The sequence below is a fragment of the Phaseolus vulgaris genome, chromosome 10 (genome assembly GCF_051622355.1).
Source record: "Phaseolus vulgaris cultivar YP4 chromosome 10, ASM5162235v1, whole genome shotgun sequence".
Lineage (NCBI taxonomy): Eukaryota > Viridiplantae > Streptophyta > Magnoliopsida > Fabales > Fabaceae > Phaseolus > Phaseolus vulgaris.
In genome coordinates, this window is record NC_143507.1 from 4,155,046 (window position 1) to 4,214,803 (window position 59,758).

Consider the following 59,758-nt stretch of genomic DNA (forward strand, 5'->3'; position numbering starts at 1 on the left):
TTTTATTATATAATTATAAAATCATAGAAGTTATCGGAAAATTATCTTTTCATATATATATTTTTTATAGTTTTAAATAATATTTTTAATTAAATGAATTATAATAATTAATATTATTATAAAAAAGTGGACGCATGTGCTATTGGAATCCAGGTTTACCCGATCTTTACCAGTCGGGTCGGATCGTTATACCTCTGATGTTTGCGAGTCGGGTAAAGTCGGGTCGGGTCGGATCTTTATAATTCAGATATTTACCAGTCGGGTCGGATCCAAATGGGTCGGTTCCTTAATCCATACCCTACTTGTTTGTTTCTCTTGTTGTAAAACCCACACACCACACTTGTGTCGCAGCACCATTCATCGAAACCAGAACTTCCCGAAAGAGAGAAATGGCTCTGAGGCATCGCCTTACGAAGGAACTCACGAAGTTTCTGTCACCCGTTATCCACAAAGGTGCGTGTGTTTTCTACTCTGCCTCTTCGTTTGCATTTCATTCACAGCACTCTCTTATGGTTGCTCTGAAACACAAAGAAAAATTACTAAAGACAAAAAATCATTGTTGTCTTCGTGATATTTTGTTTGTTTTACCTCTACAGCGATTGAACTACCTAGTGTTAAGTTTGTTGAATGTTTATTTTATTTTTCTCTGTTTTATTTTTTGTTCATTGGCTCGATCATAGTTTGGTATCTGAAAAACAAACTAGATTAATTTCAATTTATAATATAGAAATCCATTGCGTGTCTATGTTATTCCTATTGGAATTGAAAAGTAGAACATTACTATCATGGAAAGATGCAAAGGTGAGAGATTCAATATATCAGTCCAAAGTTCAGATGTTATTCTGGCTGTATACGTATTAATCATTAGTTGACGTTTCCTTTGCGTTTTGCGTGTGTGCATCCTCTCCTGCATCACCAGAGAATGTTCTGTTTTCTTAGAAGTTGTTAGAATTATGAAAGTGCTATGTAAGGTTTGATTATTCTATTTTTGTTTGCTCTCATGTTTATGATACTGAAGTTTGATGCTTACAACATGGTCTTTTTAGAATGCTTCAGTATATTATTTTCATTAATGAATTTTAACTTAATTATATATATATATATATATATATATATATTTCACTCCCCCCCTCTCTAGGTGTCTGCTATCATCAATCTAGCAAAGCTTTAAACTCAGTGGCTTTGTCTATAATGCTGATGCCTTCTGCTCGGAACCCAACTGCTAATTGGAATCAAGTGAGAGGGTTTCATGAACACAGGTGATTACTTTTTTTGACTGAGAATAGGAAGATAACATAAATTGCAGTGTCAGTCATCAGTTATGACTGCGATAGTATACTTACTCTTAGGCTATTCTCTGTATCAGTTTTACTGTTTTAATTAGTATGCTAAGTTGAATCTGTGTTGAGTCAGCATCATGTAATAGTTAGTTAGCCAGCCATCATTCTGTTAGGACAGACAGCTGGAGTCTGTTGTAGTACATGTTAAATAGCTTGCAGCTCAAGCTATCAGATTGTATATACTTCAGTATTGTAACACAGTCAATGAATAATACAATACACTTTAGAGTTTTCAAAATCTCTCGGCTCTGAATTCTTTAGAATGTTTAATTTTGAAGCATCATAATTTAGGATTTTGTAGCTTTGTTAGGTTTCCTGACTTCTGATCGGCAGTCTTATTCAGGATCTCAACAGTGGCTGTTAAATTGCATGAACCTGCCACTGAAACTGACCTTTTATCTTTCATTAAGGCTTCGCTGGATGAATTTGAAGGTATCACTATTTGTTTTGATAGCCCATGCCCTTCCATATTCTTAAAATTGTGTTTGAGCCTTTCAAATTGTTCATATTTTGAGTTAGTTTTATGATCTATATTCTGAAGCTTATATGTTTTGTTTTGATAAGAAACTTTTTTTGCTTCAATATAATTTTAAATCTCATGTACATTGACATTGATATGGGGGGTTCTATCTTAGAACTTTCATCTTTTGGCATATATGACTTGCAAATTTCATACTTTTCAGTTCAGAGAAAGGATTATTTGTTCAGTTATACTTTTTAGTTTTGAATTGTACGCACCATTTTTTTGTTCGGCTATTATACTAGTTTAATTGTAAGGCACAATTGTTACTAGTTTTAGATTCAATGAGTTAAATCATCCATCCTCTCTACATTTTTGCTATTACATAATTACATAATTTATCCTTTCTTTAAAAGTGCAGGCACCCATCATTATTGGTTAAATAGATCTGAAAAAAATGACCAACTTTCTGGAGCTGATGGCATATTTTTAGTTCTAGCAAGTAATTTCAACTGTGGCATTACGCTTGAAAAATTAAAGACAATTCAAAAGAGGTATACAGAAGTTATATTCTCTCTCATCACTCTGTATTAATGGACATTTTGTAATAATTAAATATATTTTGGTGGCAGGTTCCCTCATATTAATACTATGGGTTTGAGAGCAATTCACTCTTCTGATCAAGTGCACCTAATGCAGTTACTGATGGCAGAAAATATAGCATTCCCCATTTTGTTGTCCCAGCAGACATTCCCTAAGGTGAGGTAAATCCCTTTGTTTAGCTTCCGACATGCATGAAAACTTGATGCATGCAAAGACTAGCATTTCTATCATTATGCCTTTTGTTTGTTTAATTTTTGCTAAAATATCCCTTGCCACTATTTTTAGTAAGTAGTAATTGTATCACCCAACACATCCGGGAAGTGGTGCCAGTCTTCATTGTTGCAGATGTTGGAGATTCTTCTTCCAACTCTATCTCCATCTAATACTCATTAAAACTAGATAATTGTTGTTGTGTAGCATGTTACTGTATATGAATTATGTGTTTGTCTTCATCATTGCAGTGACGGGATATTCTTCTTCCAACACCTTCTCCATCCTACCCATTAAAACTAGATAATTGTAGGTGTGTAGCATGTTACTACACATCAATTATGAGCTATGATTATCATGACTTTACAGATGAAGTCATAAACTGTAGGCTAAGGTTGCTGATTGTTTTTATTGTAATGATTTCCTGTCAAAGAGCCATTAGAATTATTCTTATATGATTTTAGTTACAACCCTTAGGAACCTGTCATAAGTTCTCCAAGGCTTCATTGCATAGGGTATACTAGTGCAAGGACTGGTGGGTTTGAGTGGGTGTGCAGAGAACTTGCTAACTTGAATATTTAATTTATGTGCTAAAATACATAATTTGCTCTTATTCAATAGACAGTGACAGTGAGGATGGAGGCTGAATGCATGACAGTGCTGGAAAGAATGCCTGTTTGTAGAGTGACTCCTCCTTCTGTCCTGCAAACTTTAGGCATTTAGAAACTCATCTGTGGCAGAAACTATAAAATGCTTGATAGAAGAGTTTTATATTTTCTAGCTATATTGACTATATAGTTTGCTGAAATGCATATATTCCTTCCAATTTTTATTCATAAACAATACATGGAATTGCTTTTATTCATGTATACTGACTGACTACCTTATCTTTTACTATTTTGTTTACGAATATATTTTTGATGCTTGCATGTACATTTCTTTAATGTAATTCTTTTGATATGTATAGATAGAGAAAGGTGCGTGCTACATATTGTTTAAAAATTTTAGTAGCCCAGTGATTTATCATGAGAAGGATGCAAGTCTTGAAATTCTAAGCCAAGGTAATTGTGATTTTTCCATGACTAACATTGCAGACTATGTGACATTTGTCGATTTTTCACTGTTCATGCCTGCACATTTACAAATTTTGATGTTGGTATCAAATGTAGCTGTTCAGGAGTTAGATGAGCAAGCGGGTGGTCGTACTAAGTCGCTCAAAGTAGTCAGATGTACATCTTTGGAACAACATTGGATGATTCAAGACCTATGTAGTTTTTCTCCTCTTCAGAATTTGCTTCTATATTACCCAGGTAACCAAGAGGTTGATCAATGGTTTTTCTTCATTTCTTCCATCTCAGCCTAGAGTTGTCAGGAAAATTTCCTGAGAAATGAGCCAGATAAATCAAGCCTGTGCTCCTTGATCTTTCCTTTTCAATATTACATCATTGATTAGAATATGCTTTTGCATATCTTTCTATAGTGCTGTAATATATTTACCACCACTTTTTGTGGGTTGAGAATGTTATACCAAGGATCAAACGCTTTTCTGTTTATGTGAAAGTGAAACATAATGATGTGAATATCAGGCATCGAAATTCAGTAGGGAATGTATTCATTATGCTTCATAAAAAAATTCCATCTATTCAATGGGCATTTGAAATTCAGGGAAATGTCTCTTAATCCTTCACGTGTATTGAAGACCCATACAACAATGGGCATTTGTTGTAAGTTCCTCATATTTGATAGACATTTTCTAGGAATAGTTTGCAGCTGAGATAATAAAATTAAATTTTGGCAGCTTGCGCCCTCAAAGTATAATATGATTGCATTGAAAATGATGGTAATCATTGGATATTTGTGCCACTGTTGAATCTTGGTTTCATAATAAACCTTTACAGGTGTGTAATAGGATAAAACGAGAATTAAATAAAGGAAAAATATAGTTTGTTATATATATATATATGTTATTGTTAATTGGAGTTTTTCTGTTTATGTTTAAGCTGTTAAGGAAATGTATTTTCCTTATAGTGCCTTGGTTTCACTAGAAAGAGGTTAGGAAACCTTTTTGATTGTGTAACTGGAAATTCTAGTTTTGAAAAGAAGATTGCTCCCTTTAGAGGTAATCTTGTTTACCTCCATGGATGTCACTTTTGATGAAACTAAATCTTTTTACATATGTCCTGAACTTTAGGGAGAGAGTTCTTTCAAAGCATATTCTTTTGAATCACTTCAGCCATCTTTTGTCCCTTTCATATAAGAACAATCTCATATTGATACTATCCTTGGTACTCCTGATACTTCTCCTGACACATCTTGTATGGATGTCTCTGAAGTTGCTCCTAACAAGGGCATTTATGTTCCCGAGTCAGGGTTAACTCTAGAAATTAGTTGTCTAGAGAGTTTCTTCCGTACACAATACCAGAGGTGACAAAAGCAACCAAACTTTATCTAAAGAAACTCTTAATAGTCTAAGTCAGGGGGAAGTCTTTCTTCTACACCCTTGAATCTTTGGAAAATTCCTTATACAATAATTGTGAACCTGACCTTGATGACCCACTCATTGCTCTGAGAAAAGGAACTCGGTCTTGTACCAAGTATCTTATTTCTCATTTTGTAACCACTAAACACCTTTCTACGCAACACCAGAGTTTCCTCTCTGTCATTGATGCAATTAGAGTCCCCACATTAGTACAAGAAGCATTGAAATATGAGAATTGGGTTCAAGCCATGAATGAAGAGATGTGTGTCTTAGAAAAGAACTAGACATGGGAAGTTGTTGACACTAGGATGCAAATGGGTTTAATGTAAAGTATAAATTTGATGGCACATTAAACAATTACAAAGCAAGGTTAATTCTAAAGGATATTCTAGTCTTATAGTGTTGATTATGGGGAGACATTTGTTCTTGGTTTGGTAGACTCACTTAGGTTATGATCTCCATTGATATTGGCAGAGTCAAGGTGTCCATACCCTGTTCATCAAGCATTCCCCAGAAGGTAAACTTACTCTACTCTTGGTTTATGTTGATGGTAAGATTGTTGCAGAAGATGATAAACATGAGAAACAAATCTTGAAAGAAAAGTTTGTTGCTCATTTTGAGATGAAGGATCTAGGAAAATTAAAGTACTTCCATGGGATAGAAGTAGCATACTCGAAAAAAGACATCTTTATCTATGTATGTTCTTGATCTTCTCAAAGAAACATGTAAGATTGTGCAAGAGCACTAGAGTTCCTATAGAAGAAAACCATATAATTGGGAGTGATGAAGGCATTGTAAATAAAGGCCAATATCAAAGACTTGACATAGCATAGGCTGCTAGTGTAGTTAGTTAGTTCATGCATGATCCAAGCATAGACATCTACAAGCCGTGAACAAAATTCTTCAATACTCAAAGACAAGTCCAAGGATGGGGATTATTTTTCGAGAGGAATAAAAAATAAAAAATGAAAGTGTATACTGATGCAAATTATGTAGGGTCTATCACAGATAGGAAATCCACCTCCAAATATTGTATATTCTTTGGTGGAAATTTGGTGACTTGGAGAAGTAAGAAACAAAATGTTGTTGTAAGGTCTAGTGTAGAGGCTAACTTTTGAGTACATGAGGAGTGTGAATTGTTATGGCTGAGAATGATTCTAAATGATCTTAACATGGCATGTGAAAAGTCTATGATTTTTTATTGTGATAATAAGTAAGTTATTAGCATTGCTCACATTCCAGTTCAGCATGATAGGACCAAACATAAAGATATATCGACCCTTTATTAAAGAGTGTTGCATAATCAGGAGAATTATGTTATAATTAAGTGCAGATTTCATTTTATATTTATTAGGACAGATTTGTTAGTGATTTGATTTTATTTGATTTGTACAGCTTTAAACACTCATTATTTCTGACTTTCATTGCCTATTATTTCTTTCTTTAATTAGGTTGTAAAACAGTCTATAAATAGAGACTGTAATCACATTTGTAAGATATCTCAGAAATATATTTCATCTATTTCTTTCCACTTGGTATCAGAGCTCCTGATCTAGGAGACTCTGCTTCCGCAATTTTTTTTTTGCCTTCATTGCTGTAATCATTTTCCTTGACAGCCTTCATTGCTGTAATCATTTTTCTTGACAGCCTTCATTGCTGCAATTATTTTTCTTTTGGACAGCCTTCATTGCTGCAATTATTTTTTTCCTTATCCTTTCTCCATTGACCACCACCACCACCTTGCACCATTGACCGTTACTGCCACCGCCATTGACCACCGCCGACCACCACCACCGACCACCACTGCCGTCGCTCGCCGGAACTGCCACTGCTCGCCGGAAACCGCCACCGGAAAATTTTTTCGGCGAATTTTTTTTTTTTTTTTGTGCGTGAACATGATCAAATTTTGCCAATCTGAAAAAAAGTTGGTTTTGAACTCTCATGGACTCCCTTAGTAAGCCATCTAGCTATTGTTCCTTTACTATGAGTGGTAAGAGTTCTAGTTTTTTATCCTTTAATGCTTCTAGTACTGAAAATATCTGGATTATAGACTCTGGTGCTACTGATCATATGACACCTCATTCCTCTTTTTTTTCATCCTACACTACTTTATCCGGTAAGCCATATATTACTGTTGCTAATGGTTCCACTACCCCCATTAATGGTTGTGGTAACATTCACCTTCAACCTTCATTTTCTTTAAAAAATGTGCTTCATGTTCCCAAACTATCCAATAACCTCTTGTCTATTCAAAAGATTACCCAAGATTTAAATTGTGCAGTGGTATTTTTCCCTTCCCATTGTGTTTTTCAGGATCTTGCCACGGGGAAGACTATTGGAATTGCTAAAGAGCAGGGCGGGTTATATTATTTACAACATGAAGAAAGTAAAAAGGGTGCTAGACTACAGGCACACACTTCTAATTTTCAGCAAGGTCGTGAATCTTGGTCATCCTCTCAGATATGGCTTCAACACAGACGTCTTGGTCATCCTCCATTTAGTACCCTAAAGTCCTTATTTCCTGTTTTATTTACAAAAGTGTCTGCTGAGTCATTTCATTGTGATGTTTGTCAGTTTGCTAAACACCATCGGACAACTTTTCCTCCCAATGGTAATAAAAGTTCTAAACCTTTTGATCTTATTCATTCAGATGTATGGGGACCTTCACCTATTCCTAATATCTCGGGTGCAAAATGGTTTGTTTCATTTATTGATGATTGTACTCGGGTTACTTGGATATTCCTCATGAAAGATAAGTCTGAAGTTTTTCACTTGTTTGTAAAGTTTTACAGAATGATTCAAACACAATTTGAAAGTCCAATTAAGAGATTGCGTTCTGATAATGGAAGAGAATATGTGAACCAAAACCTTTCCAAGTTCCTTGAGGAAAATGGAGTTGTTCATGAATTAACCTGTGTGGACACTCCTCAACAAAATGGGGTTGCTGAAAGGAAAAATCGTCATCTCCTTGAGGTTACTCGAGCTTTACTTTTCCAAACATCTGTTCCTAGATCTTACTGGGGGGAAGCAGTCCTGACTGCCACTTATTTGATTAATAGATTACCCTCTCGGGTTTTAGAGGGTGTTACTCCTATTCAGGTTATGACCACATTCTATCCTTCTATTCCCATGTTGAATAGTCTTCAGAATCGTGTCTTTGGTTGTCCTGCTTTTGTCCATGTTCATAGTCCTTATCGGGGTAAGTTAGATCCTCGTGCCATCAAATGTGTCTTCATCGGTTATGCCCCCAACAAAAAGGGGTACAAATGTTATCATCCTCAAAGTCGTAAAGTGTATATTTCCAAAGATGTCACCTTCCATGAAACAGAGTCTTTCTTTCCTAGTTCTCAGCTTCAGGGGGAGAGTATTCAAGAAGCTGAGGACCTTGAGTTGCCACCTTTTCCTTTGTTGCAGGATTTCGTTCTTAGGGAGGATGACAAAGACCCTGCACCAACATCATTACCAGAGAAGAATAATGAAGACAAATATTTTGGAAAACAATATCAGCGAAGGCAACAAGAACCCGTCCTAGTCGAACAACAACTTCAATTGTCTGAACCGGAGGTAAGAACTCATACCAGTGAGACTCTTGAGGACACCTTAAATACTGCTTTTGAACCTAACCTAAATGATTTACCTATTGCCTTGAGAAAAGAAAAAAGATCTTGTGCCAAATATCCTATATCCCAATTTGTGTCTACAGAAAAACTTTCTATGCAGCACCAGAGTTTTCTTTCAGCTATTGATTCTATCAAAATCCCTTCATCGGTACAAGAAGCCTTAAAAGATGAGAACTGGATTCGAGCCATGAATGAAGAAATGAGCGCGTTAGAAAGGAATGAGACTTGGGAGATTGTAGAGAGACCAAAAGATAAGAAAGCAGTGGGTTGTAGGTGGATATACACAGTTAAGTATAAGTCTGATGGCACACTCGATCGGTATAAAGCAAGGTTGGTTGCAAAAGGGTACACTCAAACCTATGGGATCGATTATGAGGAGACTTTTGCTCCAGTGGCAAAAATGAATACCGTCAGGATTATTCTCTCCCTGGCAGCACACTTTGGTTGGGCAATGCATCAATTTGATGTTAAAAATGCCTTCTTGCATGGAAGCTTGGAGGAAGAAGTATACATGGAGATTCCACCTGGTTATGGTATTGTTAATGAAGGGAATAAGGCGTGCAGACTTAAGAAGGCCCTATATGGTCTTAAACAATCACCTCGTGCTTGGTTTGGAAGGTTTACTCAAGCTATGGTATCTTTGGGGTACCGACAAAGCCAAGGTGACCATACTCTGTTTATAAAACATTCTCAGAATGGTAAACTCACTCTACTTTTGGTCTATGTAGATGATATGATTATTACAGGTGATGATGAGATTGAAAAACAAAATTTGAGGGAGAGACTAGCTGCTCAATTTGAAATGAAGGATCTTGGGAAGCTGAAGTACTTCCTTGGGATAGAGGTTGCTTACTCGAGACAGGGCATCTTTATTTCTCAAAGGAAATACATCCTTGATCTTCTCAAAGAGATTGGTAAGTTGGGTTGTAAGCCCACTGGAGTGCCAATAGAGCAAAATCATAGTATTGGGAATGATGAGGAAAACCCAAAAGTGGAGAAGACACAATATCAAAGACTTGTGGGAAAACTCATTTATCTTTCACACACTAGGCCAGATATAGCCTATGCAGTTAGTGTGGTTAGTCAATTTATGCATGATCCAAGAGAAAGACACTTGCAGGCAGTAGATAAAATTATTCAGTACTTAAAAGCCTCTCCAGGAAAAGGATTGCTATTCAAAAAGGGGGAAAACTTATCCATGAAAGTATATACTGATGCTGACTATGCAGGATCGATTGTTGATAGGAGATCCACCACAGGCTACTGCATGTTCTTGGGTGGAAATCTGGTGACATGGAGGAGCAAGAAGCAAAATGTAGTTGCAAGATCAAGTGCAGAGGCAGAATTTAGAGCCATGGCTCAAGGGGTGTGTGAACTCTTATGGATGAAGATCATACTTGATGACCTAAAAATAAAATATGAAGCTCCTATGGGTTTGGCATGTGATAATAAGTCCGCTATCAGTATTGCACACAATCCGGTTCAACATGATCGAACAAAGCACGTAGAGATAGACCGACACTTTATTAAAGAGAAGTTGGATGATGGTCTTATAGCCACTGAGTACATCCCTTCAAGACTCCAATTGGCAGATATGTTTACTAAGGGACTTTCCACAAAACAATTCGAAGATCTTACTTGCAAGTTGGGAATGATAGATATACATTCACCAACTTGAGGGGGAGTGTTGCATAATCAGGAGAATTATGTTATAATTAAGTGCAGATTCCATTTTATATTTATTAGGACAGATTTGTTAATGATTTGATTTTATTTGATTTGTACAGCTTTAAACACTCATTATTTCTGACTTTCATTGCCTATTATTTCTTTCTTTAATTAGGTTGTAAAACAGTCTATAAATAGAGACTGTAATCACATTTGTAAGATATCTCAGAAATATATTTCATCTATTTCTTTCCACTAAGAGAATCTGGATAGTGGCCTTATCACTACTTATGTTCCATCTGGGCTTCAGTTAGTGGATCTGTTTATAAAGGTCTTCCCAATGAATGATTTCATGATCTCACATGCTAGCTGGGAATGATAGATATCCATTCACCAGCTAGAGGGGGAGTGTTGTTACTAGGATATTAAGTGTACTACTAGAAGTTGTTAGAAGATTTTAGAGATCTCTTTGTAATCATTACTTTGGGGTTAGAGTTCTTTACATATAGAGGCTATGTACTATTTCAAATCAATTAATTCAATAAAAATATTCTTTTTATTCAGATTAATCCTTTTCAAGTGATTTTTTTTCCATATACTCTGGCTGATTCTTTTCTGATATATTCAGGTAAATTCTTCCCTTATATTAAGGCCTATACTAGTTACAATATTAATATCCTCTTCCTAATTATATTTCCCCATTGTATCAAATTTTACATTAGTAAAATATATTCACTTTCTACTATACATATACAACAAAATAATAAGGACATGGCAAGGTGGTGTGGGTACTATAGCATCTATACTTGCACCTAGTCCATTAAAATTTGTTGGAAGATATCCATTCGTGTTTCATCCCCAATAAATTAGTCTTTATCCTACCCTTTTGCTGCTACCTATAGAGTTTGGGTACACTTTGTCATTGCTAGTTGGAATTGGAAATTCACACCATCGGAACCAACTCAATGATTAACCATCCTAAGCCATAACAATTGCTTGCATGTGTTCTTTTTCTGATGCTGCCCTCATTCTAAATTGTCTTTTTAATCTGTGTACCCATCCATATCCCATCCAAATATAGGAGCCTCCAACTTCCTTTCTTGCCAAAGTCTGTAATCACGTTTTCCTTCCAATTTCATCCTGTTGCTGACCATACTAAACTTTGTTTTCCTCTTTGATTCACTTAATCCCCAATCAACTTTGTGCATTGCTCTATCATTTCTTCTCATTGCTTGAATTTTGCATTATATTGTCCATGATCTACTTCCTTGTATTTTCTCAGGGTCTATTTAAACATGTTTCTTCATAAACACTTCTAAGGGAGAAAAATAAGAAGAAAAAAATGAAATTAGTTCCTTCTCTTGCTAAACATGTGCAGTGCTCTCTAGTACCCACAACTCGTAAATTTGGGTTTTGATGCTAGTTTACAAAGCTTGATTAGAAAATGAAGATACTGGATGACATTGTTGAGAAAAGGCCAAATTCCCAATTGTATTATTTGTTGGAGGTAATATTATCTATTGGGGGAGTAAGAAACAAAATGTTGTTTCATGGTCTAATGTAGAAGCAAAGTTAGCCACTTGTGAATTGACATGGATTAAACTTTCAAGAGTTAAGATTGTGATAGTCAGTAGATGATGTTATATTGTGATAACTAGGTAGCAAAGTTAGCCATTTGTGAATTGACATGGATTAAATGTTTTCAAGAGTTAAGAATGGGATACTCAGTGCATGATGTTAGATTGTGATAACTAGGCACCCATTCACATCATCCCTATCCCATCTTTTCAGAAATAACTACAAAGACTGATTGTCATTTTATTCGAGAGAAGCTATTTGTCAAGGAAATTTCTACTGAATTTGTCAACTCAAAAAATCAACTTGGAGATCTCTTGACTAAGTCTTTGAGAGGGTCCCATTTCAATATATATGTTTTAAGCTTGATGCATATAACTGATATGTTCGAGCTTGAAGGGGAGTGTTAGATTCACACTTTAGATAATATATAATATGTTTGTAATTTAAAAAGCTGGTTTTTCCTTCCCCTATTCTGAATTGTAACCTGCTTTATATATTGTGCATTTAAAATTGTCATACAAGGCAACCTAGCTTTTCCTTTTAAACTCTCAAGTCCTTTTATAATTAATAGAGCTGTTTGTATAAATATATGATCAAGTATACTGGTTATTCACCCAATTTTCCCCAAACCTCTCTTAATGCTTTGCAATTTTATTGCCGTGACCATTTGTTTCTTTCCTTAAGTTGATATTCATGTTAATAGGCTTGAAGGTTTAAAATATCATTTGGGTTAGTGAAGGGAAAATTAAATAGGAAGGTTTATAATAGCCAATAACTAAAAATCTATAGATATAATTGTTAAATGTAACGGGCTTAGTCCATAGTTTCTGTTATTATGTTTTTTTGTTATTGATTCTGTTATTATTTTCATCCATAAATAAACACCCCTATCTGTGTATTTTACAAAAGGAACATCAATCCTATATTTATTTTCTTCATTCTTAATAATAATTATATTTAAGCCTCTGGTTCCTTTTTATTGAAACTAATTAGAAAATGCAACTTCTTTCGTCTTATTTCACAGGTTGTGTCTCCGCAGATGAAAGTCGTAACCGCCTCTTCTTTTCTGATTGCAATCATCATAGGATTCTTGTATCAGATGGGAATGGAGAGATTCTGGACTGTGTATGTATACTAATTAATAAGTGCAGTTCAAGATTAATTTTGATTTCAGTTCCTTTAATGGTCATTTTTCTTTGCTATCAACTGATTTTAGTTTGAAGACTGGATTATGGTGAAATGCTTGAGTGAAAAAGTACTCAATCCTATAGTTTATTTCATCTCAGAATAAATTGCACTTATGTGTAATAAATAAAGAAATGTTACTCCATACGAGCAATGATGAGCATTATATGAAGTCTGTATCTATTCGTATTTCTAGACTGTTTTTAGAATATCGAAACTGATCCAACCAGTCTTATCGATGGCTTGGTGGTGAACCAAATTCCTGCAACTTGAGGTAAGCTCCTATGGTCTGCTTTAGTGCTAAAGCGAGCTGCTACAATTTGCTTTTGGACCACCATTATACCTACCTATTTAGACTAAGAAAAATAGAAGCACCAGAAATAGAGCACCTATAGTCTGGGTTAGAGTCCTGGATAGCATCATAGCACGCAAGAAGAGAGAGTGGACAATTGGCAAGAGCTAGTTGAAGATGTAAGTTGTAACCCCCACGAAATGTGCCTTTGAGATGCCTCAAGATTTGCTTCAAAGCAACCAATGTTGTTCCTAGGGACTAACTTTATGCAGAGTAATTGATTTCAGGTTTGGTGATGCTGGCATGTTGTAGGTGGATGCCATTGGCAGTGTAATAGACTTTAGGGTTTAGGGTTTAATGTCTATACGAAAGATTATATTTTTATTACAGGAAGTAATCAACTTGGCATTGTTCACCTAAAACAATGCCTCTGCAGCCAACGCTAGGGTAGTGACCTTGGTAGACTTTGATACTTCCAAGGAATGGCAAATTAGTGGAAGCTCCCATGAACCTTAGTATCAAATCGATAATCAATTAGGGGGTCTTTGTATGACCCTATATAGAACGTTGGTTGCTAAGCTGAACTATCTTACAACTACTTGCTCACCTAGACATTTAGAGCAGAGGGACTAAGACAACTTTTTTTTTTCAAATTACAAACAAGGACTAAACAAATTAATTTCAAATTTGGAGACCAAAAGCAAACTCAGATTTATGGGCATTTATGATTAGAATTGGATTTCTAGAATTTGATTTACAGACATATCATATACATATAGGAAAAAATTTCCTGTAACTAATTTATTTATTGCAATTAGACTATAGAAAACAGACTGTTGTGTAGTTTAGACAACCAATTTTCAACATCTGTTGTACATATTTGTTCTTCATGGTATCAAAGTGGTACAATCCCTGGTGACTTGTTTTGTCACTATTCTGCTGTTTAGTTCCCGAAATCAAAATTTAGAACTCTAGCTAGCCACCTGTGTTTGGTCATGTTGTAGAACCGTGTACCTAATCCGGTTTGCCCTTTTGTCTTTTGTTTACTGCCCATGTAGACCCTTTCTGTGTTTGTTACCATGAGTTTTCTGACCATTTTTCTTGTTATCTTTGTTTCCCAATGAAGACTTTTCCACCAGCTACTATTGATTCTCAATGAATTTTACAATGACATGCATATTAGTGGTGACTTCTTTCCCACAAATAATCTAGTGGTGACTCTTTTTGCACATATGAATCATAAAAGTGGTGACTTTCCCACCGCAATACCATTGGTTTCAAGCTTCCAAATGTGGTTTTGATAAGGTCAGACCTAGCTTTGCTTGCCAAGGAATTCCTCTTCGGTTAATGGTCCTTCTAGCCATTCACAAAATCAGAAATTATAATCACACATCTGTAGGATATTAGATAGTCACAACAATGGTTAGTGATGGGTTGAGTATGAATTCTGAAACTGAAATGTCTTCTTTCTTTTTCTATCATGATTCATGCTACACTAAGAAATTTATCCATTTAGTTCTTAAATATCAGAAGTTATGCAGATTTTTTCAACCATAGCTGTTGGACATTTTTCAACCATTTAGCTGAACTTGTTTGTCAGGATAACCTTTTTTTTTTTGTCTCTTATCTAGATTGGATCTTCCCCGGGATTTGAAGATGGAGATTTTGAATCTGCAAAATTAAGGCGTCCTGCAGGTTCATATTACCATCCTACTGTGGATTGCTTATATTTTGTGGATTCAGAGGTATGCATTTGGATGTATATACACTGATTTATATATCAAAGATCAATATCTCTTTCAATGTTTATCTGTAGTTCTGTCTAGGCTGCTATAACTTTTCTGCAATGAATAAACTCAACTTTTGAGTTGATTTAGTGCTTGAAAAGTTTACACACCCACCTAACATGCTGGAAAACTTTAAAATTTTCTTCCTTCATAATTGTTAGGTGCAGTACTCATGATTTTTTTTTTTTGGTGATGTGCATATTTCCCTACTGTTTCAAGAACTGACTTACTAATATAATTATTTCTTATATCGATTGTGTGATGGATGATTTTTCTTTGACCTAAGAAATACTAGATCAAAATGAGATTATAATACCTAGTAGTGGTGATAAACAAGATTCTATATTTGAACCTTGTGGATGGAAACAAGATAGTTGGAAGGGAAGATTAAGCTAAAGGGGATTAGTTAAGTTTTACAATGGATACTAGTAATGGGCAAAGCTAATTGATACTTCGTACCTACGTTAAACAAATAACACCTAGGAGTGTGGGATAAGCTGAAATTTTGTTACTACTGTTTGGTACAACGGACTTTTGTTGAGTTATGCTTGGTTTAGACTTTTAACATATAGAGGATCTCAAGATTTTTATATGGTGACCAACAGACCTGAATAATTAGGTTACTGATTATATAACCATACTTGAATAAAGAATTCTTTTATTGATAAAAAACAAGTTACATTCTTGCACTTTTTGATAACCAGTGCATCTACTTTTTGAAGCTGTTTTTAATTTTGTTCTTTTATTGATGTTCATGGAAATCTTCATTTGATTGACAGGATAACAGAGCTAGATAAGATCAGGATAGAATATGAACCTAATAAGCTCTTGTCCTATCCTGTATCCTATATAAAAAATACATATAAATATATTATCCTATCTTGTGTTTGAAGTGGAAAAGGAATGGCATGATTTGCTATATAAATTATATCTAGACACGTCCTAGGGTCATCACTGAGACATTGGTGCACCACAACTCCTGGCCTTCATATTAATCTCATTTTCATATTATCAATTTTACCAAACAGGCTCTTATAAGCTTCATTTATCCATGTGGGCTTGCTTCTTTGTAGTTTCTTTTCTACTAGTGGTTTCTTTGTGGCTTATTTAAAACTCCTATTGATAAACTCGTTTGTTATTATTTATTTATTCTGGTTCTTTCTTTCTTATTATTTCTTTCATTCTGGTTCTAAGAACCATGCTATCAGGAAAGCTGACATGGGAGCACGAACAGTAGACACTCTCTATCCTACAAGCACCTCTAACAAGGGAGGTATTCACATATGGAATTGGATCATGACTAAGCTTGGTGTAGAAAGCAGTGGGAAGACCAATGTCGAAAAAACATCTGAAGTATTTGATTCTAAATCGTTGTATTTTCCATGGCATTTGCTGAAATCAGTTGATGACACTCTCTACATTATTGACCGAAGGTGGATAAGTGCTTTTATTACCTTTTTGTTTAAATACTACAAATTTCCAGTCCCCTCTACGTTTGCATGAATTGAGAAGTTTTAAAGACCTGATGTGGTGATGGGAAACAGTTCCTGTCTATAAAAGAGAGATTGTACTGATAATTGAATTTGGACAGAATTATATACTAAAAATTTGAGCTGTAGTTGCTCCTAGTGAAGGATATTCTGGGATGTTCCAAAGTTAAAAGCTGAATCTAAATATAATGTATTCCTCTTTATGTTTGATGTGTTAGATCTATATTCTCTCATTTATACTCTCAATAACCCCTAGCTTCTCCACTTATATTTTTACTTTGTATTTGCATCTAAGCCCTAGTAGTCTTTGGCCTCTTCATCTACAAACCTGTAATGCCTTCTGCTTGGCTGCACCCTGAATATTGTTTTGGATTCATTGTCCTATCATGCAGAAAGTTTAAAGCCTAGACCTGATCACCTGATGTTTTCAGTAAAATCAAACTGTCATGTAAGAATGGCTTGATCACACCTCTGTTTTTTTCTGTCTGCTGTGTCTGCTGTTTAAAGTTTGTAGGGTGGCAGAACTCCTTATGTTTAGGAGGGTAAATATTTTTTTTTTTTGCAATAATTCATCAATATCCCTTGTGCCTCATTGATCATTAATTTTCAAATCTTGTATTATATTGAGCATCATGATTTTTTTCAATTTTCCTTTTTTGATGAATAAATTGTCTTGGTTAAGAATGATAGTAAAGGCTATGGTTCAAGTTATATTTCTTCCTTCCTTGATATTATCATTGCTACTTTCAGGTTTGAAACTTTGTGGGTCATGGATATCAGTTCAGGAAAGATTGATGAAGTTTTGGAAGGTTTGATTCAATAATGGTTATATGGTCACTTGTTTAAACAATCTTGTATCTAGCTAGAACTGATGGATTCTTTGTTATATTTATTTTCAAAAGTAGGTTCTCCTAGAATTCTTGAGATCTGTGGACAGCCAATCATGAAACGTTTATCTATCATAGATGGGATTCCCTCTCATTTGTTTCAACAGGAAACTAAGTACGGCTTTTTGCTTGGGGGCCTACCACATTCTGATCTTTTATCTTCACTAGCAACCTTGCATAATCACATTTTCATTTGTGATCCAGGTATTTTTCTCTCTCTTTTTACTTAATGCTATCTTGCTCTGTGGATGCATTTGTTGAGATTGTTCACTCCCAATTTTGTCTCATTAGTTGGACAGAGGATTTTGAAGGTTTCTGGAGAATCTGGAATCTGTTCAAACTTCGGATTTTCTAATTTAGGGATACTTGGATTACCTTATTGGCTGAATTTCCCCCTCGAGACATGTTATGCAGTGTAAGTTATATTTCATAAAACTTGTACATATTTCTTTTTTTTTCAAATACTCCCATTTTTTATGTTTCTGTGCATGTTAAAATGTAAAATTGTTTCCAGTGAAAATGTTATGATCCTTCATTCGGTAGGCATATGGTTATAGTACATTTAATAATTTGGGCAATCCCCTTCCCTTTGAGTAAGCTTTGGCATTGTGATAGCTCTGGTATATACTTAACTCAGCCTATCCATTCTTGGTTAATATTACACTTGTCCAGTCTTGCAAACTTCATGATCCAAATATGTAGTCCTAGATTGGCTTGGCATATGGCTGTAATATTCCTTGTAATGACGTGGGAAATCCTTCTCCTATGAACTACTGTTTGGAGATATGCATTAGCCTATTCTGTTCTCAATTCTAATAGTAAAACTAACTTCTTCATTGTACTGGTTTGACAGTGGAAATGGACTTTCGGGTACACCAATTGATCATCTGGAATATCTTGATTTGTTACCAGGTTATTTTACATTTTAAAACTGTCTATTTATGAATTTAAAATTTCAACATTTTTAGAAATATCTGATATTATCTTGGTTTAGAGTATCTTAGATGATATCTTAGATGATTTTGTTTGCTTATTAATTAGGATTTTCGAGCATTTAATTAGGAACCTTGTTAAAACTGTGTATTTGAGATTATACAGGAATTGATTGTATGATTGCTGAACACTTTCAATCTATATTTATAATCAAAGGAAAATAGGAATACATGAAGGAAATCTCAAATGATGTTAGGGGATTAATAAGTGGAGCTACTATGCAAATTGTTGTGGTCGTTGGTAAGAGATGATTGTTGGTATAGCAACAACGTAGGTAGTCAATAATAGTGGTTGTAGCTGCTGCTATGGCTGCAGGGTGGTGAAGAGCAGCACTGTGGCATTAAGATGACCTCATTGTGTTCTTTTGAAGTCATGGCTAATATAGTGTTGGAGCAGTTTAGGGTTTCAGGTCTGAAAGGTGGAAGAAAACCCAAAAATGCCTCACTATTTAATTGTTTGCAAGGGTAGTTTTTGGTTTTTACATTTTTTTTTAGATTTTATAATATAGCTCCTTGAAAAGGGAACTTCTATGCTTTCAACCTCATAAAACCGTTTTGTAAAGTGAAATTTGCACCCACTTGTATAATAATAGTATAATTTGATCATATCTCTAGTCGATATGAGATCTCCAAAACTTCTAATACAGAGGTACCCTCCGCACAAGCTCTAAAGAGACCAAGGAGCTTCTTTGCTTCCACTTTGCATGAGCACCCAACCTACACACCCATCTTCTTTGCTTCTTTAACTAGCAATGAGCTTTGGTGACTAGAGAGCTCCAACAACCCTACTTCAGGTTATATTTTTCGTTTTATTCTTTTCCTTTGCTATTTTCCATTTATTATGAATGTAAAGTTTGAACCTAAACTTTATAATTTCTTTGTTTTCCCTTTATAAGGTGTTCAAACTCCATATTTAGAGGGATAAAAGAAAATCTGAAAAGTAAAAAAAGAAAGGGAAAGAAAAAAAGAAAAGACTGAATAGGATAGCTATGTTTAGTTCATGGATTTTGAGTTATTTTTCTGGTTCGGAGATTTTGTATGTATTACTAATTATTTAATATATACAAAAAATAATAGAACAATGGTCATCCTACTATCTAGTATCTTACTATCGCTCTTTTGGGTTATTCGTTTCGTTTTGCTAACCGGGAATAACAATTATGGCAACAACAAGAATGCAGCTTGGCATAATAGGTTGTATTAAAGGAAAAGAAAGAATAGGGTAAATCCCTTGTGTATATTGAACACATAGGGTTATGTTTATATAGGAAAAAGAAACATATGGGCTAAGCCCATTACATAAATATGAGATATCTAACAATATCTATAATATCTCATAATATCAAATAATATCTAATTATATCTAATAATATCTAACACTCCCCCTCAAGCTGGTGCATATAGATCATATGTACCCAGCTTGTTACAAATGTAATCAATCCTAGGTCCTCGTAAGGGTTTAGTAAAAATATCTGCTAATTGATTATTTGAATTAACAAACTCAGTCTTGATATCTCCTGATATAATCTTTTCTCGAATGAAATGACAATCAATCTCAATATGTTTTGTCCTTTCATGAAAAACTGGATTTGAGCTAATATGAAGAGCAGCCTGATTATCACATATCAGTGTCATTTGAGTAACCTCTCCAAATTGCAATTCTTTAAGTAACTGTTTAAGCCAAATAAGCTCACAAGTAGCCGAGGCCATAGCTCTATATTCTGCTTCTGCACTAGATCTTGCCACAACACTTTGTTTCTTGCTCTTCCAAGAGATCAAGTTATCACCAATGGAGACACAATAACCAGAAGTTGATCTTCTATCAGATGGAGATCCTGCCCAATCAGCATCTGAATAACAAACGACTTTGGTATGGTTATTATGACCATATAACAAACCTTTTCCAGGAGAGCCTTTAATGTACTTCACTATACGAATGACTGCATTCCAATGATCTTCACATGGAGAATTAAGAAATTGACTCACCACACTGACTGCAAAGGAAATATCAGGACGAGTAACAGTGAGATAGTTCAATCTTCCAACTAATCTCCTGTACTTCTCAGGATCTGAAAGAGGCTCCCCCTGATTGGGTAGAAGTTTGACGTTGGGATCCATGGGAGTATCAACAGATTTCGAATTCATCAACCCAATTTCCTCCAAAATATCTAATGCGTATTTTCTTTGAGAGATAACAATACCAGTATTGGATTGTGCTACCTCAATCCCCAAGAAATATCTGAGTTTGCCAAGATCTTTGGTCTGAAAGTGTTGACAAAGGTGTTGTTTTACTTGTGAGATGCCATGGTGATCACTGCCGGTAAGAACAATGTCATCAACATATACTACAAGATAGATACACCCAGCACTCGAGTGACGATAAAAAACTGAATGATCGCCTTCACTGCGAGTCATACCAAATTGTTGAACAACATTGCTAAATTTTCCAAACCAAGCCCTAGGAGACTGCTTGAGGCCATATAAGGATTTGCGAAGACGACATACCAATCCAGAAGACTCCCCCTGAGCAACAAAACCGGGAGGTTGCTCCATATAAATTTCTTCCTGCAAATCCCCATTAAGAAAAGCATTTTTAACATCCAGTTGATAAAGAGGCCATTGTTGAAGAGCAGCCATAGCTATGAATAAGCGAACAGAGGCCATCTTTGCTACTGGAGAAAAAGTATCACCATAGTCTAAACCAAAAATTTGGGTATAACCCTTAGCCACAAGACGAGCTTTGAGACGATCAATAGTACCATCAGGACCAACTTTGATAGCAAAAATCCACCTGCAACCAACAACAGATTTCCTAGATGGTAAAGGAACAAGTTCCCAAGTTCCATTATTCTGAAGCGCATTCATTTCATCAAGCATGGCCTGACGCCAACCAGGATGGGCTAAGGCATCACCTACAGATTTTGGAATGGATACAGAAGAAATAGACGAAAGGCAGGTATAAAAGGGTTGAGATAGTCTATGGTAACTCAAAGCAGTATAATGTGGAGAGGGATTACGAGTAGAACGTATACCTTTACGAATAGCAATAGGAAGATCAGGTTCAACAGTCGGAGGTTCAACTATAGGAGCCGGAGGGGGATGAGGTGTTGGCACCAGAATAGAGTCTGCTGATGGACGATGAGATGGTTGACGACGACTATACACCTGAAGAGTTGGCGGCGGTGGTGAATTGTTAGGTGCACTAGGCACAACAAGAGGAATATTAACTTGATTAGATGAAGAAATTGAAGGAGAAGGACAAGACTTAAAGTAAAGGGAAGATTCACTGAAGGTGACATCTGCTGAAATAAAATAACGGTTTAAAGACGGTGAGAAACATTTATATCCTTTTTGTGATCTAGTGAACCCTAAAAAGACACATTTGTGTGACTTAGGAGATAATTTATCAAGACCAGGACTAAAATTATGAACAAAACATGTGGACCCAAAAACTTTGGGAGGTAAAGAGTGGAGAGGGTCATGTGGAAATAAAATAGAATGAGGAATTTTGTTATCTAAAACTGAAGATGGCATGCGATTAATGAGATAACATGCACTAAGAACGGCATCACCCCAAAAACGCTGAGGAACATCACCATGGATTAAAATAGTACGAGTTGTTTCAACAAGATGTCTATTCTTGCGCTCAGCTACCCCATTTTGTTGAGGTGTATAAGCACATGAAGTTTGATGAAGAATACCATGAGAAGCCATAAAATTTTTAAACGAATGAGAAAGATACTCACGTCCATTATCACTGCGCAAAATTCGGATGGAAATTCCAAATTGATTTTTAATTTCATTGTAAAATATTTGAAATATAGAAAACAACTCAGAACGGTTTTTCATTAAAAATACCCAAGTACATCTTGAATAATCATCAATAAAAGTAACAAAATACTGAAATCCTAAATTAGACTTAATACGACTTGGTCCCCAAATGTCAGAGTGAACTAAGGCAAAAGGAGATGAAGCACGTTGTGAGACACTACGAGGAAAAGAACTACGAATGTGTTTCCCTAACTGACACGACTCACACGATAAAGTAGACACATTAGACAAACATGGAACAAGCTGTTGCATCTTGGCAAGACTAGGATGACCCAACCGAGCATGAATGAGAGATGGAGAATCCATAATTGCGCCAACATGTGCAGAGATCTGTAGTTGATAAAGTCCATGAGACTCACATCCGGTGCCAATCATCCGTCCCGAACTCCGGTCCTGTAAAGTAACAGAATCTTTGGTAAAAGAAATAACACAGTCAAGGGAACGAGTGAGACGACTAATGGATAATAAGTTAAATGGAGACCCAGGGACATAAAGAACATTATCAATAGATAAAGATGAAAAAAGATTAATAGTACCAACACCATGTGATGGTACCTTATATCCATTGGCCATGGTAACTGAAGGTAAATAACCCGTAGTAGATAGGGAAGAGAAAAAAGATTTATTACCAGTAATGTGATCAGTGGCACCTGAATCTAGAACCCAAGGGCCATGGGAAGTGGAGTGAGTGAGGCCAACAAAAGATGTACCTGAATGTGCAACAGAAGCCGTGGAACTAGGGTTCTGACGATCCTCATACCATTTAAGAAATTCATTGAAAATAGCAGGCTGGCTTGGGGTATCAATTGAAGTATGGTCCATGGTAGAAGGTTGCACAGGGGTAATTTGAGCAACCGCAACAGATCTAGGAGGACGACCATGTAAGGCATAACATCTGTCAATTTTGTGGCCAAGTTTGCCACAATGGTCACACTTGTGACGCCCTTTGCCCGGCTTGTGAGCGCGAGTACGATCATTATGCTGAGATACTAAAGCAGAAGAGTCATCAACATGAGACGTTATATCAGCGGTGTGTTTACCTGGCACGCGCAAAAGGGTAGAACAAGTGGAAGTAAAATTGGGCACAATAGGAGATCCCAAAATTTGATCACGAACGTGAGAATAATCATCAGGAAGACCATGTAAACCCAATAACATGAAGAACTTGGATCTTTGTTCTAGTTCTTGAGAAGGAGTAGAGGCAGGAGGTAATAACTCATTAAAATCATGAAGAAGAGCATGAAGTTTACCTAGATATTCTGCCATTGTACCATCAAGACGTTTGGGAGCAATAATTGTGAGAAGATTTTGACACACACCATAAAGACGTTGAGTATCATTGGTGTATAATAATTTTGCTTGTTCCCAAACTTCTGAACATGTTTCATAGGTACGAAAAATTTGTTTTAAAGATGAGTGAATGGTCGATTTGATAACAATGCATAATTGAGCATCAATTTTCGACCAACGAACAACCTCATTTTCAGCAAGAGTAGGATGAGTAAGATGATCAACATAACCTTGACTCTTAAGCCATAATTTAATATCTGATGTCCAAGTGTCATAATTGGTTCCATCCAATTTGTCAATGGAAAGATGAACATTGACGTAATTAGTATAAATAGATGAATCCGGCATAATGACGGAAGAAGAAGCCATAGTGGCAGCGGAAGCGGAAGAAGCCATAAAAGATAAGGACAAATCCAGTCACCGGTTAATTGGCGGGAGCAACAAAGATGAAGGCTCCGACAGCGATTCCGGCGGTGTCTCCGGCGAAGGTCCGGCGAAGGTCCGGCGAAGGTCCGGCGAAGGTCCGGCGAAGGTAGGGGTGGTGGCTGGAAAAATTCCAGTGAATAGTGGATTCACCAATAAAAATTGAACCCTAAACCCTAAACTCTAACCTTATGCTCTGATACCATATTAAAGGAAAAGAAAGAATAGGGTAAATCCCTTGTGTATATTGAACACATAGGGTTATGTTTATATAGGAAAAAGAAACATATGGGCTAAGCCCATTACATAAATATGAGATATCTAACAATATCTATAATATCTCATAATATCAAATAATATCTAATTATATCTAATAATATCTAACAGGTTGAATATCCAGAGGGGCATCATGTCCAAACTTCATGGGGTAGAAAAGGTGACATCAACAGAAACAACGAAGGTTGAGGGAGAAACAAATGACAAACAATTTATCCTAGGTTGGACTGAGATCATATAGGAAACAAGTGCATCCGAAGTATGTGGTTGATTAAATAATAGGCAGGCAGTGAGAAGTATGTCACCCTTGAATTGGAGTGGAACTTGATAGTGACGTAGAAGGGTTCTAGCTTTTTCATCTAGAGGAGAGTTTTTGCATTCAACAACACCGTTTGTTGTGATGTGTGAGCATAGGAAGTTTGATGAATAATTCCCTGCAAGATAAAAATGGATTGGAATTGGGATGACAAATATCTTTTTGACTCAGTCATTGAGAAAAAAAAAGACAAACTTTCACTAGTATCTTCAAGGAGGATAGCAGTGGCGGATGGTTGGCTGTGGCAGCAGAAACAGAGCCCCCAAGATCTCTAATACCAACTTGAATAATGAGAGAAAATAAACATTTTATTATTTACAATCTTGATAATTACATTCCCAACTCCATCTGTAACAATCACGCTTTTAAAAAAAGGAAATAAAGATCAGCTAAAATGACTGTGTAGATTCTAGGGATATTTGTCCTAATTTCTAGAGATATTAGGGTATTTTTATCCCAATAATCCCCTATTTACCGCATAATACTTCCCTCTGGACTTGTTAATGTATGAAGGATTATTAACTAGATGAGCTGTTTTTATATCTTTTAAATTCTTTTGTTTTGTACTTGATCATCAAACAATGTAATGCTGTAACAAAATTATTTGTTTACCTACAACTTTCTGCAATGTGTCAGGCAGGATTGACATACATTTAAATGTTGATATTCCAATGGATATTGAACTTGTTGAACCTTTACAAGAATCTTGTATATGGTGTCAAGCAAGAGGAGCAGCTACTGAAATTTCTGGAATGGACGAGGTTCCAGGATCCTTATACAAGGTTCTTTTGCAAATTGGAACTTTCTTAGTGAAGCAGTCGGATTACATTCTCAGTAACTTGATGTGTTCTTGGTACAGGTTGGTGTTGCACAACAGTGGTATGATGAATTAGATTATCTTGCCGCTCCACAACCTGAATCTGAAATAAATGTTCAAGATGATAATCTGGATAAAAATTCAATGGTGGAAGATGAGAAAGTACGCATTAGCTGTGCGGTCTGTACTAGCCCCGGAACAGGCGAGGTATGCTTGTCTCTTCTGGTCTTGTTGGTACCTTTCATTTGAGTATCATTTTAGAAGCAACATAACAAGATGGGAATGAGAATGGCACATTCTCTTAAATTTCCGTTGACTTTGTCAAGACTACATCAATTGTAGCAATAGCTTGGTAATTCCCTTGTTGGAATTTGTATCAATTTTCAGGTTCATGTGTGTATCTGTTCTGTAGCTATTCTTGTACATAGAATATACGTTCACATACTTGGGAACTAGAATAATTATAAGGCCGAATTATCTTCAGTCTTGAAAGTAAATAAGTTTTTAAGCTAGTCCTTGAAAGTAGATAAGTTTTTAAATTGATCCTTGAAAGTAAATAAGTTTTTTTATGTTAGTCTGTGTATGTTAATAAATAAATAAGTCCCTAAAAGTAATTTTCATCTTGCAAATTTGTCCTTAATTTGAAATAGGTCTCTACATGTCATGATTAAAAAACAATTTAGTTACATATATGGATTAAATTGCATTTTATGATATCATGCAGGGAGTAAATTGCATTTTCATGATAACATGTAGAGATTTACCTCAAATAAAGGATGAATGTGGGATATGAAAATTACTTTCTCGAACTTCATTTTATTTATAGTATTAAGTTGAAACCTGCATACATTCTGAAGGACCAAATGAACTATTCCACCTACTTATAAATATGCTTGTAAACTATAAATACATATTTTCTTACTTTCCTTTCATACAGGTTATAATTTACGCTGTACTGTATTGCAAACTTAGAAGAACCCCAAACTCAAATGAAGGAAACAGGGAGGAGCATGCAGCAAGAATACTTGATATTCTGACCTCTAAGAAATCTGGGAAAATAGAGAGAGATTTGTGGAATGCTTTTTTATTGCAATCTAAAGGTGATTTGAGAGATCTTATTTTCATGCTACCACTACATGTTAGAATAAGATTAAATTCCCTTGATCATCCAACGGCTAAAAACGGAAGGGATATTATCTTAACAGACACTTCAGTTAAGGTGGACGTATTGCTCAATTGACACTGACACTAGATTCGGATGCACTGTTGTAAATTTATTTCATATCCCTTGTTTTATTGCCCTCACTGTATCATCACTTGGTGTTTAGTAACCTTCTGTATCGTTGCTATTTGCAAGGGTACTAAGATAGATCTTATTCTTTTCAAATTTTATTTCATGTGCCTGGCAGTTTTTGCCAGACTATATTCTTGCCTGAAAGTAGAGTCAGGTTTTGAAAACCTATGGATGTGGTATAAAGGTGAAAGGGTTTCTCCCTTGGCATTATATACACACACAGGTGTGTGTATGTACTTTTGGGGTGGATTAATTGTTTCCTATAACACAATTACATGTTTGTGATTTCCAAATCTAATTTTGTAACCTAGTTTGTGTTAACATAGAACCGATGTTCTTAAAATTAGACTTTTGAAGACATTGGTATTAAGAGTATTAATGATTTAATCTTAATTGAGTTGTGATCGAACCAGACATGATTAAATTTATATATTTTGATGTTAAATATTTAGGGTGTAGGGTTTATAAGATGAAAATATTATTAGCTGGAAAACTAATTGATACTTATTTGAAGTATATAAATATGCATTTTTATGTTCATAATATTTAAGATTAAATTAAAAGTAAATAAATATGTAGTGATGTTTGGAAATTGTCATTATTTTAAATTTTCTACAAAATCATAAAAGAGAACATCTAGTTTTCTACAAAATAGAGAGTTACCGACCTAGTAGAAGATAGAAAAAAAGTTTCTAATGAAAGATAGATGTTGACTATCTTTCATAAATTGAGCAATAATCAAACCTATAAAGAGGTATGGATATAAGGGGTGGTAATGTGGGTGGGTGGGTGATATAGGTCGGCTGACTTACTAAAAAAATGCGGGACGAATTTATTAATCTAGTTTCTTGATCCACTTAATTCGCACCGCATAATCTGTTATCCACGTAGGCCAATAGCATAGTGGGACGAGTTGACCTACATAAATAAAAAAATAATTATTTTTTTTATACAAAAAGTTTTTATCTTACCCACATTATTGTTGCAGTGTGATTTTTATTTTATTTTAGCTTAAGCATAATGGTCTAGAATAGTGAGTCTATCCTTCACTTTTTGGTTGCAGGTCGCAGGTCGGCCTACATGGCCCACCCTGCATTGTGACCCCTAGAGCTGGATCATGTTTAGAAGTGTATTAGCTAGTTCTTGATTACTGATTAGTCTCACTGATCTTGTTTAAGCATAATGGTCTTGGTGTTGTCGGTCGATGTAATGACTGGGTTCTGAGACATGGTTTTGATCGTGCAGGCCCTACCAATACAAGAACCATAATATTTCAAAATTCAATCGAATTTTTAAAGATTATATGTTAGAATCAAACTTGATCCTTGGATGAAATTTATCATTTATAAACTTAAATATATCATGTAAATAATTAAAAATAGAAGTTGAAAGCTTCATGATTCATGATGATAAGAAATGTCCCTATCTCTTTCTCATAATTGCATGTCAAAATCCTAAAATACTTTCTATGATTTAAGGAAACCTATTTATAGACATACTATAGAAATTTCTCGAGAAGAAAAAATTGAAGTTCAAAAGATAATTTATTTTAATAATGTGAAAACATGACATGGTGAAAAGTAATTATTTCATTTAAAACTAATATTATTATCTAAAAATGATAATATAAATTGCATTTGTTATTATTTTTTGGAAGGTCAATTATTACTTGTTTGTATTATAATTATTAAATGTATAATTTATAAATTTATACAGTTTTAAATATCATATGTAAACATGATTAATATTAAGATTAAAACTTTGTTACTGGCCATTGTTAAGAAACCTATAGTTAAACTATTTTTTTTTACTTTAAATAATCAATAAATAGAATTATCCTTTTAAGAATTATATATTAAAACCCTCCTATCTTTATATATATATATATATATATATATATATATATATATATAAATAAATAATAGTTTAACATAATATATTCAATCACTTTTAATTTGATATATATAATAACTAGTATTATTATAAATTAAAATATAGTGTTCTAAATCTAGTATAATCTGGTATAATACCACATGTTAATATAAGATCCTTATAAGATTTAAAATAATATAATATTATATTATATTATTTGATATTTAAATCCTACTCTCCTCTCTCTATATATTCATTAGCTCCTCACATGACTTTTCTAATGGGCATTTTTTTTTTTAAATTACAAAAATAGATAGATTTCAAAATAATTACACTTAGACAAATTATGTTGTAAACTCGACTTTTAAATGTAGAAGCCTTAACATAACTTTAATTTGAGATATAATTTTTTTTTGTCTTTCTAAATGGTGCAAGGAAGTATATATGTTATGTGATTTTATTTTATTTTTTTTGTTGTAAATTTATGCTTTTCAATTTTTTATGAAATCGTGCATGCTTTGATATTTTTTTATATTTGGTTAGAGTAGAACTTGTTAACAGTTTTATTTATTTTTTAAATCGTGCTAGTATTTTTTTTTAACTCGTGCTCTTAGCATGTTTTTATGTTAAGAAATACCATTTTAAAAAACTAAAAATAAAATTTAAAATATACTAACAATGACGATTAAAAAACAAAAATTCATCTTGTAAAAAAAAAATCCATAATCAATTATGGAAAACAGATAATCGATTATCTATTAAAAATAAATCATAATTGATTATGATTGCTTCAATATGTCTTGGATAATCAAGGTTGTATGTGTTTTTTGTGTCAAAATTTAGTTTCCATGAATAACATAATCGATTACCACACCTTGTACAGTCATGTATTTTTTGGTTTGGTCAAAAAAACAATGAAGAGTACCGATGTAAAATAATTCATATCCCTATAACTTTATTCGTTTTTCTTCATGTAACAACAAGAAATCAGTTTTTGAATTTCTCCGTCTTTCTGTTAGAAACAAACAAGTTTGATCATCGCAAATCCATCGAGATGAACAATACTCATCCGGATACAAACACAATATAAGTGCCTTATACCTATCTCTCCAAACAATACTAATTGTTTTTTTTTTCAAGTGGACATATTAAGATGATATCAAGAAGATTTAGATCTAATGAGTCATGAATCAGTCCATAAAAAAAAATTGACACCACCTCAAACTTAAAATCTTAAGCCAAATTTATGAGTATTTTTTATATATTCTCCCTAAACCGTAATCCAAAATAAGTCTTTGATGTCAAGAGTTTCTAGAGGATAAAATTTCTACAAGTGAGCACAATGGATAAGAATGTGCAGGGCAATAAGTCATAAAGCAAGGTATTCTTATTTGACTATAAACACATATTTTCGTAGGAAATTCTCTTATAATTCCCTCTCAAAAGCGTCTATGTTAGTCTTCTTCTACACAAATTACAAATTTTAAAGACTTTGATATTTATGCAAAAGTATATTTTATTTTTTATTTTTCATATTTACGATATTTCATTTTTTCTCTCGTTTAATTGTACAATTAATGTTGATATAAATTATTTATTTTACAGGTAACATTTCTTAATAATGGAGAGTTTATGTCTTTTTTCTCTCGTGTCTATTCTTCGGATGAGTGACCACAAATTGCCCTATTAATTTTCAATTTGCTTGTTTTTCTTTGTTCTGCCGATACCTTCTATAATTATTTGGAAAATTTCTTTATATAAATACTCTTAAAAACGAATAATGAGAAAAAACTTTTTATTAATTAAAGTTAACTTAAACACAAATTAAAAATAAAAATGTAGAGTAAATTTACCTATTCTTTATTTTGTAATGCTTAGAGCCCAGGATACTTTCTGCACGTCATTTTCTCTACCAACTCAAATAAAATTTCCATTGTAATTAAAATAAGGTTTAAAATTTGCACCACAAACTCAAGATTTCAGATCTTGATATCAGTGGGTGGTGTGTATGTAATTGGATGGAATATATATAATAGAATATAGGATTATCCAACTTCATTATTAACTCATCCTATTTTATTTCTCAACCTTGTTTATTACAACTATAAAAAAGTTATTCGAAACCACTAAAACTTGAGAACAAATTCATCAGTTAATGCATCCACAATTTCAAAGTGAATTTGATTATGAACCTCTAAAACTTTAACATTACTTACTGTTGGAATTGTAGTTGAGAATAATAATTCGAAAACTTGGTTACATTTTGATCATTTGGATGGTTATTTGTAGGGCATTCTTCCTCTGCTATCTTGGAATCAAAGGATTCTATTTTGTTTTTTTTTATCAGCAGCCATGAATGAATTAAATTAAAAAAAAAATTATTTAAAAGGTGTTTCAATTTATATATATATATATATATATAAATAAATAAGGTATCTAAGAAAACCACAAACCTAACATGCATCTTCAACCAGAAAAAGTGGTGTATACAAAAAGAGTAGTCCCTAGATGACTACCAAGAAGCTTTTCAAACAAACTAAAACAGAAAACTCCAAACTTGCATCAATGAAAAAATAATATGAAAATGTATTTTCTAACAAGTGCAAAAAAAACCTCCAAGCTTTTTGACAATGAGTTGATTATAGGTTACATAAAAACATGATGTAAAAAATTGAACCATTTTTTTTAGCAATAAAAAAAACTTAATCGATACATATTTCTCATAAAAATCTAAAGATTATGAGATAGATGACTTCAACCTTTTGTTTATGAGACATGATTTTTTCAGTATTATGAAGATCTAATTGAAAATCCAATTAGATGAATAATCTAAGGTTTCACATTTGAACATCCTAAAATGCTCTATATTTATTCATTTATTTTTATCGATAAATAAAAATCTAAAGTTTCACTTCATTTGATTATCTATTCTACTATATCTCTTTCTTGATTTTTTATGAATGTATGACAGAGAAACATACCTACTTTATCACACATTATTTTTATCAAATAATGATCATCTTTGTGATTATTAAAAAATTGTTCCTCATTAATTCAATTATTATTTTATCCTTTATTATTGATTTATTTACTTATTGATTTATTTTACTTAAAAGTCATAAGCCTCCCACATGACACATAAAAGCTTGAAAGTTAAACACACTTAGGAAAGATCCATGGAAGAAAATTGTAGATTAACTCACTTAGACTTATAAAATAATAAATGGAAAAAAATGGTATTACATTATTGATTATCTTTTGTTAGTTTTATAATTTGAAAGAGTATGCATGGTTGAACGTGAGAACAAGGACAAGGCTTGGGATCACATGCATGGTTGATTTGTTTGATGGTGATGGTATATATAAAGTGGTGGATATAAGAAAATGCAAGTGTTCATTCTCTTTTAACCACAGATTTTAGTGTTGATCATATTAATGGTTTGTAATGTAGTGCACAAACTTCCGTTATAGATATACATGGAACTAGCTACTCTTTCTCCACCTCAAATTCTATCTAATGCTTGTGGAATCGTAAAATGCCTCACAATGTATTAGATTCACTTATTTATCAAAATATTCTAAAGAATAAATGAAAATGTATTAGATTCACTTATTTATCAAAATATTCTAAAGAATAAATGAAATAAAATAAAATATTTAAGAAATATTTGAACTTATATAAAAAAAAAGTTTTAAACATAATGTGATCAGATGAATTACCATTCCACATCATAAAAAGGTTAATATTTAGTAAAAGTAAATTTTTTTGAAAACTTTACCTAATATTGAGTAAATTTGACAATGTTTATTTCGACTAAAAAAATAATCACAAGAAACTTAGAAAAATACCAACTTTAGGTTAGGTTTGTAAAACATTAAATAGACTTAAAAAAAAATACATACGGGTGTTCAAATGAAAAAAAAAATAAAAAATTTTATGTTAGATTTTACTGATCTTCAATCTTTTCTTGCTTGAGCACATAATATATAATTATTGTAACTCAATTTTAAAACAAATTAACGAAAATAGGAAGTAACACTAGTATAAAAATGGGAAATAATATTGTCCATATTATATCGATTATCGTAAAATTGTAATAAAAAAATAATTTCATAGTATTTTTTAAAATAGATATACATCTATATTTGTTCTAATAGAAATCAGTATTTATGTTGTATATGTGTCTTGTTGTAACATCAGTATTTTTAGAACCAATGCAATCTGTGGTTTTAGTGGAAAAATCTATTTTATGTAGCTAAATAACATTAACTTAAGCTCACACTTAAATTTTCACTATAAAAATTATATATATATATATATATAATCTATATTTTAATTTTTCTAAGTTTTAAACTCTACAAAACATGGGGCTAACTTGATTATAGGTAGTATGTGAAATACGTGACTAAAACTCATTTAATTAGTTAGTGGGTTGAATATATTTTTGGTTTTATGCTATAACATAAAATTGATTTTTATTTTTATCTAAACTTTAATCTATTCAGGTACTTGTACTATGAAAATAATTGAAATAAATTTTTCTATACGTGGAATTGGTTCAATTTGAGATTCCACTTCATTAACCCATTAGAAGTAATTATAGTGGGTATCGATTTGCAACCAAAACAATAATAAACTTTGAAAAAAACTAACCGTCATTTCATATAAACAATAATCAATTATAATAATTTTCATACTATAAATACCTACATAGTGTAAAGTTTAAATAAAATAAAAATTAATTTTATATTATAATATAAAAACGAAAAACATATTTAATCTTATTTACTAGTATAAAAAATGTCCTCTAAGAATTTACCAAACAATTTTAAACCCGTACTCATTAAGACTAATACCTCCTTCTTAGTCACCACTTGTTCACTAGAGGCACTCCTAAGGAACTCGTCCAAGCGAGCACAATCTCGTCAAGGTGAGGTCACTCCAAAGAAGTTGAGCTTTTTCTCATCTAACTCGCCTAGGCGATCTTAATCAGGCCTAGGCTAGAAGTCACTTAGTCCAAGACCAACCAGGTTAAATATGAGGCGTGATGCATAACCCTAGACATCATTGGGAGAATATAAGGTGATAGAAAACCCTAGAGGAGGCAGTTGTCAAGGAGAAATATTCTGAATCTTCTTTTTCTTGCTTTCCATGCTTCTAATAGCCAATGAGTGACTAATTCTACCCTTTGGGATTGAGAGTAATCTGTTCAAAGTCTTATGTATTGAGGTCATATTTAAACATAGTATTATATTCTTGATTGATGATTGGTATTAACATTTTATTTTTAACGTTTGTTTTATCATGATTTTGATCCTTAGATTTGACGGAAAAGTACTTCTAAGCATTTGACCTAAATGATAATGCTTAACCTATTTAAATGTTAGGAATAAATCTGAAATGTTAATTGCTATCAACATATACTCATAACAATAAGGAGTTGTTTTTATAAATATACGATAAATCAATATTTAGGAGACTATCTTAATAATTTTATATGCGAGAGATCGATATAAATGAATTTTATATGAGCATCAATATCAATCAAAGATAGAATATTATTATGCTTTTCAAAATACAAAAGTGTGAGAAGGATGAACCCCAATCCCAATTTTCACAATTGAATCAAACAACTCTTTAATTTGCTTTATTTACATTCTTGCAATCTCATACACAACAAACATACAACAAAATTTTACTTATTGGTTTCTATTTAGTGAATCTTATATTTGAGAATTCTATTGTTCCGTGTGGGTTCGATATTTGTCCTCATGGAAAAATTTTACTTCTAACATTATACACTTATCGTAAAATAATTATTAGTAAGCACCCAATCCAACAATTTGTGACAATCAACCCCATGACTTATCATTCACTTTCTCATCTTTCTTATGTTTATCTTCAAATTTCTTCCCTAAACTAAATATATAAAAAAATTATGAATTAATTTTTCTTCATCTATTTTCCATTTGACAAGTTAAGGATTAGTCTGCTTAAAATGTTCAACATAACATCTATCCAACTTCATTTGAATAATTGGGATCACCAGAAGCATTCCAAGTTATTTGTAAGGCATTGCAATATACCCTATCCTGAAGAAATTTGAGTAATTAATTTACATGTAATTAATTAATTTACTATTCACAAATTATGTTGAGTTATATAAAGAGATCTTCAGATAAATTCAGCTTTCAAACCAAGAGGGACTCCAATACATATTAAACCTAAAGTCTAATCCAAAGCAACAGGAAATATAATTTAGCAAATTGTTATTTTCTTTCTTTCATCTTATCTTTTTACATTTATGTTTTTTTTTTATAAAAAACTATTGTGTCAGACATCACATAAAATATAACATCTCAATTATATTGAAATCTCAAATAACAATCATTTTCCAAAAAAAAATATTATTAAACATTCCATTTATATTCTCTCCATATTGTATATTAAATTGTATCTTTTATATTTCCTTGATAATGAGCTATATTGATTGTGTAGATGTGTAAGATTTAAGAATATGAGATTATCATTACTCTCAGACAATTCCTTTCAATTATTATATGAACAGAATATTTTGAATTATTGTATGATGACATCTTATTTGGTGATTGAAATGATGTGTAAAACAAAAAGTATTTTCCACGAAATAATTATTTTGTATACAATAAATAGTAATAATTGTAATAAATTAGTATTATATATTCTGTTAACTTAATTTTATTGCAAATAAGTATTCCATTAATATTTTAATATTTTTAGGTTTAATTATAATTTTGGTGTATATAATGGATTATTTTTGCCCTTAAATTCTTTTAAGAAATATTTTATCTTTATATTCTTAATATTCATAATTTTGATCTATAAATTTTTATATAACTTTAATGTCTTACTTTTAGTTATCCAAATTTTTACTGATGATTAATTAAATATGCTGGTCAGGTAAGAACTTGAAAAATAAATTAATAAATAATTTAATTCATTAAAATGTTAAAAAAATTAAAAATTATAATTTTTGTAGGTACAATTATTATTATTATTGTTTGAGCTAAATTATTATGATTTTTTTCCTTCCTATTCAATTTTGGTGCAACTATCCTTAAAAATAAATAAAAAATAAACATCCTGATTCAAGTCTATATGTTAAAACGCTTGCATAGATAATTCATAATTTATCAAAAACTAAGAAAAGGTTAATTGAAATCCTTTTTTCAGTTACATAATAAAAAAAATTAAAATAAAAAGGATAAATAAACCATTTAATCCTGGAATGTGAGTAGAACTATCAATTTAGTTCTTTAAAGAATAAAATATTTAAATGATTCTATGAATTAAAAAAAATCAAATTAATATCTATTATAATAGTTTTATAATTAAATAATCTTAATGTTCTGTCAAATTGATCTTTAGAATCATTTTAATAACAAAATAATCTCTAACTCAATTGTAGTCTCACACATTTAAGAAATAAATTTATCATTTATCTAATAAAAAATTGACAGAGAAATTGGGGGAAAAAAAAACAAAAACATGGATTTTGTAAAACATTTGCGAAAATACGGATTTTGTAACATATGAGACCAAAATTACCATTATGCCTTATTAGAAACAGCTAAATCTTTGCGTTATAGATTTGTTTTTCTTATATTTCACTAGAAAAACAATTATTAAATATTATTTAATAAAATTTAATTTTAGAGATAAAAAATAATTAATTGTTATATTTATTAAATTAAATATAATTTTAGAAATTAAAAAAATTATTAGTGTTTAAAATAATTTCTGTTATTAATAAATAATTTTTAAATTAATATTTAATAAGTAATTAAAACTTTAATTAGACATTAATTTAAAAATGGTTTATTAATATTAATATTAAAATTTATTTTAGATATCAATAATTTGTTTAAATTTTAAAATAGTATATAATTTAATAAATATAATAATTATTTTTTTAAAACTAATTTCTGTTTAATAATTTTCTAGTAATATTTATTTAAATAATTTAAATAAATCTCTTTTTAATACTTGTTCTTCGAAGAAGTTTGTGTGATGAGGTGCAATCTGCCACAGAAAAGCAGAAAACGTGATATGATTATTGATTCAGAAATATTAGTAAAAGAACAACCGAGAAACAAAGTTGTATTGTTTTTACTCTTAAAAGATGTCTCAATCTCATTAGTTGCGTTAACCAATTTCTCTTTTACATATAAATAAAGCAACACAAGGCCTTCTTTTCTTTTCTGTACACTATACTTGTCATTGGAAAATTGATGTATCTGAAATAATTTTTTTATTAACAATTAAAAAACTCTTCGATTGTCCCATTAGTAATAAAAAACTTTAACTCGGTTCACATGGATTGTAATTAGGGATAATTATGCAACTCACAACAATCTCTTCGTGAACAATTATTATTGGAAATCGAACTCGTTATCTTGATTTCTTGATTCTGATACCAATTGTTGAATTGAGTTCTTACCACTAAGTGAAAAGTTTTAATCTGCTACTCAACTCTTTCAACTTAAAAAAATAATAACTTAGATGTCACGATTTGATTGTGACTTAATCCACTAAACCTCTACTAGAGAAAAAATGATGCACCCTACTACAATCTTTCCATCAGCCATTGTTCTATTGAAAATTAAAACTCTTTGATTATGACTAAGTACACCTAACCTACTATAAAGACAATTTTGCAACTCATAACAATTTCTAGATGTGAAAAGTCACAATTTTAAATTAAAGTGTGAACAAAAAATAGTGAAATCAACAAAATTTATTCAAAGTTAAGAAGGACGTGGCTGGAAATAAAAACTGTTCATGAAAATACCAAAATGCTATTAATCCAAACACTACAAGAAAATCATGAAATAGAAACCAAGTTTTAGAAACAAAAAATAATTAGTTGTTATAATGACTAAATTAGAGACCATTTTAGAGACTAAAAAAATTGTGGTTTCTAAAGTAGTTTCTATTATTATTAAATGGTTTCTAAATTAGTATATAATTAGCAACCAAGGTTTTTGCTACCAAATTTAGAAACTAAATAATTGGTAGTTAAAACTTTGGTGGCTAATTAGATACCAATTTAGAAAATGGTATCTAATTTAGTTACTATAATAACTAATTATTTTTTGTCTCTAAAATTAGTTTTTATTTCATGTTTTTCTTGTAGTGAAATGATGATAGGTTTGATTGAGTTTTGTGATCAAAATTTTTGAATTCTGCCATTTGTACATAGAAAAAAAAATGGTTGAAACTAATCTTTAATATCTTGACATTTTGAAGAAGATTACTCTTATTTACTTATATGAATACCCAAAAATCTAGATATGAAAATGAGTTGTTAAAACACATTAAAATCATCAACCATGACTTGATTCACTTTTTCGAACTTTAGTAGCATTTAATTTCAGGATATTAATTAAAAAATATTAAGTAATTTTATAATGGTTTTTCCTTAAAGTTCATGTACTTTTCTTTTACACGATAGGAATTGAATCTTGACTCAAACTTTTATTAAGAAAATTATAGAGATGGAAAAAGGAAAAAAAAAAAAAAAAATAGCTAAAAGAGTACACTAGCCAAGATTGCTTGGATCTTTTGGGGGCTACTAACTTACGAGCGTGTTGAGCAAGACATGACATTGATTTGAATAAGTTTACATTTTAAAGTTAGATTCCCTTTATTTTTAGGACGAAGTGAAAGAATGTTATCATGCACTAAGAAATTAATAAGTCCTTAAAAAAATATTAATTCTTAATAATGCTTCTCATAGTATAATATTTTATTTGTAATAAATTTATTTATTTTGAAATATTTATTATAAAATATATTTTACACTTATCATTTCATATTACACAAATGTTCTTATAGAAATTGAGATGATCCTATAAAATTAAGATTTTCTTTTCTCTAACATTTTTTCTTTTATTGTTTGATATGTACCTTTTCTTTATTTATCTTTTTATCTAAAATGTTATCTTTAATTTTTTTTAGTGGTTGGGTGATTTTTTATATGAAAACAATCTAATGTTTATGTAACATAATAAATGTGTAAAATAAATAGTGTATATCTTAATATTTTAGGGAGTTATTATCTAAATGGTTGTAGGTTAAATGTTCAAGTAATCTAATACCTTATTAGTTCTTAATTTGGTGACTATGTGTATAATGTTAGTTACATTAAAAAGATTGAGATGTTCTGACATAGGTAATAGAATTTGTCTCGGTATATGAATACTACACTAGTTTTCTAGGTTCGAGGAGTTTTCTATGTTGAGAGTTTTAAGAAAAAAAGTTTCATATCTTTGGATGAGATTGCCTCAAGTATCGTTAAGATCCTAATGGGGTAGTTGTTAAGATGGAGATTTTTACAGGTGACATCAATTGTCGGGTGGACCAAGTTACAATTGAAAAGTGGCACTTGGGCAACTATGATCTTAGATAAAAAGTGTTACACTTTGATTATTACTTATAACTTTTGACTAGTAGTAAGCGTTCAATCCAACAACTTGTGGCGATCATCCCCGTGACGTATCATTCACCTTCTCATTTTTCTTCAGTTTATCTCCAATATTCTTCCCCAAACTGAATATCAGAACAATTTATGAATTAGTTCTTCTTCATGTGTTATTTATTTTAAAAATAGACATACATGTGTGCTTTCCATTTGAAAAATTTACGATCGGTGTGCTTAAGATATTAAGTATAACATCTACCCAACTTCATTTGAATAGTTAGGCATCATAACAAACATTCACAGTTATTTGTAAGACATTACACTTAGACTGCTCTCCTCAATAATTGCATGGATAGGGAGGAACTTAATAAATCTTAAATAAATAAAATGTTTGTTGAATAAACTTTACCTTGATTTTTAGAAATTAGAAATTTACTTTCCTTTTCTTTCAAGTGTTTTAAATGGATGCAAAATGTAAGAGGATATTAAGCCTAATATATTTTAGGTGTGTGGAAGGAAAAGAAGCAAGAATAATTTTGAAGTCAATCAAAAGCCACTAAATTCTTGACCAAGATACCAAAGACGAGTAAAGAAAATTAAAGTAGAAAGTTAGCCATGACAACTATCAATGCAACCTAGGAAGCATGACCTCAACATGGAATACATGCTCCAAATTCTTGGTTAATTAAGAAATATTTTCTTTATTTATTTTGTTATTGAAATTCAATTTTTTTCTCCTAATGTTATAGTTTAAATATGATTTTATTGAATTGTCTTGTCAAAACCTCCTTGACCAACCCTCCTTGGAAGAAAAGACTAATGGTAGGAAATAGTGCACATATGATTTATAATGTTCAACAAAAATAGAACTTAAAATATGTGGCACTCCATTTTCATGGTATTGATTCTCTAGAAAGGTATTTAAGTCAATATGTTCCATTTTTTGCTTCATCGAGTATTCAAAACATTTCTTCCTAATTAGAGAAGAACTTGCTTTCATTCTAGTTCTTGCATGTTGATGACTATTTTACAACAAGTGTACCGCGTCAGAAGTAATAATTTGTCCCTAAGGACGAATATCAAACCCACAAGGAAAAATTGAATTATCAAGTATAATATTCACTAAATAGGAAACAAAATAGAAGTCTTAAAGCGATGTGGGGGTGGAAATGGATGAAGGACGTAGGAGATCAAGATAGAAGTGGAAGACGCAGGGAGGGAGAGGTTGATGCAGAATGTTGCAAGTGTAGTTGGTAGTTGAGCATAAGGTTTTGGCAGGAAAAAGGAGGAATAACAGCAATACACGAAGGAATACAAGAGCTTAAGAGTAGAATAAGAGACTTTTCTCTGCTAAAAAGATGGGATGGAGCTTGGTTTGGACGGTTACAGTTTTATAGGCCTAAAAGTGAAGAGACATTTCCAAAAGGAATTCTGTAGTTGAAGCGTGAGGTATGCGGGTCACTCACATTTAAAGCCATCTTAAGATATTCAGAAACTTGAAAGAGTACACAGAGTATTCCATATCAGTTTGAGGAAATGTAGGTGTACAAATTTACAAATAGTAGATTGTGTGAGTTGTTAGGTTCTGAGTTGGGTTCAAATCTAGGCCCATAGTAGTATATTGGGTATGTAATAATGCAAATTTCGTACTTAAGATGCTTTAAAGCACTAGATGTGTTATATGTTTTTCTTTTTTATAAAAGGGTTGGAGTATCCCTTAAATATCTCTATTAATTTTATTCTTTTTTTGCCAATGAAAAAGAACAAAGACGTAATTACATTTTCTCATTTAGTATATACTTGCTCCTTATTTTTCTTCTACGCAAAAGTTGTTATAGGTAATGCATTTACAAATATCAAGATGTTATGTATTGTCTCAACCTATAAACGCGATGCACAACATTAAAATTAATATATTATTTTAAAAAAAATAAATTGATTAAATTTGTCTTATTTATTTCCAATTAGAATAGTTTCAAAGTCTAAACAATTTGCCTAATCAAAGTTTTTAGATAGAGTGAGAACAAAAATAAACTTGTTCTTAGGTGAGGCTTTTACTTTCCCAATGAAGTGTTATCATGCTGTTTTTTTGACCAAAACAAAGAAGCTAGGTATCAACCCACTCACTACACCTAAATTTATTTATTTATTTATAAAATCTCCCTTTTGGGGTGGTTTGGCAAGTTGAAGGTGGTGTACACGACAAATTAAATTAATTAGTTAATTCTATACACATTCACACTGTATATAACAATATTTGAATTTATTATGCTGACATAAAAATAAATAAATAAATGTTTTATTCAGTTTTTGTTTTGTGCTCTCTATTATTGTTGGTCTTTTCAGTAGTGTGTCAATATCTGTAATTATACGTAAATATTTAATTATAATAATTACACATCAATTTCGTTGTTTTAAAAATAATAAAATAGTTATTAATTAAGATTGAATTAATATATTTATGAAATGTTAATATAAAAAAGTGGTGACAGATGATTAGAGGTAATAAAAAGTTATTTAAACCCTAATTAAACTATGCTTTCTCCATCACATGTACCTGTCACACTCAACCAACTACACCTACTTAAGCCAAATTCACTTTTACCTTTTCTTAATTATTTTCTCATTAAACTAATCATCAAGTGGAGGCTCAAGAGCTCCAATAATTGGCACCTATGTTGAAGTGAAACTAAATACAGAATCCAATGGTCTCAACAAAGTGTTTTGTCAACCTTTTTCGGTACTTATGTATGATTTTTTTTAGTTTTTTATTAATCTCAAAATTAATTAGAAATAAAAATATTTTATAGTATATAAGTTAATGCAAATCTCATTTTATAAACTATTATAATGTTAAGCTACGCTTAAATTCATTTCTTAATATGATATAAAAATTATTAATAAAGTCTATCATAATAAGATTTGTTGGTTTTATCGGACCGTAATCAGATCATCCATAAATATATAATTTCATATATGAATTGGAAAGTCTCGATGTGAGGAGGTATGTTTGAGATCTCATATAAAGTAAAAATAAAGACATTTTATAATATATAAGTAAGTGCAAATCTCATTTTATAAGTCAAAATTATAAAGCTAAGTTAAACTTAAAATTCAGTTTTAATAAAAAAATATTATTTAGCTATTATTTTCCATGAAAGTGTACTCTGAAAATATGGCTAAATTTAATTTTAGTCCTTTAAAACTTCTTAAGATAATAAAATCAAATTATAACTATGTTTACATATTCTAAAAGTATACTTATATTTCTATGAATTTTCCACCCAACTTTAGAATTTATAAACCAGTGCAGCTAATGAGAATTTGTTGAAAGAAACATAACATAGGTTAAAATCTTGACTGTTCTTTAAAAAAGTTTATATTGCCACTTGACAATAAAATGGCATATATCTAAAAAATCAGTTTCAAATAATGGATGATGATGTTGCATATGCATCTTACGTCACATTAAATAAAAAAAATTCATTTTCAAAATTTAAAATATGCAACCAAAACTAACAAAAAAATCAGTGCAAGACTAAAATTAAATTCAACTATGTTTACATAAATTAAAATTACTTTGAGTTAATTTCAATTCTACAAGTTTTTATAACTAATTTATTTAGAATACTTGACCCTCAATACAATTTTAAAGGATTTTTGAAAACTATGACTTTTAGGTGAAATTTCAGACTACTTATTAATCAAAGACTCAGTTGTATTAAATTTTTGAGTAAATTCTATTAACACTTTCCAAAGTTTTTTTAATTACATTTTCACTATTATTTTTGAAGTTCTATGTACACACACCTCTAGTTTGTTTTAAATTGACATTATTTTTTATATTACTATACATATGCACTTTAAGTTTTTAAAAATCATTTTATATCCTTAAGTTTTTTCCATCTCTTCAACTATGAGTATTTATGTGATAACCTCAAATGTAGAATTTAGTGAAAACGAGCCTTGAAAGAGCTATGAAGATCTTCATTTAATTTATAAATGCTTAAAAACATAAATTTGTTATTATTGTAATTTAAGGGTAATAGTATTTTTTACAACTAGCCAAAAATGCACTCATTTGACAATTCAAGACATTTTAATTATGTTTGTTTATTTTTTAATTTAAAATACTAAAAAGTAGTATTATATTATTAAATTCAGTTGTTAAGTCAATGTTATTTTTTTGGAAAGGTGTCAAAACTGTATTTAATATAAAACTATCCTTTAAATTGTTTTAATGATAGAAAAGTGCTATTTTTATATATTGAGATAAAAAAAATCATTAAATAAAAATTAATTTTAGAAGTAAAAATAATTAATCATTATATTAATTAAATTAAATAGTATTTTATAGATTAAAATTATTATTATTATTTAAAGTAGTTTATATTATTGATAAAATTTATAAATTAGTTGCTAGATGAGTATCTAAATAGCTACTAAGATTTTAACTACCAACTAATATAAATTTTAAAATAAATAGTTAAAAAAAATGGTAGTTAATTAGATAATAAACTAATTAGATATTAATTTAAAAAATAATTTATAAATTTAGAAACTATTTTATATATTAATAACTTTTTAATCTATAAAATAATATTTAATTTAATTAATTATTTTTATTTTAAAATTAATTTTTATTTAATGATTTTATAGTCGTGTATATATTGATAATTTTTTTTATAAAATCTTGGTATATGTGTATTTTGTTTTGTTATAAATACACACATTTTATTGTGGTAAATATAACCTAATCATTTTGATATGATCTTGTGTGGTTAGATATTAATAAATTTAGTGAAAGAAAATGTGTAGTAATTAAGGTTTTGTGCAATAATTAAATTGCAAGTGTTTGTGATGATGAAAGAGAAAATCATTTAATAAGAATAAATAGAGAAAATTAAAAAGGGGTGTCACAATCAGAGGCAACCCAGGTGGTTGGAATTATTGAGGAGGGAAAGAGTGAAATGGAGCTTTCAAAGAGAGAGAAGAAAGAGTATTAGTATATAATCTTCTCTATATTTTAAGGATTCATTTCTCTACCCACCATTTTTCCCTTTCCACCTCTTTTCTTCTACTTAACTTGTACTTTCCCATGCCATGTAATCTTTGTTTCCCATTATTTCCTCCCAATCAATTAAATATGCCAACTACACAAGATCTACCATTTAGGATGGTCTTTTTCACTTAATTATTCATGCCATACTCTCACTCTATTCTACTTTATCAATGATATTACTAAATATTTCATTGTGTTCTTCAATCTTAGGTAACTCTCATTTTCATCTCCATCTTTAATCTAACAAAAATAGTTGAATCTTATAAACAAATATACTCTTCAATACACTATAACATCATATTTAATTCAAAACTTTCTTCAAATAATAGACATGTAAATTTGTTCTCATTCAAAATTTAAATAGTCTCAATTATATTTCATCCAAAACTTTCTTCAAATAATAGATATGTAAAGTTTAAATAATCTCAAAAAATCAGAACTATTTCGTTACTAATATAGTCACACATCACTCAGAAGTTAAGGTCAAAGACAATTTATGTACTATTTCCTCCTCCAATCGAGACAATTTTAAGAACAAAATCGTGATGAAACACAACTTCCAAAATCGACAATATTGTCGTGATTGATTGAGTCTAACGATGTTATCTTTCAGATTTGATATCGGAATAAGAACATTCAAATTGAAACCAAATTAATTGTCTCTTATCTTCTTAATCTTAATTAATATTAATTAATCTTTATATCTTAATTAATATTATTTAATTTATATCTTCGGTTCAAGTAACACTGGTCAATATTTTTTTATTAAGATTTCGGATAGGTTTATTGAATTTTCTTATTAATAATTAATAGGTTCTATAAACGAGACTTTAAATAAATTACATTAATATAAAATTATATCATATACAAATATTATATATATATATATATTATTTAATTTTGTATTTTTACTTAATATAAGACTCTTATATCTTATATTTCTAAAACAAAACAAAGGCATTTTTAGAGAATTTTTTATATTATATTGGATCAGTAATATGAAATATTCTGGTTCAATATATATATATTTATTCATTGGTATGGTGAAGGTGAGGTGTTAGAAGTGGAAAAGATGAGTATATAATAATTGATTGAAAAGTGTGGTGTGGTGTGGTGATGAAATGTGTACTTGAGAAAGGCTCAATCATAGAGGGGTTTTGGTCTAAAATTCTGAAGATAATTATGCAATGATGGAGGATACTGACATCTATGTTGCTCAAATTGCTTCATGGATTTTTATCGGATAATTACTACAATTGTTTATGATTTTGGCTTTTCAACCATACGTGTAACCACTGCATTCTGGGTCGTTGCTCAAATAATGGATCTTCAGATAAACTCACACAATAAATAAATAAACCTTATTAGTCTTTGAACTTTGGCACTTTCATGAGCAATAACTCACAAAAACACTTGGAAATTCACAATTTGACCATCTCTTATAACTTCTCATCCACTCCAAAAAATAATACAATTCATGATAATGAAAGATCCAACACATTCAACCATTTGGGCCATTTTCAAAAATTTAAATTCTTCATGCAAAGTTTCATGTAAATTCTAGAAAGATGCACACCTCAATAAAATCTAAATTTGTGGATCATGCATTCTTGGAATCTTTGCCCTGTTTAATACTTTCTTTGTCTTTTCTCTCAATTAATAATGTGAACCGTAGCAAATTATGATCTTCAACTACCCAAATGTGTTGTCATTTCTAAAATATTTCTCCAAAGAGAAGCAAATTTTAAAAATAAAACACTTCTTGTCGTACATTTTTTTAATTTTGTTTTTATAAAATATGCAAAAAAAAATGGATAAGGACAAGAACAAATGTGGTCGAGCTTAATGTTACGTGTGTGTGGGAGATTTAAAGAAGTTCAAACTAAGAAGAGTAATATAAAACTTTTTATAATATTAAAAATTACATCATAGTGTAGTTAAGAGATAAAATGAAAATTATTCTCATAATGAAACTCTAGTGTGAGTTTCCTCCTCACTAACCAAACACATGCCTAAGATCTTTGGGGGAAAACAAAATGAATATTTTAACTGTAACTAAGATAAATTAATATTGAGTACTGGTCAAGAACATTGGCCTTGATGTAAAAGATCATATTAAAATAGTAACAATTAAAACAAGTGATAAAGCCCCTTATTGACTTGGTGTCTTTCCATCAAAGATCAAACAAATTTTAAAATCTGAAATCATATTATATGGCCTCGTTAACAATGATCATTACCATGCCTTAAAATATTAGGTTAAATATATTTTATTTCGATAGGCGAAATTGGTGATTTAACTAATTCAAATTTTAGACATTTTGAGGATTGATGATAAGAAAATTATTAAAATAAGTTTTTATTAATATAGTTTTTTTTACGTAATAAATTAAATTATTATATAAACTGTATTATAATATTATAATCTTTATGATATTTATGAATTAGGACAAAATATTTTAACATCTTAGATTTACATCGAAAATCTATCTATCAAGTAATGAAAAAAATATTAATAATAACTCATTTTAATATATTTTTTTAATACGAGTACTTAAAAAGTCTAAAATTTAAATTGAAAATCTAATTAGAACTTGAGTTAATAGAGATTAACCCTGAAACTAAAAGAATCACATGCAAAATCTATGCAGGTTAATTACCTTTAAGTTTTTGATAAATTTGGAACTCTTAGTAAACATCTGCTAAAGTTCAGATAAGGGAAGCTAGTCTTATTCTTTTAAATAAAATCCTAAATTAGAATATCTGAATGTGGAGGTGACGTGATCACTAATTCCAATTTTTGCTTACAGGATTGTCTCTTTTGAAGAGTAAAGTAATATATTGACTGAAATGACTGATTTCTGAATATTTTATATTAATTTTAAGATAAATAAGTTGTTGAAAGTGTTTGTGATTGAAAATTAAAAGTGTTTACGAAGAGTGAAACATCAGAAAAATAACATATTTAATCGTAAAATATTTTACCGTTTAATAGTCATAAAATTGTTGTGGTTTTGTTCTCCAAAACCAAAATCAAATAAAATAATAGTTTTGTAGTAGGAAAAATACAAAAGAGATGTTGATGATTAATCTGATTGGCGAAACCGTAAGTTTTGTCGTAACACAAAGGACGTTTGAAAGTGGTGCTCTTATTAGCTGTAAGGTGTTCGTTAAAAGTCCACTTACGTGCACCAAGAATCCAGAAGTGTGTAGCGAGTGATCATGGTTTATGCAACCAGAACAATTTTTTTCTCCTTTCACAAAAACACCCTAAAATATCTTTGCTCAAGGAAAACCCTTTGGAGGAAAAAGCCATGGACCCTCTAACTCTTTAACAAAGTTCACTGCCCCAAATCTCTGAGGCTATTGTTCATGTTACACTGAGCTGTACACGACTTGGTTTTGTCATTTTTCTTCATTTTGCAACACACAATTTTAGCCAACTACGACTTCTACACGCAAAAGGGTAAGTAGTTAAATATATGATTAGATCAAAACATTATTCTAGTTTAGGATTCTTGTTTCTTCCACCTTGTCATTTGCATAGGTGGCTTCCACTTTCTGACATGAGAATAACTTCTATTTTTAAGGACACTCACACCCAAATCTCAAACTAATCTAAACATATCCTCACACTTTGACATTAAAACAAAAATAATATAGAAAATAAATGTTTTCGTATTAAAATAATTCCCATGTTTTTCTATGAACCATAATGTATAAGATCATGGCCGCAATTAAAAAAATTTGAAGACTTTGAATATTGAACGTGTGTGGGGATTGTGCTAAGCCAAGAAATTTGTGGATAGAAGTTGATGAGAAGTGCAACATTTTCTTTTGCATTCTCTTTTCCTTCCTTTATTTGGTGGACTTGAAAAGCACTTCTAGCCCACAAAAACTAAAGCTAAAAAGCATTATAAAAAGGAACTTCAAGCATATGTTTTTAGTGTGGGCACAAGGAAGTTTATTATAAAATAGTACCAACATTTTCTTTTTTCCTCCTTCAAGTTCATGTGGTTAAGTTATCCTTATATAACTTTTGAGATTGTGAAATTTTCTTAGGAAAATCATACATGGAGAATTTATAAATAGTTATCTCTAAAAAAATAAAAGACATGAAATAAGTTTTTTAATAAGTTAAAATTAATTTAATACACAAGTAAAAATTATCTTTTTTTTTTATAAAAAAAAACACGTTTAAACGACCCTATTGAAATATGAAATATACAAGTAAAAGTCATTATAACTTGAGTTACTTTTGTTTAGTTTGAATTTCTTTAATACAATGAAATATAAAATCCACAGACAAAACTACATTTTCTTACAATAATTATCTAAAGATCATATAAAAATTTACATTGACTATGCATAGCTATTAAATTCGAAATATATATGTAAATGGGAAAATGAAAAAAAAAATATGGCGCATGAACAAGGTGGAATGATATTTGTGGGACAACTCAAAACCATGAACTCGGTGTTTCAATTGTTTTCCAACAAATCCACGTGTCTCTTCCTTCAAATTGCTTAATTATATCAACATCTTGTAGGTAAAGTAATAATAACATTGAGAAACTCATTTTTAATTTAAAAAATATGAGTTGGAAATTTTATATAATTACAAATAAACTTTATTATCTTAAAACTTTATATTAAAAGTAAATATTCATCTTATATATAGTTGGTGATGATTTATTTATAGTAGTCAAAATTTCATCACACATATAAATTCACGAGGCATGAACATGTGGTGAGAAAATTTTAGGATCATAGTGACTAGCTAAGGGTCTAAGATGGCTTTTGAGTTGACACATTTTATGTAGAATTCTTGGTTAATTTGGAACACGGGTGACATTGGTAGATCATATCGTTCCTGTTTCACATTTTCTGCATTTTAAACTTGTAATGTTTCAACCTATATTAATGTTTTTTTGGGAAAGTGTCTGGATTGCAATTGTTGGTGAGATCTAGAGGCATATGAATAAATTCATCTTTAAAGGTGGAGTAATAGACCATTTTGATTTTTTTTTCTTTTGTCCAACTAAATATCTGGTCTTGAATTACATCTAAAGTTGTGCACGCCTGTTTTTTCTAGTCGAATTGGTGTCTAAACCTGTTAATGTGTTGGTTTATGATTAAAAGTCTTTGACTTCACAGATTTTTAGTTTGAGTAGGATGCTTGTGTGGTGTTATTATATTTCTCTGTTTAGTAGCTTAAGTTCAGTTGAGTGGAATAACTGGTTATTTCCGGTTTGATTTGTAAATAGTGTTGGACCACCCTGAAATGATTCATATTTATTTATTCTTTCTTGCTGATAAAAGAATATGACTTTTGAGCAAAATATATTAACCCCACAAAAATTATTGCATTGATGATGAAGTTTTGAAGGAAAAAATCTTTGAACTTTGCATGTTTAGGTTGGAGTATATGATGATGGTGGGAAGCAAAAATGAAGCTAACAAAGAAGAGCAAAGTAATGACTTGGGAAAGATTTTAAACTTCATTGTCTCACCATAATTAGGAGAGCATTATTAAGACTTTCAAAATCTTTACACCTGTATCAACCAGGATTATTTATAATGACATCATCTCTATTTGCATTTGTATGGAAAAATTCAAACTTTTTCAATTACATCAATAAGAACAATAAGGTTTAATATTTGCTTCTGTTAATCCAAGAAATGTATCAATAAGTTTGTTAATTTCTCCTAAATTACCCATTTCGTAAAGCTTCAAAATGAGAATTTGTAAATTTAAATTTGTACATTGCTACGTGAATGAATATTAATTTATAAAAAAAATTTAGAAGTGAATTTTAAGTTAAACTTAATCTTACAAAACCAAACGTTAAATCTTAAACTCTAAACCTTAATTCTTTTTCCAAATTGCACAAACTTCTTATAAAATATACGACTTTCTGGAGGTAGATGATGATATCTATACAAATGAATCTTCTATATATCGCACAATGAAGTACCATATGAGTGGGTATATAAGAATCCAAATCTGTCGCTCATATTATGATATTCTATAACCTAGGTCTTTTCGTTCATTCATCTGACTTATGTTCTTCATATAACATTCAGATCGAATGACTCTATGAAATTACATAGCTACTTTCACATGGTACGAAATAACGTATGAGACATCTACTAATATACTATGAAATTTCTTATATTTAGTGACGTGAGTTCTTTAACTTCAAAAATAAACTAACTATGAATGAGAAGTTAGGAAGGAAAGACTAGATTTTAATTTCCTAATCATCATTAGAGGCTATTTTTTTCTTAAACATAAGACCCATGGATTGATCTATTACAAAAAAAAGGTATAAGGTTAAGTCAAATGTGAAGGTAAGATTCATTTATAAATATTTAACAAATATTAATATATCCTTTATGGATAACCATAACTAAAGACATTATTAATTTTCATATAAATCATGTTTAAAATGTGCATATGATTAGCTGGGAAAATCAAGCTAAATGATTTTCCACCAAAAAAAATTGGAAACAAGAGTGTTGTTTCCTATACAAGGTGACAACTAGCATGAGCCTCCACCTCTATTTTGTGCTGATGCAGCTGGCACATTCCCCTTTATACTTTATTAATTGGTAATGCAGAAGTAAAGGTAAAGGAAAAATCAGATTTTGGTTCTAAAATTCAGTCAAAAACAAAACACCATTTAAAAAGAAGGAAAAAACCTTAACCAATTATATTAGTTGTCACTTTCTTGTAGAACTGAAAATTATAATATTCTTTGTACATGTTCCATTGGTCATCTAATTTGAATATTAAACGTAATTGTGAAGAAATAATGCAGTATTATATTCATAGACCTTGACACAGAAGCAATCCTTCTCTATATAAACCAACTCTTGCCTCTCTTCTTTCTCCCCCTTCTCCCTCTTGCTTCCTACAGCAACTTTGCATTGTCTTCTAACTTTGCTTCTCCATACCCTCTTCTTCTTTTTCCTTTCCCATCATTCATTGTTCCCTCTTTGGTAAGCTAATAGCTTGGTCTATTCTTTCATGCAAACCATTCTATTTGGTTCTTTTTTTTCTCTGCACCATTGTCCTGAATCCTTCACTTTTGATTTTCAATCAGCCATGTCTTCATCACCCTTCAAACATAATTAAGACAAGGCCATGAGTACCATGATCATGAGTTTTGAGGTTTTGCCTGGAAATTTACCAGCATGGAACCAGATTTTGGAATAAAGAACAATAGCTGCCATAAATCTTTTATTTAGAAATGTGTTTTCTAAAAAATATGCATTGCTGTAAAGCGATGTCTTTTTTCTTGGACAATCCACTTGGTACTTTCAGTTGGATCGTGAAAGCTTGTTGAATGAGCAAATTGTATGCTTTCAAAAGTTTTTTCACTTTTGGAAGTGGTTTTCTCTGTCACATGAACTCTGTTCCAAGGTTTTATTAATGGGTTTGTTCCCTTTCACACAAGTCCATTTCTTGTGGCTTCAAAGTTTTATAATTTAAAGCAAGGGTTACCAAGTTTCTTTAAGTTCTGTGCCACCAAAGGGGCACTGTTTCACTGTTTTATTTTTTAATTCAATCCATTCCACTGGCTGTGAATTGTCCACTCAGAAACTTCACAAAGCCTTATCCTAACTGGTTTGGATTGCCCCCTTATTTGTCTCCCCTTGTGGACACTTTAACCACTTTTGGTGTTAATGAGTAAAAAAAGTCATCTATATCTGGTTCCATAAAGCCATGGAGAATCAAAATGAATTGGCCTATAAATTTTTATTGGTTCAAATGAAGCTTTCATGGAACTTACACACTTTTTTTTCTGTTCTATGTTTAAGGCTTTGAAATGGAGTTCGAAGACCGCTTCAGACACCAGGCTCAGAGACCAAAATATGATTGCCTTCTTTTTGGTGAGCCTTGTGTTGCTATCAGAACAACTTTAAAATACCAAAATGAATTTCCTTATTCATGTATGCTGTGTTATAACTCTGAGATTCTTCTGCAGATTTAGATGATACTTTGTATCCCCTCAAATCTGGTATTGCAGAAGCATGTCTCAAAAATATTAAAGGTAAGCCACTGTGCCATATATCTATGTCACAGCATTCTCAGAAATGACTTTGTAATTTTGTACTCACGTGAGTGGTATCATTGATCACAGACTACATGGTTGAGAAGCTTGGCATACACCCTAGCAAAATTGATGACTTGTCCAACCTACTTTACAAGAATTATGGAACAACTATGGCTGGTCTAAGGGTATGTTTCCTTATCATATTCCCTGTGAAATTGGTTTCCATTATTAAATTCTTGAAACACTAACACCCATAATTGTTTTTGTTTCATTTTTTATTCAGGCAATTGGATATGACTTTGACTATGATGAGTATCATAGGTACCTTAGCCTTTTTCTTTTGCCCCATCACTTTCAAACTGATAAAAAAGTGTTTTTTTTTCTTTCAAATGATAAAAAGTGTTTTTTTCTTTCAAAACTTGTGTTTATTTTGAAATGGTGACATTGGTTTGTTAATCACTGCTTGCAGTTTTGTTCATGGGAGATTACCTTATGAGAACCTAAAACCAGACCCAGTTCTGAGGAACCTGTTGCTGAGCCTGCCCTATAGGAAACTTGTAAGTTGTTCTATGACCAATATGGAAAAGCAGTAAAATAAGTCACATAAGATGGTGCATAATATCTAATGTGACCTTTATTGCTTCTCTTGTTTTTGTGAACAGATCTTCACAAATGCAGACAAAGTCCACGCAGCTAAGGCACTTAACAGGCTTGGATTAGAAGACTGCTTTGAAGGAATCATATGCTTTGAGACCCTTAATCCCATCCACAAGAGCACTGTTTCTGATGATGAAGATGACATTGAGTTTGTGGGATCAAGGACAACCACTCCAACCACTACTAGTAATGGTCCAGCCACTTCTCAAATCTTTAACATCATAGAACATTTTGCTAAGCCCAATCCCAGTACAATCTTGCCAAAGACACCAATTATTTGCAAACCATCAGAAAATGCCATTGAATTGGCCCTCAAGATAGCCGACCTTAAACCTCAAAGAACAGTAAGAAATTTACCCTTTACAAGCTTCATGATTTCAAGCTAAAATACCCTTTCAACAGAGTTAATTATCTTAAATTTACAAGGTTTCAACTTAATCTCCAAAATGGTCTTGCTTTTCTTAGTTTATCACGTCAAGTTATTCCACTCAGTAACACATAAAAAATTGTGAAAAATGTCACATCAGATTAACGTTTGTGACCTCAGTCAATTAAGGACAGTTTATTTGTTTTCACTTATCCAATGTTGTTCCTTGTTCCTTGGCTTAATTATTGTCTTTTTGGTTCTTATATCAGTTGTTCTTTGAGGACAGTACCCGTAACATACTAGCTGGAAAACGTGTGGGGCTTCACACTGTGCTGGTAAGTCATTGGAAATTTTGTCATGTAGCAGAAACTATTACTGGTAGTAGCATTTTAGTGTATATATATAAACCCTGCATCACCAAATTTGAGGCTCTATAACTCATTGATTGCTACATACAGATTGGTACATCACAAAGATGTAAGGGTGCAGATTATGCCTTGGAAAGCATTCACAACCTTAAGGAAGCTGTGCCACAACTATGGGAAGCTGATATAAAATCAGAAGTTGCATACCCTGCAAAGATTGCTGTGGAAACAACAGTCACAGCTTGAGATTGAACATGATGATGCATCAAATTATGTCCCTTCTTCTATATTGTTCATTTAATCAATTGAAATTTCACCACCATCAAAAAACAAAAAAAAAAACAAAAAAAACAAAAGAGAGAGCAATGGGAATTCCCCAACTTCAGATGTAGTAGTTGTAGCTGATGTAGATGCTTTGTAAGATTCCAATAAATTAGTCATTAAAATAAGTCCTCGTTTTTGGCCTTACTATGTTAAGCATCTATAACTAAAATTGCCTTCCTCATTCACCAAAATTTCCTCAAGATTTCCCTTTCTTAAATTATTATGATTGTTATTGTTGGAGAGGGTGCAGCAAAGTAAGTAGCAAAATTTGAATAAAATAACCTTGTGAAATGAAAAAATTTAATCTAAAGAAATTATTAAATTTTAGGTTTGTGATTGAAAAAATTATTGTAAAAAAAACTATGTTAAAAATTTAAATCTTCTTATATAATGTTCCGGCATGCTCGCATCATTTAGAATTTGACGCAAATGATAATTTAAATATAGTTTTCGCTTTTAATTCTCTTACTATCTTTTATAAACAAAACTGTGATGAAATTTTGAACTTAAAAGCAGATAACATCTCATATACATTTATTAATCATAATAATATTATTTCAATAGACTTATGTCATAACATTATAATGATATTATCTCAACAGATTTAAATCAAAATATATAAATTATTTAAAAATGGAACACCAAGAAACATAGGAAAAATTCAATAAATTATAATATATAAAATGGTGTTGACAATAAAATTTGGTTGTTCAACAAAATTGAAGTGTGAACTATGTATTTTACATTTCACGTGAATTGTCACGCAATTGCTTGCATAGCAATGATAATAATAAGGTGTGAAATGGTCAATTTCACATTTTATACAGAACTAACTTCTAAGTAAAGTAGGTTTGACAATTAATAAAAAAAAAACTTGAACCCAACCTAGGGGCCAAAGTTGCTTAGCAAATTAATATTTTAATCATAAACCATAACTCCTTGTCTCCATCAAGGAATATAATAATTAATTCAACACTAAAGAGAAAAAGAAAAAAAAAAATCAATCTGAGATATGGATGTAAAATCATGTGAAACTATCTTCATTAACAAAATATTACTAATTTAAAAGACATGAGCAATAATATTTTAATGTGTAAAGATAATTCTTTTGCTTTACAATTTTTTTACATAAGCCTCCAATTCATCATAGTTGTAACTTATTCCTTTATAAGAAGGGTAAAATTTGAATAGTTTAGACAAGGTTTTATAAAGGGTAAAAAAGGTACTTTAGATAATGCTTAGAAGACTAAAAGTAATATATTTCAAATAAAATAAGGACAAAAATATTGAAAAGAATTCAAAATAAAATTACACAATTTTAATATGATAAAAATAAATTTAATATTTTTGTATTGATGCTTCATCTTGCGAGTTCTCTTATTAAACTCTTTCAACTTTTAAACCTAAACTCGTACAAAAGTGAAAATAACAAATTTTCAATTTCACAAAAATAATTAAACCCCATTGCAGAAAAAATTTATGTGAACAAAATATATCATTCTGAAATATATATTTACATTTTAAAATATTTATACATTTGGCATTTTAAATTGTTTCACTTTATGTATAATAAAATGTCAGAATGATTATTAATATAAATTTTACTTCGTTATAAATTAATTTGCATCTTATTAGAAAAGTTAAACCAGAACAAGTGAATGGTCAAACTCTTTAAACGAAATATATATATAATAATAGGAAATTATTTTCTGGAGAATGCACTCCGTGGAAGTTATATGAAATGAGGATTGTTTAAATAGATATAATATATATATATATATATATATATATATATATATATGCATGAAAGTGTGTACGTAGTTATACTCAAGACTATATTTTCTTTGACTATTCTTGCTATGCTTCCTTTTTTTTAGGTAACCTTTGATATATGTAATAATATAATATTAATAATAATAACAATGTTTTCTTTTACTAATAGAATAAAAAAAATATTTCTTTATAATAAAAATGATAATTATTTTTATTTAAGTATTGTTTTATTAAAATAATATTTTAAAATTGTTTAAATGATATTTTTTATTAAATTTATACTTAACAAGATTTTAAATTTATATTTTTTAATTTATAATATATAAGTTTATTTATATGTATATTCATGAATATATATATTATATATATATATATATATTTTTTTTTTTCTTTTCTCCAACGTAGCTTTCCCTTTCTTCCACCACTTCCATGGTCAAGTAAACAACTCCTTTACTTACTCTGCTATTTGAAGTTGTCTCTCTAATTAGTAAGTTTTCATTATAAATAAAATATTTTGGGATATTGACTTAATAGATTTTTTTTATCTGCGACATGATTTTGTTTGTTTGAATTTGTCTTTCTTAAAATAATTTTATTTTTTAAAAATTTGTATAATCATAGAAGTATTATTAGGTTGGGTTAATTGATCACCCGACTTATCAAGTATAATTTAATTATATTAGATTGAGTTTTATTTATGATTGAATCAAATCTGATCTAACTCAAACTAACTTACTTTTATAGAAGATGGGGATGAGTTTCATACGGGTGACACAAGATTCAACCTTAGACTCATTCTAACACTTGTCTCATAGTCATCTGTAGTTCTTATAACCCTAGACAAACCTACAACTCTCGTAGTGATGGTGTATCCTCCTTTGTTTCGTCTCTATCATTTGCCTTTGAGGTTCACCTCCATTGTATTTCAACCCTAATATTACCGGACAAAATCATTATTAGACTTAATTACAGGAATATAATCACTATTAATGAGTCTATAATTAGACTTAATTATAGGAATATAATCACTATTAATAGGTCTATAATTAGTCTTAATTACAGATGTTATGGGAGAAAAAGAATCGGTACGGTTCTAATGCTATGGTTATATATATGTATCATTGCTATAGATGAGAGACAGATTGAATAAAACAGAGAATATTCTTTCATGGTATCAGAGCACAAAACTCTGATACCCGACAAACACAAAGCAAAGGCAACGGTGCACAACCATGGCAGATGCACCAGAAAAAAATAATGCCAACAAAGCAGAGCACGAAGGAGGAGGTGCTAAGAAGACCTACTCGTCATATGATCTCAACGCGAGTGACAATCCCTGAAACATAATCACGCAAGTCCAATTGCGCGGAGAAAATTACGACGAATGGGCAAGAGCAGTAAAGATCTCGCTTCGTGCCCGGAGAAAATGGGGCTTCATTGATGGAACACATATCCAACCAGAGGATGAGGCACCCGACCTTGAAGATTGGTGGACCGTGCAGTCCATGATTGTATCTTGGATTCTAAACACCATTGAACCAAGCTTACGATCCACAGTAGCATATGCTGAGACTGCACATAACTTGTGGGAAGACATTAAAGAAAGATTCTCGGTCGTGAATGGACCTAGAATTCAACAACTAAGGTCGGACTTGTCAAGATGCAAGCAGGAGGGAATGGTGGTGGCAACTTACTTTGGAAAATTGAAGGTCCTTTGGGATGAGCTTGCTAACAGTGACAAAATTCCATCTTGTACGTGTGGTGGATGCAAGTGTGGGATTGGTGCTCAGTTGGAAAAACGAAGGGAGGAGGAGAAGGTTCATCAACTCCTTATGGGGTTGGATGACGCAAGCTACGGGACAGTAAGATCAAACATTCTGGCCTCAGATCCATTGCCGTCTCTGAACCGCGTATATGCTATGTTGGTACAAGAAAGAGTGAGAATGATGGCCAAATCAACGGAAGAAAGGGGGTTGGTCGTGGGTCTCGCGATGCAGGCCAACTACAAAGAAAAAGGGCGTGGAGATATGGTAGAAAAATTAATGACGTGCAGTCATTGCGGTAAAAATGGTCATGACATGAAGGGATGCTTCCAATTGATCGGATATCCCGAATGGTGGGGTGACAGACCAAAAAGTGAAGGCAAATGGAACGGCAGGGGACGCCAAGGGATGCGAAACAAAGGTAACCCGACACGTGCAAATGTGGCACACGCTAGTGGAAGCAACAGTCAAGCCAACAATGACGACAAGAAACTTGAGATGGCAGGTCTGACCAATGAACAATGGAAGGTACTAGTTGATATGATCAACAAACAAAAATCAAATGAATCAGAGAAAATGACTGGTAAGAGCATTTGGGATTTGTGGATTATTGACAGTGGGGCATCAAACCATATGACCGGGTCACCGGAAAATTTGAGTGAAAAGGAAACTATACAAAGGTGCCCGTAGGGTTACCCGATGGTGAACGTGTTCTAGCTTGCGAACAGGGAACAGTGACTCTTGAAGAAGGACTTGAATTGAAAAATGTCCTTTATGTTCCCAAATTAAAATGCAATTTACTTTCAGTACCTCAATTGACGGATGAAGAAAATTGTGTTGTAACATTCACTGATAAATTGTGTATTATACAGGACCGCACTTCGAGGACGCTGATTGGAGCAGGTGAACGGAAAGATGGGCTTTATTGGTATCGTGGGGTACGGAAGACTCAAGCATGTCATGTCAAGATGGAAAATCAACTAGCACTTTGGCACCAAAGATTAGGACATCCGTCATTTCAGATTGTGCAAATGCTTCCTAATATAAGTGGGAAATGTACTCGTGATGAGTTGAATACAGTTTGTGAAGTTTGTGAAAAATCGAAACAAACGAGAGATAAGTTTTTCTTAAGTGCGCATCAAGCTTTGAATATTTTTGATTTAATTCATTGTGACTTATGGGGTCCTTATAAAACTCCTTCATCCTGTGGTGCTTCATATTTTTTGACAATTGTGGATGATTGTTCACGGGCAGTTTGGATCTATTTGTTAAAAGAAAAAACAGAGGTATCAGTGACTTTGAAAAAAAATTTCACACTCGTTGAGAGGCAATACAACAAATGTGTTAAAATGGTTCGCTCTGACAATGGAACCGAATTCATGTGTCTAAAACACTATTTCATTCAACAAGGTATCCTTCACCAAACTTCCTGTGTCGGGACCCTGCAACAAAATGGACGCGTCGAACGCAAGCATCGGCATATTCTGAATGTTGCTCGGTCATTACGGTTTCAAGGCAATCTTCCCATTAAATTTTGGGGGGAATGCGTTTTGACTGCAGGCTACTTAATCAATCTCACACCATCCTCCATTCTAAAAGGAAAAACCCCTTATGAAGTGATCCATGGATGTGTACCCAGCTACGCGCACTTACGAGTATTTGGTTCATTATGTTATGCTCATAATCAAAATAGACAGCGGGATAAATTTGATAGTTGTAGCCGAAAATGTTCACGGGCAATTGTGGATGATTGTTCACGGGCAATTTGGATCTATTTGTTAAAAGAAAAAACAGAGGTATTAGTGACTTTGAAAAAAAATTTCACACTCGTTGAGAGGCAATACAACAAATGTGTTAAAATGGTTCGCTCTGACAATGGAACCGAATTCATGTGTCTAAAACACTATTTCATTCAACAAGGTATCCTTCACCAAACTTCCTGTGTCGGGACCCTGCAACAAAATGGACGCGTCGAACGCAAGCATCGGCATATTCTGAATGTTGCTCGGTCATTACGGTTTCAAGGCAATCTTCCCATTAAATTTTGGGGGGAATGCGTTTTGACTGCAGGCTACTTAATCAATCTCACACCATCCTCCATTCTAAAAGGAAAAACCCCTTATGAAGTGATCCATGGATGTGTACCCAGCTACGCGCACTTACGAGTATTTGGTTCATTATGTTATGCTCATAATCAAAATAGACAGCGGG

The 59,758-nt window shown here is 31.5% G+C and overlaps 2 protein-coding genes and 1 long non-coding RNA gene across 10 annotated transcripts; all 3 read left to right on the top strand.

Moving 5' to 3' along the window:
- The first annotated feature begins 323 nt into the window (after positions 1-323).
- EMB1974 (NHL domain-containing protein) lies at positions 324-27,109 on the top strand. Of its 8 annotated transcripts, none has more exons than XR_016516296.1 (17): positions 324-453; positions 1,139-1,259; positions 1,684-1,772; positions 2,222-2,354; positions 2,433-2,559; positions 3,581-3,674; positions 3,783-3,923; positions 12,983-13,083; positions 15,067-15,180; positions 16,417-16,655; positions 17,463-17,521; positions 17,615-17,803; positions 17,891-18,014; positions 18,453-18,511; positions 25,368-25,509; positions 25,587-25,751; positions 26,482-27,109. XR_016516296.1 is itself a non-coding variant. In XM_090296447.1 (17 exons), the coding sequence occupies exons 1-17, from the start codon at positions 390-392 to the stop codon at positions 26,782-26,784; spliced, it is 2,268 nt and encodes a 755-aa protein (XP_090152573.1). In that variant the 5' UTR covers positions 324-389; the 3' UTR covers positions 26,785-27,109. The 8 variants fall into 8 exon arrangements, 7 of the variants coding, with proteins under 7 accessions (XP_090152573.1, XP_090152574.1, XP_090152577.1 ...); XM_090296447.1 differs by having other exon boundaries at positions 25,364-25,509; XM_090296448.1 differs by having other exon boundaries at positions 17,618-17,803; positions 25,364-25,509.
- Positions 19,591-24,777, top strand: LOC150024160 (uncharacterized). Its single transcript, XR_016516297.1, has 2 exons — positions 19,591-19,785; positions 24,523-24,777. It is a non-coding gene; the product is annotated as an uncharacterized LOC150024160 (long non-coding RNA).
- Positions 27,110-51,059: 23,950 nt separating the features above from the next.
- Positions 51,060-54,136, top strand: LOC137818095 (suppressor of disruption of TFIIS). The gene is made up of 9 exons (XM_068621315.2): positions 51,060-51,240; positions 52,063-52,134; positions 52,230-52,295; positions 52,386-52,483; positions 52,582-52,619; positions 52,768-52,855; positions 52,961-53,299; positions 53,592-53,657; positions 53,781-54,136. The coding sequence occupies exons 2-9, from the start codon at positions 52,071-52,073 to the stop codon at positions 53,931-53,933; spliced, it is 912 nt and encodes a 303-aa protein (XP_068477416.1). The 5' UTR covers positions 51,060-51,240; positions 52,063-52,070; the 3' UTR covers positions 53,934-54,136.
- The last annotated feature ends 5,622 nt before the right edge of the window (positions 54,137-59,758 follow it).

Bases quoted from the DNA above. Each gene is read 5' to 3' on its own strand.
- EMB1974 (XM_090296447.1), top strand. From the start codon at position 390: ATGGCTCTGAGGCATCGCCTTACGAAGGAACTCACGAAGTTTCTGTCA. The intron at 15,181-16,416 runs GTATGCATTTGG...TCTGGTTCTAAG, and splicing joins TATATTTTGTGGATTCAGAG to AACCATGCTATCAGGAAAGC. The intron at 25,752-26,481 runs GTATGCTTGTCT...CCTTTCATACAG, and splicing joins CTAGCCCCGGAACAGGCGAG to GTTATAATTTACGCTGTACT.
- LOC137818095 (XM_068621315.2), top strand. From the start codon at position 52,071: ATGGAGTTCGAAGACCGCTTCAGACACCAGGCTCAGAGACCAAAATAT. The intron at 52,856-52,960 runs GTAAGTTGTTCT...TTTTGTGAACAG, and splicing joins GCCTGCCCTATAGGAAACTT to ATCTTCACAAATGCAGACAA. The intron at 53,300-53,591 runs GTAAGAAATTTA...TTCTTATATCAG, and splicing joins ACCTTAAACCTCAAAGAACA to TTGTTCTTTGAGGACAGTAC.